Source organism: Ipomoea nil, unplaced genomic scaffold (genome assembly GCF_001879475.1).
Source record: "Ipomoea nil cultivar Tokyo-kokei standard unplaced genomic scaffold, Asagao_1.1 scaffold0179, whole genome shotgun sequence".
In the NCBI taxonomy this organism is placed as follows: Eukaryota; Viridiplantae; Streptophyta; class Magnoliopsida; order Solanales; family Convolvulaceae; genus Ipomoea; species Ipomoea nil.
Window position 1 is genome coordinate 1238238 of NW_017616607.1, and position 72089 is coordinate 1310326.

At 40.9% G+C, this 72089-nt stretch overlaps 1 protein-coding gene and 1 long non-coding RNA gene across 2 annotated transcripts; both read left to right on the forward strand.

Moving 5' to 3' along the window:
- Positions 1–28912: 28912 nt before the first annotated feature.
- On the forward strand, positions 28913–52547 carry LOC109179599. Its single transcript, XR_002053939.1, has 3 exons — positions 28913–28924; positions 37114–37120; positions 52468–52547. It is a non-coding gene; the product is annotated as an uncharacterized LOC109179599 (long non-coding RNA).
- Positions 52548–63420: 10873 nt separating this feature from the next.
- LOC109179581 (protein LAZY 1-like) lies at positions 63421–65563 on the forward strand. Its single transcript, XM_019329085.1, has 4 exons — positions 63421–63528; positions 63654–64370; positions 64473–64728; positions 65209–65563. The coding sequence occupies exons 1-4, from the start codon at positions 63517–63519 to the stop codon at positions 65226–65228; spliced, it is 1005 nt and encodes a 334-aa protein (XP_019184630.1). The 5' UTR covers positions 63421–63516; the 3' UTR covers positions 65229–65563.
- The last annotated feature ends 6526 nt before the right edge of the window (positions 65564–72089 follow it).

Below are 72089 nucleotides of genomic sequence, written 5' to 3' on the forward strand. Positions count from 1 at the left end.
TCTAATATTAGGGTTCATAAGAAGAACTGACAGGTGAATTATGAACCTAGAGCTCGTAAGATAAACATAATTGACCTAAACTAGACATAGCTTTAGGTATTTGTGGTGAAATTTGATTGTTGCTTAATGGGTTTAATTAATGTTGGTGAGATATCGACGGATGATCACAGTTAATTGGATACAACCTAGTAGCTCGACGGAGTATTAGGATATATTTGAAGCAATCATCACTATAGTCATAAGAATCAATACTTAGGAGTTAGTTAATTATCTAATAGGTGAACCCCAAATCCCTAGTCTTCTCTCAATTGGAATTTTCTTTGCTTTAATTTCATAAATATTCTTTTTAATTATATTAATTCTAAATATTTGCGTTTTCCCTAATCAACAAATTGATTATTTAAGATATCAGTTAATAGTGTTCTTCGTGGGATCGACCCTGGAATACTCCAGGAATTTATACTGTGATTGACTCTATGCGCTTGCAGATTATAGCAATCAAATTCATCGACGGTCTATACAATTTGCTGCGGTCAATTCCTTCATGCTGCGGTATGAGGTAGGGTGCTGCGGGGCCGTGTTAGCGCTATATGCCCTAACCCTCATGTTTGGGCATGCGATTGGTCCCGTGGCGCCACCAAAGTGTGCTTATGTGTTGAGATAATGATTGAATGAGGATATGAATGATGTGAAATAATCTTGTGACCTTAGGAAAAATGCTAGTATCTTTATATGCATGATCATAACTGTGAATGTGCTGGTCCCTACTTGTTGAGTCTATTCTCGGTTCTAAAACTAGAGTCTCCTAAGTATATATCTTCCGGCTTCAAAATAGTTTTTCCTATATATATATATATATATATATATATATATATATATATATATATATATATATATATATATATATATATATATATATATATATATATATATATATATATATATATATATATATATATATATATATATATATATATATATACACCTATATTGTATTTTAACGCGTTGGAGTGGGTTACCAACATTATTTGCTGAACAAATATATTTGGCTTTTAGGCACAGATGAGTAGCTCTGGAGCGCCCTAGAGGACCCGAGGCTTAGATATTTAGTTTCCTTATTGGCCTGCGTGCCATGATGATGTAATGACACTGTTTTGAGGATTTTTAGATAGCATAGCATGTGTATCTGGTTCCCCAGCTCAAATTTGGCATAACACCCCAAACACTTATGTTTAGTAATGCTCTATTTTGGGATTTAATAGGAGATTACCTTTATTATATAAGTTTTAAAAGTTTCAAAAAATCTGGGGTGTTACAGGATGTGTCCCTGCGGGGTACAAAGATGGTTGTTGTGGGGATTTGTTCCCCGTGATTTTTTTGACTCGGTAATTGATGTTTGACTTCCCGATGTTCTTTTGTTGGGCTATTTCAGTGTCTTCTTGATGTTTCGTATGTCTAGAACGTGATGGTAGGAATCCATGTAGGATTTGGTGTCTTGAATCGTGCTAGGTGTTCAACCTTGTGATTCGTTGAACCATGATGAGTCTTGTATGTTCTTTGTAACTATGTTTTGTTTACCCGTTTGATAAGCATGCTAGTTTGATGTTGAAATGCTAGCGTGTGTGGTTTCTTCTTTCCTATCGTGGATGATAACTTGTGTTGGTCATCGTTGATGTCGGATTGTAATCCTTCATTGATTGAGTATTGTTTCATATCATCGTTGTGATCCGTTGATTGATTCCTATGATGAATGTGTGTGTTGGTTGTACCTGGATTGCACGATTAATGGTATAGGACATTAATCACCAAGGTACATATGTGGTCCTCCTGGTGGCCATGATGTGATTATGGAGTTGATTTGGGCTTCAGGCTCATGTGATTGGTGGCTGTGTGATTGAAATGAACGGTACCCTCGTGTACTATGAAATCGGTGGTTGATGATTTGTTGGTTGTAGGTGGGGAACGACGGTTCCTGGAGGCATATGGTTGGACTCAGAAGTACCAGGGTTCTCGGAGGTAATGGTTGGAACTGTAATAAGGCCGGGGGTAGGCATAAGGTTGGAACAGGGCATAAGGTTGGAACTTTTTAATGTGTGGATGTTTATCCTTATCTATTGAGCATGTTGAGTGGTATTCTACTTTGTGATCAGTAGAATACACCTCGAGTTGTACTTTTTGTTGTTGTTGTCTTTGCCTTGATATTTTCTGTTTTTTGATCAGTAGATTACATATTGAGCGTTGTTGAGTTGTTCTATTGTTGTTCTTGTCTTGATGTTGTCTTGGGATGTGATTCCCTTGTTCTTTTGAGAGTAAAATAGAGTCTTTGCAGTTGACTTCTCTCTTTACGGTTTAAAACTGATATATACTGTATTCTGTTTCGAAAATGATTTTGTATTAAACTATCTATATACGCTATTGAACGCGTATTGATGGGTTACCAGCAATAGTCGCTGACCAGGCGTCGTCCCCTTTCTTTATGTGCTTTACAGGTCCTGAGTAGATGGTGAGAGCGTTAGACGTGGATAGTTTAGATCCCTTGAATAGTTTAGTTTGTGTTTTGGCCTGTGTGCCACTGATGTTAGACATATTAGATTGATGGTTTTAGTTTTTGCCTGTGCGTTCACGTTGGAGTGAACGTGGAATGACACTCCTTGATTTTTCCGGTTTTATGATTAGACTTCCGCTGTGTTTATGTTTTATGCTATCTTTTGGTTAGTTTGCCTTGCATATTTAAGCTTTAAATTGGCATGAAAATCGGGGGTGTTACAGTTGGTATCAGAGCCTAGGCTTGAGCCTAGGATGTTAGAGTATGGACTTTTAAGAAGTTAAGTGTGGTTTGATACCCTAAGATGACCTTAAGTATCTAAGTGCTTAGGACTTTGGACTTATAGGATGCGCGGTGAGGTTGTGAGTTCTTTTATCATTTTCTGTTGTGTTGTCTGTGCTTTGTTTTCCTTTTTAGCTTTGGTTCTCTTTAGTTAAGGCACCAGGTAAGGGTGCGGGCCCTAAGTCTTTCCCGTTATCGTGCTGTTTCTGTAAAAGTCAAGGATGGCACTATCGAGACGTCGTGCAAGGTGTTCAGTAGCAGCTATCAACGAACAGTTAGCTCAAAGCCTTAATAAACTGATACAGATCACCCAGACGCTAAGCAACGCCCTCCTCAACAACAGCCACCCTCCTCAGAATGGAAATCGCGACGTAGTACGCCAAGTTTCAAGTCTCCGTCCCCCGATCTTCGCCGGTGAAGAAGATCCCGCAACGCTGGATGAGTGGATCCGGATGTTTGACAAGATCTTTGAAGTTGTGGATTGCCCGGAGGATCGCAAGGTGGAGATGGCTACGTTTTACCTTCAGCAAGAAGCGGACTTGTGGTGGATGCATGAAAGACCAATCTGTAAGCAAGATCCGGAGTTCCGTTGGGAAAACCTGAAGGTTAAGTTATGTGAGCGGTTCTATCCTGCTCAAGTCAAGGAGGCCTACCTTTGTGCAGTTGACCTCTACCGGGTACAGCAAGTTCAGAAAGGAATCCAAGGGAACCGTAAGAGGAAGCTTGAAGGAAGTGTTACACCTGTGGTTAGGAGTGTGATGGCTACCGGTGCCGAACCATCAAGAAGTCTACAAAGAAATGGCTCTAGGAGAGGTATGGCTCCCCAGTCAACCCGGAACAACAAGGCTAACGGAAGGCGCTCCGTTTGCAAGAAGTGTGGAAGTGACCACCCCGGCGTGGACTGTTTTGGGAAATCGGTAGAGTGTTTTTCTTGCAGCAAGACTTCAGCGGACTCGAACTCAGTTGGCAGTTTGGGACCCCGGTCGGAAAGTAAGTCTCGAAGTGGAAGCAACAATGGACTAAGTGGAAGTAACATCCAAGACCTGTGTACGAAGTCGGAACCTCGGCAAGGCAAGATCTACAGTCGTGAACCAGATGCAAGTGGGAACCATTGAAGTAAGTTCTTGTACCCTTTTGTTGCACCTCCCTGTGTCTTTGATCCCTTCGTTGAGTGTTAGCTTCGGGCGTTAGTTTGTTCAAGAGTCACCCTTGGTCCTCGGTAATCTTTTCTTGTCCTTAGACAAACCCTATCACCGTTTTTGCCAAGTGATCCTTTTCTTCCGAACCTTGTTCTTGTTTTTCTTTCCAAACCATCTTGTGCAAGGCAGCGGTGACTTCAGCTTGTGAAGGAATATAGCAAGGTCCAAGAGTTAAGTCGCGTCTGAGTCGAGGTAGAGAGCCTTCAGTTCGTCAAAAGTGTAGTGATCGAAGCGTCAACCGAAGAAGTCGCCTGAAGTCGAGAATCCTTAACCCTCTTTAAGCCGTTCTTCTCTCTTTCCTTTGTCAAACCAAATGTCTTTATCTCTTCGAATCCCGTTCTCGTTTCCTTCTTGATTTGACTCTGCTCAAGGTTACAACCTCATCTTTCCTAAGTTGTGACTTTCAAAATATTGATTCCCTTCATAATCAACGTTATCCTTGAGTTTAAATCGGATACCCTCCGTAAGAAATTCTTTTCAAATCCCTAAAACCTCGTTTTGATTCTTTACATCTTAAGTTGTAGCCTTGTTTACCTTTCTTCTCTTCTTAACCAATGTGATCTTCGAGTTTTCCAAACCTTAAAACCCTTAACTCTAATCTTTTCTGTTGAGCCGAATCTGTGAGACCACAAAAATCCACATTCAATCCATGGATTAATTGAGTAATTATGTAACACCCCGTGTTACGATCCCTAAAATCAATTAAATCATTTAATCAATTACCCAAAAGAAAAAATTAAATCACAATAATTAATTAGGAAAAGCCAACCATAGTCCACGGGCCCTTATCCCTAAACCCAATCCTTAGTTCCAAAAGAAATAGAATTAGCAAGCCTATAATATTAGTTCCTAACTAGGACTCCTAAATATATAAATAGGGGGCTTAAGAGGCACCTAGAACCCCCCCCCCCCCCCACCACAATAAACGTTCCACCACCCCAAAGAGCTCCAAGAATCCCATTAGAAGAAATCAAGAAAGTAAGAAAGCTTAAAGAAAGACCCTTCATAGCCAAGGAATTAATTAAGGCTAAGAGGTAACCCATGTCTCAACAAAACCTATTTTCATAGCTATGATTTCCCCGTAGGATTTCCCCATATTATTGTGTATTGATGATTTGTATTATTATTGATGATTAATGGGATAATTCCATGGGTGATCTTGATGATGAGAGGTTCTTGATAATTAAGGTGTTCTTGATGGTTATATGACATTCTTGATGATTGTATGATGTTCTTGATGATTGTAGGATGTTCTTGGTGTTTATGTGATATTCTTACCGAATCTTGACATTAGAAGATGAATTGTGTCCTTGTTGATTTAAAAATGATTAGAACCCTAGGTTGTATCGTATGGAATTATTCTTGGTATTTTGGGTGGGAATTCGCATGATTAGGTGTTGATTATGTTTAGAAAAGCATGATAGGTTATGTGTCATACGTTTCTTGAATTTGATCCGTTAATTGTCTACGCGTGTTATCAATTGCGTTTGAAAGTGTCTAAGCATGGTTTCGGGTTCCACAAAGGTTCCCTGGGTGTTTTTGTGATGAAAGAGTCAGTGGGGGGTAGGTGGGGGTAGGGGACCCGCGGCCTTCTTGGGCAACGCCGGCAGCGGGCAGCCGGCGGGCGGGCAGCTGCCCGCCGGGCACCCGCTGCCCGAAGTTGCTACCGCCGGCGGGTGACCCCTCACCCACCGGCTACCCTCTGGTTTGGACCCCAATTTGGGATTTCGGCTTCCCCGTTTGATGTTTCCCCGACCCCCGTGGTGTCCCAACGGACTGCGTCTATCGTGCCTATGTCTAGTTTGATTTTCGGGTACCGTTCGTAGGTCGTATGAGTCTTATATATTGCATGCTAGTTCAATTGGTATCCCGTTGACCTAGGCGAAAGAAGTATGAACCCTTAGGACTATTCTTAGTATGTGAAGGATCACGCATAGGTTTTGTTATACGTTTTCTCCCCCTTCCCAATGTGTTAATGTGGGTTTCATGTGCTTGCTATATGTTATGTGTGCATGTTACCCCGGCTTGGTTGAGATCAATCGGGCTATACGGGCAGTCGGGTGGGCTGAGAACCATACCGGCTGTTAACCAGGCTGGTAGAGACCGGTCAGGTATATAAATATTATATAGGACTAAGATCCACTATACGGGCAGTTGAATGGGTTGAGAACCATCCCAACTGTTAACCAGGCTGGTAGAGACCGGTCAGGTATATAAATATTATATAGGACAAAGGTCCACTATACGGGCAGTTGAATGGGTTGTGAACCATCCCAACTGTTAACCAGGCTGGTAAAGACCGGTCAGGTATATAAATATTATATAGAGTTGCGGCTCATCGGTCGGTTGCGATCGACCCCTCCGTGCTGTGAGACGGGGCAGGGTGCTGCGGGGCCGTGTCAGAGCTATATGCGCTGACCCTCATGTATGGGCATGTGATTGGTCCTGTGGCGCCAACAAAGTGTGCTATGTGATGAAGTATGGATGAGTTATTGTTATGAGTATCTTGGGGATGAGACTATGGGATTTATACCGGGGATCGTATATGTTGGGTTATGATTATTAACTGTGCTTATCTTATCTGTCTTGCCTGTTGTAAACTGTATATGCTTGGTATAACTGCTATCTGTGCTTAACCCTATCTGTTGAGTCTATCCCTGTTTCAAAAGCTAGAGTTCGTAGGAGATATCTTCATGTTCAAAATTGTTTTCGTATATATATATATATATATATATATATATATATATATATATATATATATATATATATATATATTGATACTGCTAATTATACGTAAGCAATATGAAGTAACTCGAGACCAATTAACGCAAGTAAATGTCTTTATTGATCACGGTAAAGGCCCTAAGTACAATCTACTTGGTTGCTCTGAGTACCGACTGACTGCGGTCGGGATTCTCTAACAACAACCTATCGATCGTCCAAAAGTCCCCTACACTGTAGCTACTGTGGGTATTTATAGCCGCTATGCCTGGGACAGGATTCCAGCCGTTCGGCATGTCCTCCACGTAGCCACCACGTGTCATCCTCCCGGGTGCCCTGCCTGTCGATGTAGAGAGCCGCCACGTGTCCTCCATCAGCTCTCTCGCCAAAGGGCTACCGCTCGGTGGTCGACATCATCGTTCGGGCAACACTCGGTCGGACCCCGACCGGGTTCTTCACAAGGAGCCCGACCTGCTACCTGCAAAGACAAAGAGAAAAGGACAAAGGCATCTCGGCCGTGGTGAAGCTATGTCGGTCGGGATATTCCCTACCAAGAGCCCCCCCAGCCCGGGCCTTTTTGATCGTCCGGGAAAAAACGGGACGGGATGAAGAAGCCCAACCGTCGGCCACTAAACCGACCGGCCAGCTGTCATTCCCCTCCTCGCCACGTGTCGGCCACTGCCGGCCTCGGAATCAGTGTGGGTCGTGTCACGCAAGTGGATTGGTTTCCCGCCTAAATGCTCTCCTATAAATAGGCCCTTGAGGCCTTCATTTGAACTTTCCTCACTCTTTTGCTTCAGTCGGTACCCTCAGAGAGTCCCGAGCAGAGCACCTTAACAGGGCAGTCGAGCAAGGAAACCTTCAAGCTTTCAACCGCAAAGTTCCTTCATTCGGTAAATTCTCAACCCCTCCCTTTACTTTGCGCTTTCATTTATAAGTAGAACTGATAGGCCAACTAACTGTCCCGGACGTCTCAAGTCCCTTACCAACCCCGACCGACCTTTAGGTAGATCGAAATGACGGATTCTGACAGCCAGAACGCCTCGATCGCAGATTATGACGAGGAGGTCGAGTACCTCAGCGACGAGGAGGTGGACATCATGTCCTACTCTCCCGAGGTCACCCACCGACCGGCGCCAGCCCCCGAGCGGGCTTCCGAACAAGACAACGCGTCAAGCTCCTCTGGGTCATCGAGCTCCAGCTCAAGCGGATCGGGGAGTTCCGGCGAAGAGGAAGAAGGAGCCTCATCAGGCAGACAGGGCTCCCCGCTCGGAGGCGTTAGGGAAACGCCTATCCGGGTGGTTGGGGACCACCCGGAAACTGCTCCTCGAGGAGGTGACCGGGTAAATACTCCCGAGCCGGCCGAGGAAGACACAGCTGGGCCAAGCGCACCAGCCGCAACGGAGTTCGAATTCTTGAACAGTGAGAATGTCGAACAACAAATGAGCCGATTGACCAAAGGCGAAGCGGCTAGGATTGCTGAAAGGCTCAGAGGTCGGGTGGAATTCGACACGAGCCGGAAGCTAGGGAACGTTATCGATCGGCATCGGGGCAAATGGATCGGGATGCATTACGACTCCCTGATGGCTCCGATTGCCATTCCCTTTACCCCCCTCCTGAACGCCTTCTTGGCCTACTACCGGGTCGTCCCGGCCCAGATTTGCCCCAACTCGCACCGGATCATCGCCTGCTTTCCGCAGATATGCGCTCGGCATGAGGCCGCCTGTACGATGGAGCTGTTCAACTACATCTACCAGGTCAAAGTTCTCCCGGGCAGCTACGGGGGCGGGTTCTTGATGTTACAGTCCCGAGCCGACATGTGCGCAATCAGAGGCCTGCCCGGGAACAACAAGGGGTGGAAGAATAGGATTTTCTCCATCAAATACGACCCCTGGATTCTCCCGGTTGACCGCGCTTGGAGCACCCACTTTCAGAAACAAGTGGTGCCGGACGAGACGCAAGCGCTCAAGGAGACGGTCAGTCGGATCTCGAGCGAGATGCACGAGTATACAATCTTCCGAACAGCCGAGAGTCTTGAGGCGGCTAAGCTCCCGCCCCCTACATACGAACTACGGGAGAAATATCTACCCGTGCCGATGGGCGTGACGGTCGCCAAACCGTCGAGGCGAAGGAAGAAAGGTTTTAACTCGAGCTAATCCTCCCGACTTAACTTTATGCCTCGATCACACTAACTTGATTTCTTTGTTTGCAGCTATGGCGGAGTTCGGTGACGAAGATGCCCCCCTTCCCCCGCCCGCCAAGATCTCCCTTGGCGGCAAGAAGAAGGCGAAGGCGAAGACCGCCGGGGAAAAGGAGATTCCCTCGGCCCGACCACTAAGTACCTCGACCGTGACGACGGGCGAGGGCTTTATCGTCGAGCCCTCCGACGTCCTGATCACCCGGGTGGAAGTCGCCCAGGGCAAGGAGAAGGTCCCCGACCGAGGCGTGTCCGAGGTGGGCGGCATAAAACGCCGCCGCGAACAACGCAGCCCGAGCCCTTCGGTCGGGCGAGAAAGGGACACTACGTCCATACTGGCCCGAATCGAGAATGCGGGGCGAGCCACAGAAGATCTGGGGAGGATGACCCCCACACAAGTGGCTGAGCGGATCAGCCACGACCTGGCCGAGGTAAGCACTTTTCCTTTCTAAAACATTTTCCAAGTACTTTTAAACGAACTGCCTGACATCCTTCCATTGCAGATCTCCCGAGCCGCTCAACTTCTCCAAGGCCGGGCAATGCTGGCCGAGGAAGCCGACCGACATAAGAAGATGGCTGCTCGGCGTCTTCAGGAGGTGAAGGACCTCCAGGCCGAGCTGGAGAAGGCCCAGAAGGGCCTGAAAAAGAGCGAGGAAGACCGGGCCCTCGCAGAGAAAGTCGCCCAACGGGCGATCGGGGAAGCGAGAGAGCTGAAGGCCCGGCTCGATAATCCGAGCGAGTTGGTGCAGACTGTCTTCAAGGACAGCGAGTCGGGCTCGGCGTTTCTCACGGCGGCCCGGGGAACTAAGGTCGGAGAGGACCTGATCGTTTCCTTCGGCCGATGGGCGTTCAAGTCCGGGCAACGCAAAATGCTGGAGCGGGCCCGTACCCGGTTGGAGCAAGCTCTCGACGGAGAGGATCTCCAGCTGGTCCTGTCGGCTTTGCCCCCGGACCTAGCCGACCCCGGCCCCTCCCCCTTCGCTCCCAAGGAAAAGGCGGCCGAGCCTGGGGCATCATCGGCGGCCACTTCGAGCGGGAAGGAGGCAGCTACCGGAGCTCGGGAATTGAAGAAGTAGAATAGGCTTCTTCTTTTTTGTAGAAACGCTGATCGGGAGCCCGGTCCCGAATTTGTACCGGGCACTCTCTTCGTGATTAATAAATTTCCCTTTTTGCTAAGTTGCATCGTTCGTTTCGTGCTTTTACACCTTTGCTTCTAATTTGCACACACTGATCGTAGCCGCATACTGATCATAGTTGCTTGACCTCATGGCCTTTTGGCCCGGTCCTGCAGCGGGATTTCGACGTCAAAATGCTCGACCTCATGGCCTTTTGGCCCGGTCCTGCACTACTCGATCCGTTCGACGCCCGACCTTATGGCTTTATGGCCCGGTCGTGCATCCGAGATTTCGACATCAAACTGGCCATCCTGATCGGGTTTACCCGGTCTCCAGGCCTTGCCAAAATTTTTGAAAATAAGCAAGCCTCTACGGTCGGGATACTTCCGAACGACGGGCCTACGAATACTAGCCTCTACGGTCGGGATACTTCCGAACGACGGGCCTACGAATACTTCCTTCATCCCAGCCCCCACACTATTGTGCTCTCAAGGCACGAGTGAGTGCAATAGTGGACAAGAAGTGATCAGATCGGGGAATTATGCTGTGTGCTCCTGGCTTCCCCGACCGGTGGCGTGACTCGAATGTCCGCCGATGTGGAGCGCATCTGACCGGTCGATAAATTCGCCCGGTCGGTGTAGCTTGATAAATTGATCTGCGTGCACTGAAGGTAAAGAAAATAACCGACCGGGCCACCGCATGCAAGCGGTCGAACAATCACCGATCGTATATACATTAAAACCTTCCCACTCGCAGGCGGTTAAACAAGTATTTACAATGATAAAGTTTAATTACGACCGACGACCGGGACCTACTCGCAGGTCAAGCCCCACTTCATCAAAAGTTACAAAAAATAGGCTTAATGCCTAAACATAACGAGGTGCTCAGAATTCCAAGTTCCCTCGATTACCCGACCAGTTGTTGTCTCCAGTCGGTACGTTCCCGGCCGTATGACGGCGCTGATGATATACGGCCCTTCCCAATTTTGAGCCAGCTTTCCGCCCTCTAACGGTTGACTGGCTTCCCTCCGACGTAGAACGTAATCCCCTACTTGAAAATAACGAGGGTTGACCCGAACGTCCTTCGAACTCTTCACACGCTTCTGGTACTCGGCTATACGCCGAGCGGCTAGCTCTCTTTTTTCTTCGACCCCATCGAGATCCACTGCCATAGCATGTTCATTCTCCTCGGCATTGTAGGTTCTTTCTCGATCGGTCGGGATCCAAGCCTCGATCGGGAGTCGGGCTTCCGCTCCGTAAACCAGGGCGAAAGGGGTCTCCAAAGTAGCTTCCCTCGGGGTCGTCCGATAAGTCCATAAGACATATGGCAACTCATCGGCCCAACTACGACCGGCCGAGTGTAACTTCTTTTTCAGACCTTCCAAAATCGTCCGGTTCGCGTTCTCTACTTGACCGTTGCCCTGCGGGTAAGCCACCGACGACCGGACGTAAGTTGTCCCGATCGTGGCCAAAAAGTTCTGGAAATACTGGCTTACGAATTGGCGGCCGTTGTCGCTGATGAGATGCACGGGCACACCAAAGCAGGAAATCACATTTCGCCAGACAAAACGAGCACATTGCTGGGAGGTGATCGTGGCTAAGGGCTCGGCTTCTATCCACTTGGAGAAGTAATCGATGGCGACGATCACAAATTTTCTCCGACCGGAAAGCTGAGGGAAGGGACCCAAGATGTCTACGCCCCACCTTGCGAAAGGAATTGCGGTCGTGACTGGCTGATAGAAGGTTGCCGGTCGTCCAGGCATCCGGGCATACAGTTGGCATGTCTCACATCCCCGAGCTAACTTTTCACAGTCCAGCTGGAGGGACGGCCAATAGTACCCGATCAGCATGATACGACGGGCCAGGGATCGGCCTCCTTGATGTGAAGAGCAAATTCCCGATTGCAATTCCTTCATGACTATATCGGCCTCAAATGCGGTCAAGCAACGCATCAGAGGGCCTCCATACGATCGCCTGTAGAGACGACCATCCAAAACTTGGAACCTCGGGGCTCTAAGCTTGGCCTTCCGAGCCCGCTGTGGGTCGTCTGGGAGGCAACCATGCTCGAGGTACTCCTTCAGATCGGTGATCCAATTGTCTTCTACCGGTTGGATTGGATTGACCGGTAGACGATGAATGCTATGTCTCGGGATCACCAAGATCCGAGCTATCTTCGACATGTGTTCCGGGGCATCTTGAGCCAATTTAGATAAAATATCTGCGTCGGCATTATCCAATCGGGGTATGTGTCGGACGGTATACCCCCGGAACTGAGCAAGCTTCTCCATGGCAAGATCTCGGTAAAGCTGCAGACGCTCTCCATTGACTTCATAATCCCCGAGAACTTGCCCGACCACGAGCGCGGAATCTGTCTGAGCTCGGATGTACTCAGCCCCCAAGTCCCGAGCGCACTGTAAGCCATTAACAAATGCTTCGTACTCGGCTTCGTTGTTGATCGGGTGGAACTGGTACATTAGAGCAAAATAGACCTTGAATCCTTCCGGGCTCGTGACCACCACTCCTCCTCCTGCTCCCTTCTTGCTACTTGATCCATCAGTAGCCAACGACCACCACACGGCCTCGGGATCCGCAACCTCGGGAGGTCGGGTATCCCGGGCGGTGCACTCGACCAAGAAATCAGCAAGAGCTTGACCTTTAATAGCCGGTCTCGGTCGGTATTCGATCGCGTACTGGGTCAACATTAACGCCCACTTGACTAGGCGACCTGATGATGAAGCAGTTCAGAGGACTGGCCCGATCGGCTGATCGGTCAACACGCGAATTGCTCGACCTTGGAAGTAGGGAGCCAACTTCTTCGCGGCAATGTATAAGGCGTAGACGACCTTCTCTAGCCGGGAGTACCGGAGCTTGGGACCATGTAGCGCGTGGCTTACATAGTACACCGGTCGCTGGACCCCTTCCGGATCGGTTCGGCACAACACTGCGCTTACTGCGCGATCGGACACGGCGAGGTATATGTCTAGCTCTTCTCCGAGCTCAGGCTTTGAGAGCACGATCGGTGACATGAGATATTCCTTCAGCTCATCAAAAGCCGCTCGGCACTCTTCGTCCCAGACGAATCCATTGACCTTCCGCAGTACCTTGAAGAAAGGTAAAGCGCGCTCGGCTAGCTTGGAGAGGAACCGGCTGAGGGCTGCAACCGACCGGTCAATTGCTGGACTTCCCGAACGGTGGAAGGTGGTTGCATGTCCAGAATCGCTTTTACTTTGGCCGGGTTAGGCTCAATTCCTCTCTTGGTCATCATATAGCCGAGGAACTTGCCGGTCTGAACCGCGAATGTGCACTTAGTCGGGTTCAGCCGCAACTGGTACTTCCTCGTGATCTGGAAGCACTCCCGGAGGTCCCGAGTGTGGTCGGACCGGTCCCGACTCTTGACTAGCATGTCATCGATGTAAGCTTCCATCGTTCGGCCCAATAGATCGGCAAAGAGCATGTTGACCATCCTCTGGTAGGTCGCTCCTGCGTTCCGGAGACCGAATGGCATCACTCGGTAACAATACAGCCCGTCCGGGGTCACGAAGGCTGTCTTGCTCTCATCTTCATGGTGCATCATGATCCGATGGTACCCCTTGAAGGCATCCATGAAGCTCATTAGTTCGGCCCCGGCCGTCTCATCGACCATCTGGTGAATGCTCGGTAGAGGATACGGGTCGAGCGGACAGGCCTTGTTGAGGTCCGTAAAATCGATGCACATCCTCCATGCTGGGGGCTTTGGAACAAGAACGATATTTGCCACCCACTCGGGATAAACCACCGGACGGATGTGCTCGATCGCCGCCATCTTTTTGACTTCTTCTCTGACAAATTCGCGGCGATCGGAGGATAGGTGTCGTGTCTTCTGCACGACCGGCTTGGCTGAGGGATCGACGGCCAACTTGTGACAGATGACCGATCGATCGATCCCGGGCATGTCTTCAGGCCCCCAGGCAAAGATATCAGCATATTCCCGGAGTACGGCCAAAACTTCCGCTCGAAGCTCGGGGGTGAGGGCTCGGCCAATCTTGATCCTCCTATCCGGGCGGTCCTCGGATAGGGGAACTTCTTCTATTTCTTCGAAAGGCTCAGGCTGCTCCTTCCGTTCCTTAGCCTCTTCTTTGGCTATGGTGTTCACTCGGGAAGATGGACCGGAGTCACGCCTATTGACTGCTCGGGTGTAACACTTCCGGGCATATTGGACATCGCCACGGACCACGCCGACCCCATTGGGGGTGGGGAATTTCATGCACAGGTGGGGCATAGAAATTATCCCACCGATCTTCATAATGGCGGGTCGGCCCAAGATAATGTTGTGGACACAATGGAGGTTGACCACAACAAATTCCAGCTCCGTTTTGATCGACCTTGGAGGTGTGCCGATCTCGACCGGGAGCGTTATTTTTCCCTCGGGGTAAATAAGAGCCCCGGTAAATCCTGACAGTGGTACACCGACCGGAGTCAGCTCCTTCCTGTCGAGGCCAAGCTTCTCAAAGACGTCCAAGTAAAGGACGTTCAAGCTTCTCAAAGACGTCAATCGTGACCACGAGCGCCTCCATGCCGTGGTCGCTGCTGGTAGGTTGGTCCTCGAGGGTGAAGGTTATGGGTTCTATCTTCTGCCTCTTCCCGGTCTCCCGGGAATCCACTATAGCGACCGGGCAATTAGTCCGCGGTCGGGAGGCATCTTCCAGTCCACCAAAAATGACGTGGATGGTAGGCTTTCCGGACGGGCGGCTACCAGACGGAGGATCAGGGTCCCGTCGGTCATCATGACGATCGTCCCTTCGATCGTCTCTTCGTTCCTGACCTGACCGATCGGAACGGTGATGAGAACGCCTGTGATCCCTCCGATCGGTATTCTTCTTGTTGTCCTCTCTCTTCCCCACACACTTGTCCAATTTTCCCAGGTTGAGCAGATCTTCCAACAATTGGCGTAAGTGGGTACACTCCTCGGTGTCATGCCCAGCGCATCGATGGTAAGCACAATGCTTATTCTTGTCAGGGCCGTCTCGATCGGGATGGGGGAGTTTGATGAGATTGCAGGACTGGGCGTATTGCATGGCCTCCACTGCGGATCGGTTCAAGGCCGTAAACTCGCCAGGCCTGGTGCAGGATCGGGGATTGTCATCTCCCGACCGATGTTCCGCCCGGCCGGCCGGTTTACGGGACGAAGAGCCGACCTCCTGCAAGCGCTTTACGGCGTTCGCCTCGCCGGCGTTGGCATAGTCTGTGACCCTCCAAAGGGCCTCCTCGTAACTGGTCGGGGGGTGTAGGATGAAATCTTGATACAAATGTCCCGCCCGGAGAGATATGTGAAGCATATGGGTGGCGGTCGCATCGTCCATAGGCTCAACCTCCCCGACCGCTGCCTTCCACTTGATGAGGAAATCGGTCAAGCTTTCCCCTTCTAATTGCTTGGCCTTCTCGAGATACATGTAGGACTTCCTCACCACTTTGGAAGTGATGAACTTCCTCACAAATTTGATCGCCAGGGTCTCAAATTTATCGATCGACCCCGGTTGCAGGGTACGGAACCACTCTGCCGCCCGACCGGTGAGGGTCGAGTAGAAGGCCCTGCACATCACGGCGTCTGAAACGCCCTTCAGCATCATGTTGCTGAAAAAATCATTCACGTGGGCCTCAGGATCTGCCCGTCCGTCATAACTCTTCTCTCCAGAGACCTTTAAGTCAAGCGGGTAAGGCTGGGCCATTACCGCTGCTGTGAAAGGCGTCTGGTGCAGGGTCGATTGGTTGACCGGGGGTGTTGCAGGGTACGCATTCCTGAGCTGCGCAACTTCCGCCTGGAGGTGATAGAGCAATCCTCGGGTTTCGTTGAGCTCGGCGGCTTGAGCGGCTTGGGCTGTATCCCGAGCGCGTCGCCGTCGGTGAGATCTCGACCCGCTATACCCAGATGAAGCCTCCTGACTAGCCTCCTGCATCTGTACGTCTTCTTGCCCGCGGTTCGAGTCTTGGGGTCCCAAACGCTGGCGCATCTCCGGTCGAAGACGATCAAAAGCTACCGCTCGGGCAACTTCTTCAGGGTCCTCTGCTTGGACGGCCTGAGCTGGTGCCTCCATCGCATCAGCACCCCCCGACCCCAACCGCGAATGAGCCGAGCGTCGAGCCCGGGATGCGGATTGACGCTGCGGCTCTACCTGTGCGGTCGGTTGTACTGGAGGGGCGGCGGCTGGAGCTGTATAAGCAGGCGTATATGGTGGATAACCAACCGGGGATGTGTAGCACATTGGTTGGCCTGGCCAATACCCATACGGCGGAGGTGGGACCGGGTACGGATACTGGGCGGTATACATCATCGGCTGCTGCTGATATGGTAAACCGGGTGTTGGGTATCCCGGTTGTATGTAATTCACCGGCTGTTGGGCGGCCGGGTATGCATTTGATGGATGCGGTGGTGAGAGGTTGAGGTTGAGGTCCATCGTCTGACCCTGCTGTTGGGTAGCATAGTGGTCGGAGGAGCTCGCCGCATCCGCCTGGTCGTCGGCAAAGTTGTTGTGTGCCCACGGATACATCGTTGCAAAGAGGCCGAGTGCTCGTCAAGACGTAGCTTTGTTGCATCGGGTCCCCACAGACGGCGCCAAAATGATACTGCTAATTATACGTAAGCAATATGAAGTAACTCGAGACCAATTAACGCAAGTAAATGTCTTTATTGATCACGGTAAAGGCCCTAAGTACAATCTACTTGGTTGCTCTGAGTACCGACTGACTGCGGTCGGGATTCTCTAACAACAACCTATCGATCGTCCAAAAGTCCCCTACACTGTAGCTACTGTGGGTATTTATAGCCGCTATGCCGGGGACAGGATTCCAGCCGTTCGGCATGTCCTCCACGTAGCCACCACGTGTCATCCTCCCGGGTGCCCTGCCTGTCGATGTAGAGAGCCGCCACGTGTCCTCCATCAGCTCTCTCGCCAAAGGGCTACCGCTCGGTGGTCGACATCATCGTTCGGGCAACACCCGGTCGGACCCCGACCGGGTTCTTCACAAGGAGCCCGACCTGCTACCTGCAAAGACAAAGAGAAAAGGACAAAGGCATCTCGGCCGTGGTGAAGCTATGTCGGTCGGGATATTCGCTACCATATATATATATATATATATATATATATATATATATATATATATATATATGTGTGTGTGTGTGTGTGTGTGTGTGTGTGTGTGTGTGTGTGTGTGTGTGTGTGTGTGTGTGTGTATTGTATTTCAACGCGTTGGAGTGGGTTACTAGCATCTCTCGCTGAACAGATATATTTGGCTTTCAGGCACAGACATGTAGTTCACTGGAGCGCGCTAGAAGCTTGGGCGTAGCTTCGATAGTTTTCCCTTTCGGCCTGCGTGCCATGATTTAGTATTGATACTGATTGAGGATATTAGTTAGTTAGCATGTGCATCTGAGTTCTCTAGCTCAGGTGTGGCATAGCATCCCGTACTCTGGTATTATGTTTTGGGATTTAATGAGATTTCAGCTTTATTTTACAAGTTTTAAATATCTTGAAAATCTGGGGTGTTACAGTTGGTATCAGAGCCTAAGATTGACCCTTGGATAAGACTCTTAAGACCAGACATTAGGACATTAAGCTCAAACTCTAGGTACTTAGGAACATAAGATTTGGAAATCCTAGGACACGCGGTGAGATTGTGAAACCTACACATAACCCACCCACTTACTCCCTCTCTAAAAAGAAACTCCCCCCTTCACTTATTGCATCCAAGTAAGAATACAAAATAACATCGACTTATGAGCACCAGGATGGCACCGAAAAAGGGACAGACAGGAACACCGAAACTCCCCACTCAGGAATTCTTGACACAGAATCTGCAACGCCTGGCCCAAATTGCCCAGGCACTGAGGACTTCCATTCCCCAACCCTTACCAACAAACGAGAACTTGGAAATCCACCACCAAGTCTCGGCACATCAACCACCCACCTTCTCAGGGAACGAAGACCCCACAGCCCTCGAGGAATGGATCGGAACTTTCGACAAGATATTCAGGGCAACCAAATACCCCGAAGACCACCAACTAAGAATAGCCTCCTTCTACTTCAAACACGAGGCCGATACCTGGTGGAACCACGAGGGACCCACATGTAAACATAACCATGAATTCAACTGGGAATCCCTAAAGGCACGACTACGAGAACGATTCTATCCCAATCATCTAAGAGCCACCATATACGAAGAATTCTTCCACCTAAGACAAGGTACAACCTCGATCACGGAATACTACCAACAATTCCACCGACTGGCTCGCCTCATCCCCGAGCTAGTACCCACCGAGAGGATCAAGATTGAAAAGTTCATAACAGGCCTTGACCCCGAATATCAAAAAGCCCTGGCCACACAAGAGCTAGGAACCCTCGGGGAGGCCTATGCCAAGGCATCCCAACTACAACAAGTGCCAAACCAACCCCGGGAGACACGCCTGGGGTACAAAAGGAAATCCGAAGGAAATCATATGAACTCCAACCGCGGACCTAAAAACCCCAGGGCCACCTCACCTCAACAGGTCACAACACCAACCACTCAAGGGAGAATCCTTACTCTAAGCAAAGCCAGGATTGGAGATAGCAACATAGTCTTCGGAACCTTTCTGGTACACGCCACCCCCGCCACTATACTATTTGACTCGGGGGCTACCAACTCGTTTATAGCAACTGAGTTTGCCACTCAGCTCGACCTCAACGCCAGCACCAAGGTCCGACTTCAGGTCAAGGTGGCCTCTGACGAGATCCTGAAATACGACGCATGTACGAAAATGTAATGATTACCATACAAGGGGTGGATTTTCCCAGCGACCTTATCCGATTCAAACTAGATGGGGTACAGGTGATTTTGGGCATGGACTGGCTAGGGAAATACCAAGCACAGATCCTATGCGGAGAACAAAAAGTGGTCCTACGGGGACCGAACGGTAAGAGAGTGTCATACCATGGGACCCACCGGGAAGCCGGGATCAAATTGGTAAACATGGTGAAAATGAAGAAATACCTAAACAAGGGAAGCGAGGCCTTCCTATGTACGGTCGAGGACCTCAACATCAAAATCCCCGAACCACAGACCATCCCAGTAGTAAACGAGTTCACCGACGTCTTCCCGGACGAAATCCACGGAGCACCCCCAGCCAGAGAAGTCGAGTTTACCATAGATCTCGTACCAGGCGCTGTCCCGATTTCTAAACCACCCTACCGGTTGGCACCAAAAGAAATGAAGGAACTGAAAACGCAACTAAGGAATTGCTAGACAAGGGTTACATCCGCCCTAGCACCTCCCCATGGGGAGCGCCAGTGTTGTTTGTTAAAAAAAGGATGGAAGCATGCGCCTGTGCATCGACTACAGGGAACTTAACCAAGTCACAATAAAGAATAAGTACCCCCTTCCCCGAATTGATGACTTATTCGACCAACTTAAAGGGGCAGGGGTATTTTCGAAAATCGATTTGAGATCCGGGTATCACCAAATACAAGTGGCTCAACCAGACATTCAGAAAACAGCTTTCCGAACACGTTACGGCCACTACGAATTCACAGTAATGCCCTTCGGACTCACCAACGCACCTGCCATATTCATGGACCTTATGAACCAAGTATTCCGACGCCACTTAGATGACTTCATCATTGTATTCATCGACGACATCCTAGTCTACTCCCGCAACAAGGAAGAACATGAAAGACACTTCCGCATAACCCTGCAAACACTAAGGAAGCACCAACTCTACGCCAAGTTCTCTAAATGCGAATTCTGGAAGGACAGTGTGGCCTTCCTGGGCCACGTGATAACCAAGGAAGGAATTAAAGTAGACCCCGCCAAAATCCGTGCCGTTAAGGAATGGACCACACCAAGCTCACTCACAGAAGTCCGAAGCTTCCTAGGCTTGGCAGGCTACTACAGAAGGTTTGTACCCGACTTTACCAGGATAGCCCAACCCCTCAACAAACTCATGAAAAAGGAAACCCCCTTCCGATGGGACAACGACTGCATCTCGGCTTTTCAAGAATTTAAGGATAAGCTAACCACGGCACCCGTATTCGCCATCCCCTCCGGAAAGGAAGGATTCGAGGTCTTCAGTGACGCATCCAAAAAGGGACTGGGGTGCGTACTAATGCAAAAGGGCTGAGTAATAGCCTACGCATCCAGGCAGCTCAAAACCCACGAAGAGAACAACCCCACCCACGACCTCGAACTAGCCGCCATCATGTTCGCACTAAAAATTTGGAGGCATTACTTATATGGGGTGCAATGCAAGATTTACACGGACCATAAGAGCCTAAAATACATCTTCACCCAGAAGGACCTAAACATGAGACAACGAAGGTGGTTAGAACTCATAAAGGACTACGACCTGGACATCCAATACCATGAGGGAAAAGCTAACGTTGTGGCGGATGCCCTAAGTAGGAAGACTAGCCACGCCTTCAACACCACCTGGATCCTACCGGACCAGCTGTACAGGGACTTCCAAAGACTGAATTTGGAAATAATAAAGCAAGATCAAACCTACCCCGACGCCCACTTGCTCAACGCACAAGTCATACCTACACTCTTCGAAGAAATAAAAATAGGACAACAGCAGGACACGGAACTAGATAAAATCCGCCGCGACCTGACCCAGGGGAAGGAATGACCCTTCAAAATAGACGAAGACGATAGTCTCCGTTACCAAGGAAGGTGGTGCGTGCCCTCAACGCACCCCCACCTGAAACAACAAATCTTGGAAGAAGGACACAACACCCCATACTCAGTTCACCCAGGAGGTGACAAACTATACCAAGACATAAAAAGGTCGTTTTGGTGGCCCAACATGAAAAAGGAGATCGCGAATTTCGTGGCCAAGTGCCTGAATTGCCAAAGGGTGAAGGTCGAACGATGCAAACCCAAGGGACTCGTACAACCCCTTGGGATACCACAAGGGAAGTGGGATTCCATATCCATGGACTTCGTCGGAGGATTACCCCCAACAAAGACCGGCAAGGATAAGATTTGGGTCATAGTAGACCGACTAACCAAAACGGCGCGATTCATCGCTATGAAGGAAACGTGGACAATGACGCAACTAGCCCAAGCCTACTTGAGTCGAGTAGTGAAGTACACGGAGTTCCCCGAAACATCGTATCCGACAGAGACTCCAGGTTCCTATCACAATTCTGGAAATCCCTGCAACTAGCTTTGGGAACACAACTAAAGCTAAGCACCACCTTCCACCCCACCACGGACGGCCAAACCGAGAGAACCATTCAAACTCTCGAAGACATGCTAAGAGCCTGTGTGTTAGACTTTCAAGGGACATGGGAGGAACACCTAGACCTCATCGAATTTTCATACAACAACAGCTACCATGCAAGCATTCGTATGGCACCCTACGAAGCTCTATACGGACAAAAGTGTAGAACCCCCTTATGTTGGGAAGACATGGTCGACCCAATAGCACTAGGGCCCCAACACCTACAAGATACCATCACCAAGATCAAGCACATCCGAGAAAGGATGAAGACTGCCCAGGACCGCCAGAAGTCCTATGCTGACCTAAGGAGGAAACAAGCCGAGTTCAACACCGGGGACAAGGTTTGGTTGAGAATCTCGCCCACGCGAGGGGTGATGAGATTCGGAAGAAAAGGGAAGCTCAGCCCACGATTCATCGGCCCCTACGAGATCATAGAAAGAGTTGGGAACCTAGCCTATCGCCTCGCGCTACCCGTTGAACTAGAACGAGTACACAACGTATTCCACGTATCCCAGCTAAAGAAATACGTGCACGACCCGAGACACGTACTTCAACCCGAGGTTGTGGACCTCGACGAGTCACTAGTATACGAAGAAAAACCCGTGAGAATCCTTGACACCAAGACGAGGACCACACGACGTCGAACCATAGAAATGGTGAAAGTTCTCTGGACCCATCATGGGACCGAGGAAGCAACATGGGAACTCAAGGACACGATGAGGGAACGCTACCCCGAACTATTCGCACCAGGTAACTAGGAAGAAGTCACTCGACAAGGACCAAGCTTCAGGGACGAAGCTTCCTGTTAAGGGGGGGGAGAGTGTAAAACCCCGTGTTACGATCCCTAAAATCAATTAAATCATTTAATCAATTACAAAAGAAAGAATTAAATCACAATAATTAATTAGGAAAGGCCCACCATAGTCCACGGGCCCTTATCCCTAAACCCAATCCTTAGTTCCAAAAGAAATAGAATTAGCAAGCCTATAATATTAGTTCCTAACTAGGACTCCTAAATATATAAATAGGGGGCTTAAGAGGCACCTAGAACCCCCCCCCCCCCACCACAATAAACGTTCCACCACCCCAAAGAGCTCCAAGAATCCCATTAGAAGAAATCTAGAAAGCAAGAAAGCTTAAAGAAAGACCCTTCATAGCCAAGGAATTAATTAAGGCTAAGAGGTAACCCATGTCTCAACAAAACCTATTTTCATAGCTATGATTTCCTCGTAGGATTTCCCCATATTATTGTGTATTGATGATTTGTATTATTATTGATGATTAATGGGATAATTCCATGGGTGATCTTGATGATGAGAGGATCTTGATAATTAAGGTGTTCTTGATGGTTATATGACATTCTTGATGATTGTATAATGTTCTTGATGATTGTAGGATGTTCTTGGTGTTTATGTGATATTCTTACCGAATCTTAACATTAGAAGATGAATTGTGTCCTTGTTGATTTAAAAATGATTAGAACCCTAGGTTGTATAGTATGGAATTATTCTTGGTATATTGGGTGGGAATTCGCATGATTAGGTGTTGATTATGTTTAGAAAAGCATGATAGGTTATGTGTCATACGTTTCTTGAATTTGATCCGTTAATTGTCTACGCGTGTTATCAATTGCGTTTGAAAGTGTCTAAGCATGGTTTCGGGTTCCACAAAGGTTCCCGGGGCGTTTTTGTGATGAAAGAGTCAGTGGGGGGTAGGTGGGGGTAGGGGACCCGCCACCTACCCGCGGCCTTCTTGGGCAACGCCGGCAGCGGGCGGGCAGCTGCCCGCCGGGCACCCGCTGCCCGAAGTTGCTACCGCCGACGGGTGACCCCTCACCCACCGGCTACCCGCTGGTTTGGACCCCAATTTGGGATTTCGGCTTCCCCGTTTGATGTTTCCCCGACCCCCGTGGTGTCCCAACGAACTCCGTCTATCGTGCCTATGTCTAGTTTAATTTTTGGGTACCGTTCGTAGGTCGTATGAGTCTTATACATTGCATACTAGTTCAATTGGTATCCCGTTGACCTAGGCGAAAGAAGTATGAACCCTTAGGACTATTCTTAGTATGTGAAGGATCACGCATAGGTTTTGTTATACGTTTTCTCCCCCTTCCCAATGTGTTAATGTGGGTTTCATGTGCTTGCTATATGTTATGTGTGCATGTTACCCCGGCTTGGTTGAGATCAATCGGGCTATACGGGCAGTTGGGTGGGCTGAGAACCATACCGGCTGTTAACCAGGCTGGTAGAGACCGGTCAGGTATATAAATATTATATAGGACTAAGATCCACTATACGGGCAGTTGAATGGGTTGAGAACCATCCCAACTGTTAACCAGGCTGGTAGAGACCGGTCAGGTATATAAATATTATATAGGACAAAGGTCCACTATACGGGCAGTTGAATGGGTTGAGAACCATCCCAACTGTTAACCAGGCTGGTAAAGACCGGTCAGGTATATAAATATTATATAGAGTTGTGGCTCATCGGTCGGTTGCGATCGACCCCTCCTTGCTGTGAGACGGGGCCGTGTCAGAGCTATATGCGCTGACCCTCATGTATGGGCATGCGATTGGTCCTGTGGCGCCAACAAAGTGTGCTATGTGATGAAGTATGGATGAGTTATTGTTATGAGTATCTTGGGGATGAGACTATGGGATTTATACCGGGGATCGTATATGTTGGGTTATGATTATTAATTGTGCTTATCTTATCTGTTTTGCCTATTGTAAACTGTATATGCTTGGTATAACTGCTATCTGTGTTTAGCCCTATCTATTGAGTCTATCCCTGTTTCAAAAGCTAGAGTTCGTAGGAGATATCTTCATGTTCAAAATGGTTTTCGTATATCTACATATATATATATATATATATATATATATATATATATATATATATATATATATATATATATATATATATATATATATATGTGTGTGTGTGTGTGTGTGTGTGTGTGTGTGTGTGTGTGTGTGTGTGTATGTATTGTATTTCAACGCGTTGGAGTGGGTTACCAGCATCTCTCGCTGAACAGATATATTTGGCTTTCAGGCACAGACATGTAGATCACTGGAGCGCGCTAGAAGCTTGGGCGTAGCTTAGATAGTTTTCCCTTTCGGCCTGCGTGCCATGATTTAGTATTGATACTGATTGAGGATATTAGTTAGTTAGCCTGTGCATCTGAGTTCTCTAGCTCAGGTGTGGCATAGCACCCCGTACTCTGGTATTATTTTTTGGTATTTAATGAGATTTCACCTTTATTTTACAAGTTTTAAATATCTTGAAAATCTGGGGTGTTACAAATTAATCCTATTTTATTTGAAGAATTAATTCCTAAAATCCTGATTTTTAATACTCAAGGACTAGAATTTTACTAGTCAACCTTAAAGTTGTGTTGTACCTTGAGCTTTGAGGGGAGTTCCCTTGTTCCTTACACTTTCTAAGGGTTAGTAAGGGTATTCTTGTATTTTCACCAAGAGTTAGTATTGTAACCTAACCTAGAAGACTTCTTCATTTCATTCCCTACAATTCTTAGAAATTAGTTCTACCTTCTCTCTAGAAAAGAAGTGTAGCTTATTCTCAAAGCCAAGTTGAGACCCTTGTCAAGATTCCAAGATTTGCTTCCAAGATTCAACCTTTTACCTATTTGAGCATCTAGGAGGGTAAGATCTAAGTTCATCTTGTGTTTTTGGTTCCATCTTAGTTGTCTTTTTCTTAAAGGTAGGATCTTTATGATCTTTTGGTTTAATCTTGAAGTGGGTTTGGAAAGTAAGCCTTGTGGAGAGCTTGTTGTGGTGTAAAGTGAAGTCTTTTGGTCTACAAGAGGTAACCCATGCTCTACATAACCTATTTTGCTTACCTATATGTGATTTCATGGATTCTACATGTGTTTTGCTATGAAATGTGAGGGTTTATGCATTTGTCATGGATTCTAGAGCTTGTGTTTAGGGTTCCTTTGTGCCATTGCTTGGCTTTTTCCATGATTCAAGTCATTTTGTTATATTGGGTGAGATTTGGCATGTTTTGGACTAGAATTTGTGTTTGGAGATGAAAATCCCCGAAGGTATCTTTTTGCACAGGAGTATGGACCCGCGGGCGGAACGGCGGGGAGAGCCCTACCCGCCGCCCACCCGCAGGTACAGAGGCTTGTGGGTAGTGTACCCGCGGGCGGAACCACGGGTAGGGTCTACCCGTGGGTCCACCCGTGGGGAACACAATGTTGTTGAGATGGGATTTGTTCCCCGTGATTTGTTTGACTCGGTATTTGGTCTTTTGACTTCCCGATGTTCTTTTGTGGAACTATTTGAGTGTCTTCTTGATGTTTCGAATGTCTAGAACTATATGATAGGTATCCATGTAGGACTTTGGTGTCTTGAATCGTGCTAAGTGTTCAACATTGTGTTTCGTTGGACCAAGAGTTGTCTTGTGTGTTCCTCGGAACTAACTTGAGTTTCCCCGTTGATAAGCATGCTAGTTTGTTGTCTAAATGCTAGCGTGTGTGTGGTTTGTACCTTCCATTTGGTTGATGATAACTTGTGTTATCCATCGTTGTTGTTGTTGGGTTGTGACCCGTTCCTTGATTGAATATGTTTCATACCTTCGTTGTGATCCGTTGTTTGACTCTTGTTGAGTTGTGGTGCGTGTGTGGCTTTACCTCGAATGCACGATTAGTGGTATGGGACAATAGTCACCAAGATATTGCAGCGGTCCTCATGGTGGTCGTGACGTGAACATGGAGTTGTGGCATGAGTGATGGGTCCACGTTTTTGGGGGATAACATGTGTTATCCGGGCATGTGTTGCCGTGAATTGGTGGTCTCGTTGGTGGTGGTTGGTGGGGGACGACGGTTTCGGGGAATAAGGTTGGACTAAGAAGTACAGGGGTCCTGGAGGTAATGGTTGGAAAGAAGATACAAGGTTGGGGGTAGCCATATGGTTGGAACCGGTCATAAGGAAGGCATACCAACTCGTGATGAGTGATGTTGCGAGGGCTTGTAAAGTCGGCGTTGTGTGTTCTTCTCTCGTGACGTGTGTAGTCACGGAGGTATGTGTTGCTTTGGCATGTGTTCTCGTTGGGTGAGTCTTTATCCTTTGCGTGTGGTTAACCTTTGTGGTTTGGGATGTGTTCCCGTGTTATCTTTGAGAGTGATGAGTCCTGTGTTGACTGTTGATCTTGGTTTTGACTTATATATATATATATATATATATATATATATATATATATATATATATATATATATATATATATATATATATATATATATATATATATTCCGTTTCGAAAATGGTTTTTATGACTTATATCTATCTACATATGATACTTAACGGTATTGGTGGGTTACCAGCATTATTCGCTGACCGGGCGTCGTCCCAATGTTTATCTTTGTATCTTTCAGGTGATGTTTAGACGAGCGCGATGTCTAGTGCCTGGTAGCTTAGTGCCTTCATCCCTGTTTTGTGGCCTGTGTGCCCATGTAGTTGTAGACTGATGTTTTGGGTTAGATGTATACACTTGCAGATTGTTTGCCGTAGCGTTTATCGTGTTTGGTAGACGTGGCGTGACACCCCGTTCGGATTCCTTTTATCCAGTTTCCATTTTATCTTCCGCTGTGCTAGTTTTGTTGTTTAATCTGCATGTGTTAAGGCTTTTATATAGGTCTTGTTTGGGGGGTGTTACAGTTGGTATCAGAGCCTAGGTTTGAGCCTAGGAAGGGTTAAGTCTAGACTTTCTAAGTGGTTAAGTGTGTTTTGAGACCTCTAAGCGACCTTAAGAAGCTAAGTGTTAGGCTTTGGACTCTAGGTTGCACGGTGAGCTGTGTGTTGCTTTCTGTCTTGCTTGTTTGCTCTTTTTGTTAACCTCGTTGTTGTAGCAGAAGTCTGTGATGCCTCCTCGCCAGCGTATCACAACGTTTGAAGACGTGAGTGAAGTGGTTAAGAAATCTCGGTTGGCCGAATCTAGCAATGCTTCTGGGGTGATTGAATGATGGATCCGGAGTGGTACGTCCACAAGAGTAAGTCCTAGTGCAGCTACCTTGCCAGCATTCCGAGATATAAGAGGGCATGGGAGGATAGAGGTTCACCATCCAGCGGAAGGGCCATCCCAAGAGAGGGTGCTTACCTTAAGTGAAGTTCGAACAAGTGACAGTGACGTAGTAGTGGGAACCTTCCTTGTGCAATCCGTGCCAGCAACAGTCTTGTTTGATTCAGGAGCGTCTAACTCGTTCGTATCACCCGGACTCGTGAAGAAGTTGGGCTTATCTGGGGGCACGGGAGTGAGGTTTAACGTGAAGGTAGCATCGGGAGAAGTTAGGATGTGTGACCGTCTTTTTGAGGGCATCAGGATCAACATCAAGGGAGAAGAGTTCCCTAGCGAGCTAATCCAGTACGACTTGGATGGGATGGATGTGGTCTTAGGTATGGACTGGTTGGGGCGGTTTAGAGCCCAAATCTTGTGCAAAGATCAGAAGGTGGTGTTACGGGGACCCAGTGGGAAAAGGGTATCATATCGGGGAAAGATGGAAGAACCCGGGATTAAGCTAGTGTCTATGACAAAGATGAAGAGGTATATGGATAAAGGCAATGAGTTATACTTGTGTTCGGTCAAGAACTTGAAGACAAAAGGAGAGGTAGCTCAATCTGTACCCGTAGTCCGTGAATTTCTTGATGTATTTCCCGAGGAAATACCGGGTATGCCTCCTACTAGGGAAGTGGAGTTCTCAGTGGACCTTATGCCAGGCACGGCACCCATTTCTAAGGCCCCATATTGTTTGGCTACGCCAGAAATGCAAGAGTTGAAGACCCAATTGCAAGAACTCCTTGATAAGGGTTATATCCGGCCAAGTACATCGCCATGGGGAGCTCCGATTTTGTTTGTAAAGAAGAAGGACGGAAGCATGAGGTTCTGTATCGACTACCGGGAGATGAACCAAGTTACCATCAAGAACAAATACCCCCTCCCAAGGATCGACGACTTGTTTGACAAACTCCGCGGTGCAGGAGTGTTTTCCAAAGTTGACTTGAGGTCAGGGTACCATCAGATAAAGGTAGCAGACAAGGACATTCCTAAGACTGCGTTTCGGACTCGGTACGGTCACTACGAGTTTACAGTTATGCCGTTGTTGACTAACGCCCCTGCAGTTTTTATGGACTTGATGAACAGGGTGTTCAAACCCCACCTCGATGATTTTGTGATCGTGTTCATCGACGATATTTTGGTCTATTCGAAGGATAAGAGGGAGCATGTTGGACATCTTCGGACGGTACTTCAGATCTTGAGGGAGAAGCAGTTATACGCCAAGCTCTCTAAGTGTGAGTTTTGGAAAGACAGTGTGACGTTTCTAGGCCACGTGACTGATAATAGGGGGATTTCGGTGGATCCAGACAAGATACGGGCAGTGAAAGATTGGACTGTACCTTCATCGGTGGCGGAAGTAAGAAGTTTTCTTGGTTTAGCGGGTTATTATCGAAGGTTTGTTTTGGATTTCGCCAAGGTGGCTCAACCTTTGACTAAGTTATTAAGGAAAGAAGTGCCTTTCGTTTGGGATCAAGCTTGTGAGTTAGCATTTCGAGATGTGAAGGAGAGGCTCACATCTGCACCAGTCTTAATATTGCCATCAGGAACGGAAGGGTTTGAGGTATACAGTGATGCGTCCATGAAAGGACTAGGTTGTGTGTTGATGCAAAATGGGAGAGTGATTGCATACGCCTCGTGTCAGCTGAAAGTTCACGAAGAGAATTACCCTACACACGATTTGGAATTGGCTGCCGTAGTGTTTGCTTTGAAAATTTGGAGACATTATCTATATGGGGTGCGTTGCAAGATCTTCACAGATCACAAGAGTCTCAAATATATCTTCACACAAAAGGATCTCAACATGCCACAACGAAGGTGGTTAGAGCTCACCAAGGACTACGAGTTAGATATTCAGTATCACGAAGGAAAAGCTAACGTGGTGGCGGACGCCTTAAGTCGGAAATCGAAGCATACCGCTAGTTCTATTTGGGTAGTGGCGGATGAGCTTTGTAAGGAGCTCCAACGGATGAACTTGGAAGTGGTGGAACAGGGAGATGTGGAGGCAGAAGTTCGTTGCTATAACTTAAGGATTGTACCTACATTTCTGGGAGAAATTAAGGAAGAGCAGCAAAAGGATGCATATTGGACAAAGGTAAGGGATGACCTAGCTAAAGGGAAAGGGGGACCGTTTGAGTTATCTACGGATGGGGTGTTGAGGTACAAAGGTCGTGTAAGCATACCCGCGTCATGTGATCAGTGGAAGCGACAGATTTTGGAAGAGGGTCATAACACACCCTATTCGGTCCACCCCGGAGGAGACAAGTTATACAAAGACGTGAAGGGCTTCTTCTGGTGGCCTAATATGAAGAAGGAAGTTGCAGTTTGTTGGGAAATGCCTTAACTGTCAGATGATAAAAGCGGAACGTTGTAAAGTAAAGGGGTTGGTACAACCATTAGAAGTTCCACAAGGAAAATGGGATTCTATATCCATGGATTTTGTGGGAGGTCTGCCGACAACCCGTTCGGGTAAGGACAAAATCTGGGTGATAGTTGATCGTTTGACTAAGACTGCCCGCTTTATCGCAATGAAGGAGACCTGGACAATGACACAGTTGGCTCAAGCTTATGTCAACCAAGTGGTAAAGTATCATGGAGTTCCGAGGGATATTGTCTCCGATAGGGATCCAAGGTTCTTGTCTCAATTTTGGAAATCCTTGCAAGCAGCTCTTGGAACTAAGTTAAGCCTCAGTACTGCTTTCCACCCAGCCACCGATGGGCAAACAGAAAGGACTATCCAGACTATCGAAGATATGTTGAGAGCTTGTATGTTAGATTTTCAAGGGTCTTGGGAGGACCATTTGGATTTGATCGAGTTTTCTTACAACAATAGCTATCATTCGAGCATTCGCATGGCACCCTATGAAGCTCTCTATGGACAGAAGTGTCGCAGCCCACTATGTTGGGAGGATCTTGTCAATCCGATAGTGCTGGGACCTCAGTATTTGCTTGACACATCCGAGAAAGTTAAACAGATTCAAGAAGGGATGAAAGCGGCTCAAAATCGCCAAAAGTCCTATGCTGATTTGGTTAGAAGACAAGTGGAGTTCTTGGTTGGGGATAAAGTTTGGTTGAAAGAGTCTCCTACCCGGGGAGTAATGCGGTTTGGAAAGAAAGGGAAGTTGAACCCTAGGTTTATAGGCCCGTATGAAATCCTGGAGAGGGTTGGGAGTTTGGCTTACCGTTTGGCATTACCTATGGAGTTGGAAAGGGTGCATAACGTGTTCCACGTATCACAGCTCAAAAGATATGTTCACGACCCGGCTCATGTTTTACCACCAGAAGTAATACGAATAGATGAAGATTTGTCTTACGAAGAAAGGCCGCTCGGAATTTTGGACTTTAAGACTCGGGACACTCGTAGGAAATCTGTTAAGATGGTAAAGGTTTGGTGGACACATCATGGGGTTGAGGAAGCTACTTGGGAGTTGGAGTCATCGATGCGGGAGCGATACCTTGAGTTGTTTGTAGAAGGTACCTCGTTTTCCTCGTTTGTTGCTTGCCTTGTGTGCTTGCTTGTTTTTGCTTGTTGCCTTGTTGTTTAGCTAGCTTGAAAGTTGGTGTTTGGAGTTTGTAGTCTAGTTCATGGTTGTTTTCAAGAAGTTGGTGGTTGTGTTGAGGCTAGAGTTCTTGATGCTCAATCTATCCGTTTGTTAACCTCTTGCCAATCTTTGAATTTGAAATGCCTTCTTTCTTGCTTTGGAGAAACTTCTTTGCTTTGGAATCCTTGTGAGTTCTTTTGGAGTCTTTGACCAAAAGAGTTGTTCTTGAACTTCTTGTCACAATGTCGTTTTCTTTCACCGTTTGCTTTAATTCGGCGTACCTAAGCTTCAGGGACGAAGCTTCTTTGAAGGGGGAGAGGATGTGACACCCCAAAAATCCACATTCAATCCATGGATTAATTGAGTAATTAATCCTATTTGATTTGAAGAATTAATTCCTAAAATCCTGATTTTTAATACTCAAGGACTAGAATTTGACTAGTCAACCTTAAAGTTGTGTTGTACTTTGAGCTTTGAGGGGAGTTCCCTTGTTCCTTACACTTTCTAAGGGTTAGTAAGGGTATTCTTGTCTTTTCACTAAGATTTAGTATTGTAAGCTAACCTAGAAGACTACTTCATTTCATTCCCTACAATTCTTAGAAATTAGTTCTACATTCTCTCTAGAAAAGAAGTGTAGCTTATTCTCAAAGCCAAATTGAGACCCTTGTCAAGATTCCAAGATTTGCTTCCAAGATTCAACCTTTCACCTATTTGGGCATCTAGGAGGGTAAGATCTAAGTTCATCTTGTGTTTTTGGTTCCATCTTAGTTGTCTTTTTCTTAAAGGTAGGATCTTTATGATCTTTTGGTTTAATCTTGAAGTGGGTTTGGAAAGTAAGCCTTGTGGAGAGCTTGTTGTGGTGTAAAGTGAAGTCTTTTGTTCTACAAGAGGTAACCCATGCTCTACAAAACCTATTTTGCTTACCTATATGTGATTTCTTGGATTCTACATGTGTTTTGCTATGAAATGTGAGGGTTTATGCATTTGTCTTGTGATATTGCATATCTAGAGCTTGTGTTTAGGGTTCCTTTGTGCCATTTCTTGGTATTTTCCATGATTCAAGTCATTTTGTTGTATTGGGTGAGATTTGGCATGTTTTGGACTTGAATTTGTGTTTGGAGAAGAAAATCCCCGAAGGGATCTTTTTGCACAGGAGTATGTACCCGCGGGCGGAACAGCGGGGAGAGCCCTATCCGCCGCCCAACCGCAGGAAAAAAGGCTTGTGGGTAGTATACCCGCGGGCGGAACCACGGGTAGGGGCCTACCCGTGGGTCCACTCATGGGGAACACAATGGTGTTGAGATGGGATTTGTTCCCCGTGATTTGTTTGACTCGGTATTTGGTCTTTTGACTTCCCGATGTTCTTTTGTGGAACTATTTAAGTGTCTTCTTGATGTTTCGTATGTCTAGAACTATATGGTAGGTATCCATGAAGGACTTTGGTGTCTTGAATCGTGCTAAGTGTTCAACATTGTGTTTCGTTGGACCAAGAGGTGTCTTGTGTGTTCCTCGGAACTAACTTGAGTTTCCTCATTGAGAAGCATGCTAGTTTGTTGTCTAAATGCTAGCGTGTGTGTGGTTTGTACCTTCCGTTTGGTTGATGATAACTTGTGTTATCCATCGTTGTTGTTGTTGGGCTGTGACCCGTTCCTTGATTGAGTATGTTTCATACCTTCGTTGTGATCCGTTGTTTGACTCTTGTTGAGTTGTGGTGCGTGTGTGGCTTTACCTGGATTGCACGATTAGTGGTATGGGACACTAGTCACCAAGGTATTGCAGCGGTCCTCGTGGTGGCCGTGACGTGAACATGGAGTTGTGGCCTGAGTGATGGGTCCACGTTTTTGGGGGATAACATCTGTTATCCGGGCATGTGTTGCCGTGAATTGGTGGTCTCGTTGGTGGTCGTTGGTGGGGGACGACGGCCCCGGGGGAATAAGGTTAGACTAAGAAGTACAGGGGTCCTGGAGGTAATGGTTGGAAAGAAGATACAAGGTTGGGGTTAGCCATAAGGTTGGAACCGGGCATAAGGAAGGCATACCAACTCGTGATGGGTGATGTTGCGAGGGCTTGTAAAGCCGGCGTTGTGTGTTCTTCTCTCGTGACGTGTGTACTCACAGAGGTATGTGTTGCTTTGGCATGTGTTGCCGTTGGGTGAGTCTTTATCCTTTGCGTGTGGTTAACCTTTGTGGTTTGGGATGTGTTCCCGTGTTATCTTTGAGAGTGATGAGTCCTGTGTTGACTGTTGATCTTGGTTTTGACTTATATAAACATATATATATATATATATATATATATATGTATATATATTTCATTTCGAAAATGGTTTTTATGACTTATATCTATCTACATATGATACTTAATGGTATTGGTGGGTTACCAGCATTATTCGCTAACCTGGCGTCGTCCCAATGTTTATCTTTGTATCTTTCAGGTGATGTTTAGACGAGCGCGATGTCTAGTGCCTGGTAACTTAGTGCCCTCATCCCTGTTTTGTGGCCGTTGTGCCCATGTAGTTGTACACTAATGTTTTGGGATAGATGTATACACTTGCAGATTGTTTGACGTAGCGTTTACCGTGTTTGGTAGACGTGGCGTGACACCCCGTTCGGATTCCTTTTATCCAGTTTCCGTTTTATCTTCCGCTGTGCTAGTTATGTTGTTTAATCTGCATGTGTTAAGGCTTTTATATAGGTCTTGTTTGGGGGGTGTTACAGAATCTCTTATTGTAAGCCTTCTTTCCCCTAAGTTACCTTTCTCCTTTGCTACTGTTCCTGCTTTGGACCTCTCATCCGAACTGAAGCTTTGAAGTTTTCAAACGTTTCCTTGCTGTGAGTCGTGGTTGTGTGTTAATGCAAGTGTTAAATTGGCAGCCTGCATCAAGTTAGCTCAAGAGTCAAGGAGAAGATCACCCTGCTCGTGTTTCGAATCTGACAGATGTAGCCTTGTCTGGAAGTGACGGATCAAGTTTAAGTGATGTCGATCTCAAGTGGTGTAGTGCGAGTACCTTGCTTCCTTGGTTGAAGAAGTCAGCGGAGAACAGTTGAAGACGCCATCCTGGTTCTTTGATCTCGAGTGATCTAGCTTAGGGTTCTTGTGGTGCCAGTTTTTAGTTGTAGCTTGTTCCTTAGTTGGGACGTTAGATTTGGGTAGGTCATTGGATAGTTTTAAGCAGGGAGCTAAGTTTAAGGTAGAGTTAGTTTCCTTTTCCGGTAAATCTTCTATCTATCACCTTATCTTCTGTCTTGCCTTACCTTTGTGAAATCTCAGCTTATTCCTAAGCCTTGTCATTCGTTTTGATAACCGTTTTTGTGTTGAAATTCGTTGTGTCGAAGCCTATCAATCTTACCACCTTATTTTGAACCCTTGGTTCCTCTAACTTTGATTAGTGGCGAACACCTTTATTGCTAAAACCTCATTTGCAACCTATCTCTTAAGCTTTGTCACTTGTTTCGCAAGCCGACCGTTTTGTTGTTGAACCCCGTTGCCTCCCTTGCTCGCCTTGGTTGTCGGCTCATTGGTAGTTGATTGCTTAGTTGTTGTTTGTTGGCTGTGCTTAGTTGTTTTCTCTTGTTTGGCTTGGTGATTAGTTTGTTGTTTGGGTAGTTGGTTTCGTTGTTTTGCTTTGTTAGAATCTAGTTGTTTTGAGTTTAGGTGGGTCGTTATCTTGGCCTTAGCGTTGTATTGATCAAGGAATTCCTCTTGTGATCTTTGAAATCTTGCAAAGTTTTGACTTCTTGACAATTTTGTACCTTGGTGGTTGTGTGGTTGAAATGAATGGTACCCTCGTGTACTATGAAATCGGTGGTTGATGATTTGGTGGTTGTAGGTGGGGAACGACTGTAACACCCCGTGTTACGGCCCCTAAAACCATTTAATTAATCAATCAATAGCCCAAGAGAAGGAATAAATCATAATGATTAATTAGGGAAAAAGGCCCACCATAGTCCATGGGCCCTCGTATATAAACCCAACCCCTAAACCCAATCCTTAGTTCCAAAAGGAATAGAATTAGCGAGCCTATAATATTAGTTCCTAATTAGGACTCCTAAATATATAAATAGGGGACTTAGGAGGCACCTAGAACTTCCCACAAAAATAACGCCCCACCACCCCAAAAGAGCTCCTAGAATCCCCTTAGGAGAAATCAAGAAAGCAAGGAACCTTAAAGAAAGATCCTTCATAGCCAAGGAATTAATTAAGGCTAAGAGGTAACCCATGTCTCAACAAAACCTATTTTCATAGCTATGATTCCCCCTTAGGGTTTCCCCCATATTATTGTGATTGGCGAGATATGATGATAATTATTGATGTTTGATGTGATGATCCCATGAGGGATCTTGATAATCTTGATATTGGGAGATTCTTGATGATTATGGAATTCTTGATGATTATATAGAGTTCTTGATGATTATGTGTTGTTCTTGATAATTGTGTGATGCTCTTGATGTTTATGTGTTATTATTACCGAATCTTGTAATTAGAAGACGAACCGTATACTTGTTGATATAAAAGTGATTAGAACCCTAGGTTGTATCGTATGATCTTATTCTTGGATTATCGGGAGGGGAAATCGCATGTTTGGGTGTTGATTATGTTTAGAAAAGCATGATAGGTTATGTGCCGTTCGTTTCTCGTATTTGATCCGTTAAATTGTCTACGAGTTGTCGTTAATTGCGTTGAAAAGTGTCTAAGCATGGTTTCGGGTTCCACAACGGTTCCCGGGGCAAAAAGTGATGAAAAGAGTCAGTGGGGGGTAGGTGGGGGGTAGGTGGGGGGGTAGGGGACCCGCCACCTACCCATGGCCGTAAAACACCGCCCGGCAGCGGGTGGCCGGCGGGCGGGCAGCTGCCCGCCGGCGACCCGCTGCCCGGAACAGTAGAATCCGGCGGGCAGCCGGCGGGTGGCCCCCACCCACCGGCTACCCGCTGGAAAATTGTCCCACCCGGGACCCCGGCTTCCCCGTTTGATGTTCCCCGTTCCCCGTGGAGTCCCAACGGACTCCGTTTATCGTGCCTATGTCTAGTTTGATGTTTCGGGTACCGTTCGTAGGTTTATGAGTCTATTATATTGCATGCTAGTTGAATTGGTATCCCGTTGACCTAGGTGGAAGAAGTATGAACCCCTTAGGACTATTCTTAGTAAGTGATGGATCACGCATAGGTTTTGTTATACGTTTTCTCCCCCTTCCTAATGTGTAATGTGGGTTGCATGTGCTTGCTATGTGTTATGTGTGTGCTACCCCAATTCGGTTGCGATCGGATTGGTTATCCTGAGCTGCGGTTCAGATGCTGGCTGCGGTCAGATTGATACTCTTGGGCTGCGGTCCACCGTTTGGTTGCGATCAAACGTTTCTATACGAGCTGCGGTTCGTCCTTTTTCCTGGCTGCGGTCAGATGACACTCTCTTGGGCTGCGGTCCACTGTTTGGTTGCGATCAAACACTATGATGAGCTGCGGTTCATCGGTCGGTTGCGATCGACCCCTCCGTGTTGCGATACGGGGCAGGGTGCTGCGGGCCGTGTCAGAGCTATATGCGCTGACCCTCATGTATGGGCATGCGATTGGTCCTGTGGCGCCAACAAAGTGTGCTATGTGTTGTGACAGGGACGAGTTGTGATTACGAGTATCTTGGGGGATGTGACTATGGGATTTATATTGGGGATTGTTCATGTTGGGTTGTGATCACTGTTTATGCTTTGCCTTATCTGCCTTATCTGTTGTGAACTGCATATGCTCGTTATAACTGTGCTTGTGTCTGGCCTTATCTGTCGAGTCATTCCCGGTTTTAAAGCTAGTGTTCGTAGGGTATATCTTCATGCTCAAAATGGTTTTCGTATATCTATATATATCTCTATATGTATTGTATTTCAACGCGTTGGAGTGGGTTACCAGCATCTCTCGCTGAACAGATATATTTGGCTTTCAGGCACAGAGGACTAGAGCACTGGAGCGCGCTAGAACTGGAGCGTAGAAGTAGAGTAGTTTCCCTTTCGGCCTGCGTGCCATATTATGCATTGTGTTTCAATGGATATTAGTTAGACAGCCTGTGCACCTGGGTTCTCTAGCCCAGGTGTGGCATAGCACCCCGTACACTTATGATATACTTTGGGATGTAATGAGATATTACCTTTATTATTATAAGTTTTAAAATGTCTTGAAAATCTGGGGTGTTACAACGACGGTTCCCAGAGGCATAAGGTTGGACTCAGAAGTACAAGGGTTCTCGGAGGTAATGGTTGGAACTGTAATAAGGCCGAGGGTAGGCATAAGGTTGGAACAGAGCATAAGGTTGGAACTTTTCAATGTGTGGATGTTTATCCTTATCTATTGAGCATGTCGAGTGGTATTCTACTTTGTGATCAGTAGAATACACCTCGAGTTGTACTTGTTGTTGTTGTTGTTGTCTTTGCCTTGATGTTTTCTGCTTTGTGATCAGTAGATTACATCTTGAGCAGTGTTGAGTTGTTCTATTGTTGTTCTTGTCTTGATGTTGTCTTGGGATGTGATTCCCTTGTTCTTTTGAGAGTAAAATAGAGTCTTTGCAGTTGACTTCTCTCTTTACGGTTTAAAACTGATATATACTGTATTCCGTTTCGAAAATGATTTTGTATTAAACTATCTATATATGCTATTGAACGCGTAATGATGGGTTACTAGCAATATTCGCTGACCAGGCGTCGTCCCCTTTCTTTATGTGCTTTACAGGTCCTGAGTAGATGGCGAGAGCGTTAGACGTGGATAGTTTAGATCCCTTGAACAGTTTAGTTTGTGTTTTGGCCTGTGTGCCACTGATGTTAGACATTAGATTGATGGTTTTAGTTTTTGCCTGTGCGTTCACGTTGGAGTGAACTGTGAACATGGACTGACACTCCTTGATTTTCCGGTTTTATGATTAGACTTCCGCTGTATTTATGTTTTATGTTATCTTTTGGTTAGTTTGCCTTTGCATATTTAAGCTTTAAATTACCATGTTCTACCGTACAAATTACCATAAATACTAACAACCATGACATTCACGTAGGCTGCGCTATTTGAATAGTAAACACCGTACCATGTTTTATCAATACAATTTATGGTCGTAAAATTTGAAGAATAGTGGTAAAACAAATAAGCTAAGGTCTAGAAGAAGTGAAGGTTTGGCGTGTGCGGATGCATAGGGAGAAGCGTGGAAGAAGTATATATGCATATATGGGTGATGGAGGCCGGACGTTAGAATGAAGGCAAATTATATTCTCATCATCGTGAATATTATGAGTAAAAATAATATTTTTATAATAATGTACATTACGTTTTAGAATAATTTGTTTTATGTTTTAAAATGATATGCATTATAAGTTATAAAAATGTAAATTATAGTTAGACGCTCAAAAAAATAAAATTAAACAAAACGATATCGTTTTTGGAGCACACAATAATTAATATTGAATGAATGATCGGATTGAAGATGGAATTGATCTGACGTGGTACGTACTACAACATTCTGGAGCAGGAGAGATGGATCATGGATGTTCGATCAGGCCAACACGACGACACCTCAGCTCGGGCAAGTGATGACTTGTCATGTGCACAGTGGTCGAGGAGTTTAGTCTCCGGTGAGGCATGTTAGCACGTGGAACCACCCCGCCATGATGTGTCGTGGAGTGAAGAGTCCGACCAATCCCATTGCTTTAGCATACTTAGATCATATGACTTTGTTTTCTCAGGAAATGATGTTTTGTATTTGTCGGATCCCCGGTTAGTTGATGCGTGATACCTCTTTCCTCATTTCACACTAAACCAAAACAGGCAACTTAATTTCCATTCCTGTCTTTTACTCTTCGTACCTTTGCTGCATATGGGGATCTGTACGACTTCCATGGCCCCAATCCCATCTCATCTACCACCACCTTTCATTACTTTGTCTCGCCATTTTCATATGCTCGCACTTCATGCTTTTCAATTATTCGATCATTACCGCCCTTTTTTTTTCTTTTTTTCCTTTGATATGATCTTATTTTTGGTATACTGTACTAACATGACAAAAGAGAAAAAGTTGTTCCAAATCCACTTTATATGGTGCCAATGAATCAATGATATCACTCATTCAAGGACTACATACCAACAACAATATAATTGATTAAAAAAATATATCAGTTAGTTCACATGTCCAGATCGATTAGAAATACAGGAGATCAATTTGAATGGGTAAGATAAAAGTTAAATTACTATTATCTTAACTATTTGAAACTTTGTTTCTTCTAAATTAAACTTAAGTTCGCCAAACACCTTGTATTTATATGGCATTTCTTCTCATTAAAAAAACGTTATAGGATCGAACTTCGTTGGTGGGGCATTAAGATAGAGAAAGTGCCTTGAAATGGATGAGAATATATTTTCTGTGTTAGATCTAGTCTTTTTTTTTTTTGAACGTCAAATAGAGATCTAGTCTAATACTACTAATATAATAAAGATCTAGTCTAATACTACTAGTAGAGTCCTAATACTCCCCCTCAAGCACAAGGTGGTCAGCGAAAACATTGAGCTTGCAACGGAGTAAATTAAAACGCACAGACGAAAGAGACTTAGTAAAAATATCTGCTATCTTATCTTTGGTAGAAATAAAATTGACTTGTAATTCCTTCTTTGCGACTTTATCACGAACAAAGTGGTAGTCGATCTCAATGTGCTTGGTGCGAGCATGAAACACCGGATTAGCACACAGATAAGTAGCTCCCAGATTGTCACACCAGAGTTTTGGCACAGAAGGTGGCGCAAACCCGATTTCTTTCATCAGAGAGACGAACCAAGTAACCTCTGCAGAGACATCAGCCAGTCCTTTGTATTCATCCTCAATTGATGAACGAGCCACAGTACGCTGTTTTCGACAAACTCACGAGACAAGATTGGTCCCCAAAAACACAGCAAAACCACTAGTAGATTTGCGATCATCGGGATTGCCAGCCCAATCCGAATCAGAATATGCATGAATATCCAGAGAAGGAGAAGAAGCAATCTTAAGACCAAGATGTAGTGTCGCATTTACATACCGTAACACCCTCTTGAGAGCCGCCCAATCCGCAGTAGAGGGAGAGTGCATGTGCTGACACAAACGATTGACTGCATAGGAAAGATCATGCCGAGTTACCGTAAGATATTGCAGAGCACCTGCAAAGCTGCGATACTGAGTGGGATCAGCGTACGGTACCATGGCATCAGTCTCGGCCTTCGTGGTTGAAATCGGAGTGGCCACGGGCTTGCAATCAACCATACCTGCTCGTTTTAGAATATCCTTCATGTACCGTTGTTGAGACAGTAACATGCCATCAGACAACGGAACGGTCTCAATACCCAGAAAAAACGAGGGCACACCCATGTCACGAACTTTAAACTCAAGAGCAAACTTGTCAATAAGAGCAGTCACATGAGGCGAATCAGAATCCATAACCAAAATATCATCCACATAAATCAGAAAATATAGACGAGTATTGCCATGTGAATATATAAATAAAGAGACATCCGTCTTGGAAGGTGAGAAACCAACAGAAACCAGAAAATCATGCAAATGAGTGAACCAAGCACCGGGAGCTTGCTTAAGCCCATATAAAGAACGTTGAAGGAGACAAACGTGCCCGGGCAGCGTTTTGTCTTCATAGCCAGGGGGCTGGCGCATATAAACTGTCTCAGCGAGATTGCCATTTAAGAAAGCATTGTGTATGTCCAATTGTCGAATAGCCCATCCACGAGAAATAGCTAAGGATAAAAGAAGACGTACCGTAGTCGGTTTAACCACGAGACTAAAGGTCTCAAAGAAATCCTCACCAGCAACCTGATTGAATCCCTTGGCAACCAAACGAGTCTTGTAACGCTCAATCGAACAATCAGTTTTCCACTTGGTTCTAAACACCCATTTACAGCCAACCACATTCATACCTGATTTAAAAGGAACAAGCAGACATGTATTGTTGTGCACCAAGGCATTAAATTCCAAATCCATTGCATCCCGCCATTCGGGAAATTTGACCGCTTGAGTAAAACATGTAGGCTCAGTAGTGACGTCAGTAGATAGAGCAACATGGTCATGCAGCCCCGAGCTCCGCGTATTCATCGTATGAGACCGAACGGGGTCGGGCGCGGGACGGGATCAACCACGGGGTCGGCCCCTTGGCCGAGCAGGCAGCTGGTCCGTGACTGTCCGCTCGGACTCGGTCACGGACGGCTCGGTAGAGACGGGCTGCTGGTGGTGTGGCTCGGGTCTAGTTACGGGCACGGCAGGAGGATCAAAGGCCGAGGCAGCACTCGGCTCACCAGGAGACACAACCTGCACAACACCCCATGGCTCCGGGCATGGTGCGGGTACCTGTGAATCAACAGAAGCAACAAAAGGAAAGACAGTCTCATCGAATCGCACATGGCGATAGATAAAAACCTTGTTAGTGTTAGTGTCTAAACAACGATAGCCACGAAAAGACGGAGGATATCCTAGAAAGACACAAGGAGACGAGCGAAACTGCAGTTTGTTACGATTATAGGGCCGCAGATTAGGAAAACACAGACACCCAAAAACCCATAAGTATGAGTAAGAGGGCGAAAACCGATGCAAGAGGTAGTGAGGAGACTTATCAGCCAAGACACGAGTGGAAATTTTATTGATAAGATACACAGCAGTTTCGAAGGCATAATCCCAGAAATGAGACGGAACTGAGGATTGGGCCATTAGCGTCAGTCCTGTTTCGACAACATGGCGATGCTTGCGTTCTACTCTGCCGTTTTGTTCATGAGTATACGCACAGGACTGCATGTGACGAATACCCAATGACGCGAGAGTCGAACCAAGCTTTTTGTATTCTCCCCCTAAATCAGACTGAAAAGGCAGAATTTTACGAGACAAGGAACGTTCAACAAGTGACCGAAACTTATCAAATATCGCATATAAATCAGACTTAGCTTGCATAGGATAATACCACACATAACGAGTGTAATCATCCACAAATAATACAAAATATTTAAAGTCATTTGCAGAAAGTATCCACGCATGCCCCAAATATCTGAATATATTAATTCTAAAGGATGCGAACTAGTACATTCAACACGCGATAAAGGAAAACGAGACGACTTGCCTAATTACCAAGAGGAACAAATATTGGGCAGATCACTGGAATTAAACGAACTAAGACTAGAAGATGCTAAAACTTGACGCAAGACCCGAGAGTGTGGATGCCCAAGCCGCATATGCCAAACGAAAGAGGACCGTGCAGCGACGAAAGCAGCGGGAGTCAGACGCGAGGCAGGCCAGGCATATAAAACCCCGGACGCATGCCCCTTAAAAAGAGTGTTCCTAGTTTGAATGTCCTTCACAAAGAAACACGAAGGGTGAAACTCAAAAAAGACATTATTTTCTTTAGCAAAACGCTGAACAGATAATAATGAAGAAGATAAACCAGGAACATGCAAAACATCAGACATACGAAACGACCTAGAATTAGTGGCTAACGAAGTAGAACCAATAGTAACAATAGACAAACTTGTACCATTGCCGACCCGAAGTGTCTCCGGACCATCATATGTGGTAGAAGACGTCAATAAGGTGGGATCAGGGGTAGCATGATTTGTGGCACCAGTGTCTGGGAACCACTGATGAGAGTCGTCCGTAGGACCATCAACACCAGAAACGACAACATTCGCCTGAGGATTTGGATCAGGAGTGAAACGACGCCAACACGCCATAGCTATATGCCCTTGCTTGTTGCAAATCTGACACTGAGGGCTTGAGTTGGACCGCCCCCGGCCACGACCACCGCACCCCCTGCCGCGGCCGCCACTACCTCGGTTTTGCGGACTACCACCGCGGTCGCCGTGACCCCCACGGCTTACGGCCAAGGCCGTCGGTGCGCCGAGAGCCGCGCCGTCATCCGAGCAGATCCACTCCGGCGAAACAAGAAAATCCGCAACCTTCGGGAAGGGAACGGGAGCACCATGGGTTAGGGTTGCCACCAACAGTCGGAACTCCGGGCGCAAACCACGAAACACGTACAGATTCTGATAATCCAACTCAACGTGACGACCGGCGAGAGCCAGTTCATTAATCAACATCTGAGCGCGACCAAGGTAATCAGATATGGAGGAGTCACCTTGGCGGAGCCCTTGTAATTCGCCGAGCAGCCGGAGAGCGCGAGAGCGAGTAGACGATCCTAGGGTTTGTTCGATTACCTGCCAAAGCTGCCGAGAAGTAACCTTCATTTGTTTTATATTACTGAGAAAATGTACTTCAGTTGGACTTGAAATAAACATAGGGTTTGTTTCATTAAGTTTTGTTTCCTAATTAAGTGCTCAAGGACAGTTTGCATTTGATCATAATGGATACTACTCGTGCTAATGAGAACATATCCTTATGGTTGATGTTTTTTTGTTATTGAGTTATGGTGTTTGTACCAAGTGGGAGGATGTAACGCTTTCCCTATTATTATTATTATAACATTATGATAAGTTATGATAATATTAAGTATTTGATATGTGGTGCAACACTAATAACCTAATAGCACTACTGGAAATTATGGAATTTCCGACTACCTAAAAGTGATCTTAAATCAAATCGAAAGCAAAAAGTGGTTGGAAATAGCTATAAAGGTTTTTCCGGACACCAAAAGTGGTCGGAACAAGGCTTTCGACTTGATTTAAGATCATTTTCAGGTGGTCGAAAATTGCATAATTTTCAGCAGTGTAGCTAGACTACCATTATGATTAGGAGTTTGGTTAGGGTTTAGGAGACCTAAACACATACAACCATAATGATGGCAGTGGTTATATAAGGTCACTAGTCCTCTCACGGTTCACATTACATACCTCATACACCATTTGGAGAGAGTAGATGTGAGAGACAAAATTCTGCAGCAGTCTGAATCATTCAACCACCATCAATACAAGAACTAATGGCTGGAGGTTAGTACGATTATGTATCACAATATTATAGGTTGCATGTGATTCATATTAATTCTTACATTTTCTATCTTAAATAAACTCTTAACCTTCGTTGGTGAAATTGTTGGAAAGAAAAGTAGCTGAAGGGGACTCGAATTGGTGATTGATCCTAAGAGTGAATAATCGGAGTAGTGAAGGACAAAGCACTAGGTGGAAATCTTTGTTGCTGCTAAGGACGGTTGGAGACGTATAGTAGAGCTAAGTAGCGGAGTTGCTTAAAGAATTATTCACTTGTATTTTTATAACAAAATAGTTAATGAAATTCCTCCTTCGTGTAATTGTATTAAGGAGAATAATAGATTTGGGGATTATACCATTCGCAAAATCATTATACAAACATTCTCTCTCTTATCTTTACTTCACGTTATTATATATCACGGTTCATATCACACACTCAAGCACATCTTACAAAAAACATTTTATCTAAACCTAGTTATTAACTTGTTTCAAATGACTAGTGAAAGATTTCCACTGTGCACATGCATCTCTTGTGCAAAATTTTATTGATAAAAAATGATAGTCTATTCAACCATTTCGTCTCCCTTCTAGACTTTAACTATCTTGGAACTAACATAAGGTTTGGTAAAAATTTTATAAATTGAGAGCATTATAGGTATTTTGGACTAAAAGTTGAGAACCAAAGGTAAATCAAATCAAAGTCGATGGCCAAAAATGAAACTAGTACTATACGTACAATAAAAGTCAAACTTTTTAATAAAAATTCATAAATATTTAATTTAACTACAAATTTTAAAGGTAAATCAATGAAATTCGTAGGCATTTAAATTATAAACATTTTAATTTTTTTCTAGTAGTGATGTGATATATAGTCAATAGAGCAAAAATGAAATGAGTTCTAAATAATGAAGAGTTACCAAGAAATGAGTTATTTGAGAATGTATGATATTAAAATGAATGATAATTGGAACCCCTAATAGTGTCAAGTGTACTGATAATTTTGTCTATTTTGTCATTTTATGATTCTCTCGATTAGGAACTAAGTACTTAATCGGGTGGTTTTAATTTAGACTTAAATAGTGTCATTTTATTAGCTTGCAATACTTAGATGTGAAATCCCAGTTGATATATTGATTTTGATAAATCTTAATAAGTTATGAATAATAACTTAGGGGTGTTTGGAAACCCGATTTTTGAAAATCATTTTCCGTTCAGTGTATGGCTAGAGGGAAAAAATGGGAGTCAATGGAAAATAAGGGTGTGGTCAATAGAAAATAGTAGAAATTTTTCAGAAAATGATTTCTCTACTTTTTTGGGGAAAATCATTTTCCGTTAGCAGCAGTAGAGCAGCCATCACCTGCTGCCGCTGCCACCACCACCCACCACCCACCACTACCCAATCATTGTATATTTTAAATATTTAAAGTTAAAAATAATTATGCTCATTTTTTAAAAATGAACCAAACACACCAGAACAGTTTTCTGCAATACAACCAAACACTAAAATGATTCATTTTCCATAAAACATTTTCAAGAAGTCATTTTCCTGTTTTCCAAACCTACCCTTAATCATATTTATTTTCAAAAGTTTGTGATGCGAAATTATGTTTCATACACATTATCGTAATATCGTGGTACAGGCCAAAGCATTTGTAGGGTAGTATTCAATTCATTACACATTATTAAAGTCATGTTTGGTTAAGCATAATACTCCAAATGCTTTTACATTTTAATTTGGTGATGGGATATTTAGTTGTCGCGTAATCAAAATACCCATCTTTTAATACTATACGAATCGATCTCCTATCCTACATCTAGAAACCATATCATCATCATCATTAATTAATAGATGGAGTACACATGCATTTATAATTGTTATCAGGAAATTGGAATATGCACTGTGGTCTCTGATTTGGGCATGCAGCCTTTTGCATACTTTAATGGTTAAACCAACAATGATTATGTTGGAGTTATGGTAGAAGGATAAGTTTAATATTATTGTGACAAAAATGTAGAATTGCTTTGTTAAAAGGTAAAACTTCTCTCATTTGAGAAGTTACTCCTCTACACTATTACATGCAATAAGTTTAATATTCTAATATTTCTAACCTATTATAATAATTAGACAAATTAGTAAGGTTGTCCTCAACCTAGCTAATATCTCCTTTCCTAAATGAGGTGGAAGGTGATATGGAATGCTAATATTATTTTATTATTATTATTATTTTTGGTTGTCATGTGGTTAGCAAATTTGCTAGTCAACTTACTTATATATTGATAGCTTTTGTTGTCATTTGGCAGCAAAAGCTGCCGGCAACCTACTCTTTTTTTTCTTCTTTTTTTTTAAAAAAAAAAAATTCTTTAATTATTATTTTATTATTATACTTATAATATAATATAAAGGTGTGATATCTATTTTTAAAAGTGAAAAAAATTTGTAAAGATGTAGAATAAATAGTGGAGATAATTTATAAATTTAATGATGTAGAAGTGAGACTCATTTTAAAAAGTTAAGTGAAAGAGATTTGCAAAGATAAAAATAGTCTAAATTGAACTGACACCTGTTGGGGAAAAGTACAACGTCAACGCGCGATCTGGAAGCCTTTTAAGAAGCACGGACTCTATTGGTGTATGGTTGAAAGAAAATATGTGCCGTGTTACAATAACACTACTTTAAAAGCGTTATTTGCCTGGTAACGGTGCAGTTAGAACCCTGACACGCTTTCGACAGGCTACACAGACCTACTACGGATAGCTTGCACTAGCAATCACGTAGGCGAACCTCACTATTGCTCAGACTCAAGGGTAGGGATGGCAACGGGGCGGGGCGGGGGCGGGGAATGGGGTCCCCGTCCCCGTCCCCGAAATGTCCCCCCATTCCCCGTCCCCGCCCCGTTCCCCGGCGGGGATGGGGAATTATTCCCCATCCCCGTCCCCGCGGGGATTTTTCGGGGACGGGGAATCCCCGCCCCGTTTTGATTCATGCTTACTTTTTTTTTTTTTTTTTAAAAAAAAAAAACACACATAATATAATATGCATTCTTAACAAAACTAGAGAAACACAGTTTTGTTAAGGAAAAATCTTAAATCGCAAAGATGAAAAAAAAAAAAATCATCTACTAATACCATGAGAATATGCAGAGATAGAGAATGAAGAATATAATACATTGATGTTCAATAATAATTTAAACAAATAAACATAGCCTATTTATACAAGATATATGTACGGTATTACGGTAACAATGAACATAAAATGTATGTACCTAAACTAGAATACTAATTACATGGAAATTCAAGAATATGATTAAATATATACAAGAGAGATATTAATTTATATATAATATTAATATTATTAGTCAGGGATTCGGGGACGGGGCGGGGATCGGGGATCGGGGTCGGGGCCGGGGCGGGGAATGCCCTCCCCGTCCCCGTCCCCGTCCCCGGCGGGGATTGGAAAATTCCCCCCATCCCCGCCCCCGTTCCCCGAAATAAATCCCCGAACCCATCCCCGTCGGGGCGGGGAACGGTTTTCCCCATCGGGGGCGGGTTCAATTGCCATCCCTACTCAAGGGAAGATAAAATGAAAAGGGAGTGAAAAGACTTTGTAAAGACTTCTGCCCCTATTCAACATGCTGGGAGTTGCTTTTATAGTGAAGAAAGCAACATGAAGCTCTATTCTCAACCACATATTGGCGCATGATTAGGAGTGATGTGATGAGAGTGCTTCATGTGTTAGAAGCCTTCATTATTTGCTGAACCAAGCCTAAAAAATAGGCGTAAGAAGTTCATGGGAAACAAAACCAATTTCTCTGGCTTGAATGTATTTAATTTCCAACAATCCCCCACACATTCAAACTAGAAGGCCAGAAAGAAACAACGTCTGAGCAATACAAATGAGTTGATCTTAATGTCAGTGTTTGTGAACTTGAACTGACACGTAGTGACACTGAGTAATTTTCTTCCCGAGAGTGATATGAATCTTGAACTCACCGGTTAGATAAATTTTGAACTCGAATGCACACACCAACTCAAAAAACAGGTTCTACAAAAGTCAAACTCTTTGACTTCTTATGAATACCCTTAGTACTCAAGTCTGTTATGTCTATCTTAATATAGACATCCACCCTGTTAAAGTCTATCTCAACATAGACTTTTAACTCTGACAAGTCTTATCGCATTGTATATTTGTATGTCTTGTCAAGTCCATCTCAATATAGACTTTTAACTCTACCAAGTCTATCTCAGTATAGACCACCTTTAAAGGCTTATAGAGTAGTTAAAGACATAAATCAATTCTAAGCCTTTCCTTTATATCATAGGCACTGTTCTTTGCAATGCAAATGATAGTTTGTGAATCACAATGTGGTGAAAGTGTTGGACACCCCCACAACTGCACGGTTATCACCATGTTTCTTAGCCACTCAGCTTCTTGGGATAGCCCTATTATCTTTCATAAGAGGCGGTTAGCCCTTTTTCTACTCAAGTTAGGGATCTCTTTAGGTCTACCTCAACATAGACCACCCCACTTGAGTATAAGTCACCAAGAGCACTTTGTACTCATGTCATTATGCGGTGAATTCATTTGATTTGTCTCAACAAAACCGCCCTTTCTCAAAGAGTTATGAATTCATTAAGAGCTGTAGCTCAACCTCACAAGTACACACACTGTCGGAATGACCAACTAGTGTACTATTTTGTAACTCTTTTCATGGCTTCGTTTGACCACAGAAGTGGGATCCACCACGAATTCATTACCACTTGGACTTTAAGTCCTTCCAATAAGTCAGCGACTAATCCTCATAATTAGCCCTCAAGTAAGTTGATTCTCTTGATCAAACTTACATGCACTTTGACGAGTACTTCGTTTACTCGTAAATAATCCCATGAGATTTTCATGTTTAACATGAAGCATTCTCTTTCATCATTATTCTCAATACCACAGAGATACTTTTGATGAAAATATAAGGAGTTAATTACACCCACAATGCAACACTTACAAATATTTTTGTCAAATGTATTTGATCTCTTACCCAGACTGATCTTTGGTGCCCAACATTAGCTCCTTTGTAGACTGAGTTTTGCCGATTTGCTTTGTGGAGCATTATAGAAGCTTTGCACTTTGCCTGATACATACTCAACAGTTGAATATATTTCAACAAAACTTGGTTATCTCAATTGATCACAATTACCCTTTAACTAGGAATTATAGGTATTTCAATATGACTCAACCAAGAGTTTAAATAATATATATATATATATATATATATATATATATATATATATATATATACAAATGCTCATTGTTAGTAAGCATAAAAATAATGTTGTCCACATGCTACATCAAGTTGAACAACAGAATCACAAATTTCACATCATATTCTTATAAGAAATTAATCTCATACACAAGGAATATGTTCGAGCTCATATTTATTCAGAAATATCTCTCAAAAATGAGACTTCAGAGTTGCCACTTGCACAATTTTCCCTTCCCTTAAGGAATTTAAAACTCATATAAAGCATTCATAGGATGCAGATCAATATTACTATTGCAGTACTTCAACAACTTCTATTGCAAGGCTTTGATTGTATTAGCAACATATGAAAGTCATCCTCATTTCAGGTGAAGATCAAGTGGCGCTCTAACTAGCCTGCATGATCAACACCCTACTTCTTAAGTACTCCCAGGTCGAGTGGTGAAACTGAAGTTTACTTAAAAACCACCTTCCTAGACAGAGTATTCAAGAGTGATGACTTTTCCATGTTCTCATTAATTACAATTGAAGCCTATGATATATGCTCTTATTCTTTATAGAAATAATTTTAGTAAAAAGTTTGAGCAATATCTATGCACATATTATTTCGATCAATGTCATTAGTATTCAACATACTAAAGAAGTAAGTACTACCAAGTAATCAAAATCTAGACAACTCAACTAGAATTCAGTACTAAGATAATTATACTTCATGCGAACCCTTAGAACTAGAGCAAATATAGTTACTCAAAAATAACTACTTATTTAAAGAGACTCAATACTCATCTTGCTCTGTCATATTGACTTTTGCTAGTTTTTCCATTGTGATGGTAGCACTGGTGTGCTCGGTGTCCTTGCTTTTTGCATGTAAAACACCTTCCTTTGAACTTCTTGATTTTTCTACTCCTTTTGTTGTAGACAGTTCTGACACTTTGATTTTCAATTTCATTGGAACCGTACTTTTCCGACAGTGATTCCCAAATGACTTTTGCCGAGTCTTGTTTGACATAGATGTCGAACAAATTGTCATTCATTTGAGACAGAAGGTATCCTCTGGCTGCCGCATTGTTATTTCTAAACTGCATCAGAGTTACACCCGGTTTTTGACTCGGAATATAATCTATTTCAGGACTGCTTTCTCTCGATTCTTCCCCTGGAGTGTAATCAGATTCATGGTTAGCTTTTGTAGCACCAGAGGGAGAGAACACTGTTGGAGTAGGTTCAGGTGCAACTGAATATAGCACGTAAACCAACTTTAATTGTTCAAAGAGAATAAGCATTCTTTGAGCCCACCTACTGTAATTTTTCCCATCAAGCGCGGTGATCTTTGATAGATCCAGTATGACAAAAGGTGCCATAATGCTAAAGGTTGACTATTGCACATATAATGCTTTTAACTATTGGGGAAAAGTACAACGTCAACGCGCGATCTGGAAGCCTTTTTAAGAAGTATGAACTCTATTGGTGTATGGTTGAAAGAAAATCTGTGCCGTGTTACAATAACACTACCTTAAAAGCGTTATTTGCCTGGTAACGGTGCAGTTAGAACCCTGACACGCTTTCGACAGGCTACACAGACCTACTACGGATAGCTTGCACTAGCAATCACGTAGGCGAACATCACTATTGCTCAGACTCAAGGGAAGATAAAATGAAAAGGGAGTGAAAAGACTTTGTAAAGACTTCTGCCCCTATTCAACATGCTGGGAGTTGCTTTTATAGTGAAGAAAGCAACATGAAGCTCTATTCTCAACCACATATTGGCACAGGATTAGGAGTGATGTAATGAGAGTGCTTCACGTGTTAGAAGCCTCCATTATTTGCTGAACCAAGCCTAAAAAATAGGCGTAAGAAGTTCATGGGAAACAAAACCAATTTCTCTGGTTTGAATGTATTTAATTTGCAAAGATAAAAATAGTCTAAATTGAACTGACTCCTTATTAGCAAATAGTTGCAATCCACCACAAATGAAGACAGTCCAATGCTAAGGGCACACATCACCTAGACAGATGAACAGTGCGCCCAAAGGTAGTGTGCGTAGGAGCTAGGCATATAGAGGCTATACCTGGTCATGCTACCCCACTTCCCATTTTTTTTAATTGGTTCGAATTAGAATACAAAAGACTCACTTATTTATAAATAGTGATTTTTCCAACAAAACATCGCCATAATATTGGGTGGAGGCTTGAGGGTCGAGTCGAACATCTTGCATTGAAACGTAGTGCTGACGGCTAAGCAAGTATAATGAAATAAAATTTTACGTTCGCTACTTGCTATAACTTTTAGTGTAGTGGTAAACATTTGATTTTGACAATTGGCATTCGAGCATATATTGTGTAGTTGAGGTTGGTGAAAGTTGGTTTTAGTGGTGATGTTTAGTGAGTATTATTCTCAAGGAATGACTTTAAGAGAATTAAGTAATGAGGAGTTAAGCATGAGTTCATATAGTGTTTGAAAGCTAACCAATAGATGTTGAAGTATTGCATGTTCAAATAGTCTAGAAAGTTAACAAGTGAATTACAAGATAATAGATGAAAGAAAGATTTGAACAAAACAACTTTGCATAGAATACCTTGTGTGGTCTAAAGTTTAAGTTATCCAATTCCAAATGTCAAACTTGGGGAAATGGTGTAAATGCCAACGTCACTCTCGTGATCAATTGGACTATCAACTAATCCCAAGTCCCATTCTCATGGCAACTTGGCTAGATGAGGCAAATCAACAAACACCTTATGTGTTCATTTCCTTCAAACTCCCTTTTCTCAAAGGTGAGTAAGAAATATGAAGGGTATGGCTATGATTTAGCCCTATTCTCATAGGTGAATTACCAATTCCAAATATCCCTTGCATAATTTGGCCATAACTATGAAAGAGTCCATTCAATTTCATCCAATTCATAACCAAGGTCACATGAAGGCAATTCAAAACCCAAATTATGCAATTCAATTCACATTGACATCTATACAATGGGAGTTCAATTCAAATCCCTAGATATGTTTAACTACTCATAATTGAAATGTAAAACTAGAAGCAATTGAAGTAATAAACATAGAATTCAAAACTTCAAGAAGTATAAATGCAAAAATATAAAATGGAGAACTTAACTTGATGATTTAATGGAAAGAAATAATCTGGAAATTGATGTGGAATGAGCGGTTACAATGAACAATCTTCCTCTAAATCTTCTAGTAAATGATGGATTACAATGTAGAAGGGTTCTAAGATGGATTTGTACATGGAGAGGAAACTAGAGGGAGAAGTCAAAAATTGAAAAATTATCTACAAAATAACTACTAAAAGCTATTTATAGTTTGAAGTTCGCGCCAACTCGGAACCCACTAGACGAGGAGTCACGGTGGGACTCACACCGTGAGTCTCAATAATCAGATTCTAATCATTGAGACTCACGCTGGCACTCACGGTGTGAGTGTCAGCGTGAGTTCAGTGATTAGAATCTGATCAGCACACTCAGCGTGAGTCTCCTAATCAGAGAATCAGCCGCGGACTCACGCTGGCACTCACGGTGTGAGTGTTAGTGTGAGTTCCTTCAAATGGCCTTCACGCTACCATTTAGTCCTTCGTTTCCCGGTGTGCCTTCGGGTGCTTTTCTTGAACTTTTAAGCCTCGTTTTCTTCCAAGATTAGCATCATTTCATACTTGCTTGCAACATTATTCAATCTTTTCTTCCTTCAATCAAGATACATAAAATTATGCATTGTTGCACCATCCTTTACCTAACTTTTGAGCCAAAAGCAAGCATAAATGAGCACAAATATAAGGTTATTTCATGGCATATCAGTTGGCAGAATATTGGCTTGAAAAGCTAACTATTATTCAAGTATAAAAAAAATAAAGTTGTTATTGCCCCCTTTTGATGTAGTTGTAAATTCGTAACCTGACAACAATTCGAAGGTAAAATGCACTACACAAATAATTTAAGGACTAAATCAATTACTGAGTCATAATTCAAGGACAAAAACACAGTTTTCCCTATTAGTTCTAATCTCTGATTCTTAGAACCAAATGTACTCTACTTAATAGTGTTTGAACCAAATGAACTCTTAATAGTATTTGAAATGTTGAATTTCTTATGAATCATTGTTTGATGATGTTATGATTGTATTAGGACTTTAGATAGTACCCTTTGCTTCACAATGAACTTTTAGGTTCACAGTACGTCTACAGTTTGAGCAATCAAACATCAGATGTTGAAGAATGGAGGGGAAATCCAGTTGAAGGAATACCATTAGTAACCAACAGTGCTTTGTGGATACATTGTGTGGCTTATTCACTTGTATTTGTGCTTAGAATGCTAGTGAATGCCCCATTGGACGTAAGGAGAAGAGTGGATCGGACAGTTATCGAACCACTATAAAATATATATATATATATATATATATATATATATATATATATACTCTTTAGTTTTTTGCCATTTACATTTCTAGCATTTTCTTTCCCGCTGATCAAACAATTAACACACGCAAAGTACATTTTCATCCAAGTTGTTTTCACACAAAACCGCGCTACAAACTTTAGACTTCCGAGGCCAATCACCTTACATTCGAGCGGGTGGTACGACAGATACGCTCTATTTTTAATTTTTTTTTTAAATTAATTTTTAAAAAAAAAAAATTCTATTCAATTACCACTTCTAGACTCTTTGCCAAACTGGGGATCAACCGGATTTTAATCATTTTTCTTTTATGACAACTTTAATGAGTGGTGTAGCTGGAATATGATGGCTTAAAGGCTAGCTTATAGGCTTATTATAGCCATTGATTTATGGATAAAGAAGAGAAGAAGAAGATATTAAGGGTGTGTTTGGTTGATGCACTACTGAAAATTATGAAATTTTTGACCAACAGAAAGTGATTTTAAATTAAGTTGATATTAAAAAGTGGTCGGAAATAGCAACAAAAGTTTTTCCGGATACTAAAAGTGGTCGGAAATAGCAACAAAAGTTTTTCCGGATACTAAAAGTGGTCGGAACAAGGCTTTCGACTTGATTTAAGATCACTTTCAGGTCGTCGAAAATTTCATAATTTTCGGTAGTGATGGATTTTGTCTATAGGAACAGACATGAAAGTGATTATTATTGTTTGGTTGATAGAATTTTAGAACTTTATTATGAGTTTCGAATACACCATCAATTGAAAAATTCATACCCAAATAAAATATGAGTTTCATTCTCAACCGCTACTATTATTAATCATTCTCATTCCACCCTACTACCAAACATGTTAAATACTTTTATCAAAACTCATTACTATTACCAAATATTTAATACCCATTCTGATTCTGATTTCCATGTGCGAATCAAGCACACCCTTAAGTTTATTAAATTAGGTAAGATTTGTTGTATTGGGGACCAAGATAAACTAATCAAATTTAAGGTGGTGGGATCTGGGATGTGATATACAATAATTATGGTGCAGTCAAAGATCATGCAGATCACGTTCAACGACTCCTAACTCATCACTGTAAAATCATGGCCGTCCAGTCCTGATCGAAAATATATAATCTAAGTTGTAGCTACCTAGATTCACTAACAAGATCGAATTTAATTGCAGACCGTCCGTTAACATCAACTGTACTCCATATGTCATTGGAAAAAGTAATATATATATATATATATATATATATATATATATATATATATATATATAAAAGTGCCCATATGTGGTCATGTTATTAGGTGTGGCGGTGTGCTCATATTTGTGTCGTTGAATCAGTTTAATCTAACGGCAGTGGCTAATTCTAAGGATTTGAAGATTTTTGCGCGTAGAGGTGTTATGGTAATTACAGTGGCCATTTATAGCGACCGGGTTCCAGAATACATCAACAGTGTTGACAACATACACTAATAGTGTAATAAAACACACCACATTGAAACACACCAATAGTGAATTTAGGGCTGTTAAAGTGGGCCGACCCGCCCCATTAGGCCCGCCCCACCGCGAGCTTAATTTTTCACGAACCTTTGCGGGCCGGCCCACCAAGCCTGCGGGCTAAGGTTCGTGCAACCCTAGCCCGCCCCGCGCGGGTTGGCGGGCTCCGCGGGCCGGCCCGCGGACTTTGTTTTAGTGTTTAAAAATTTTTGAACTTAATATTTTAAAAATATTAATCTCATATATATATATATATATATATATATATATATATATATAGATTTAGGTTCTCGTGCGGGTGAGGGCTTCAGGTGCGGTTGTGCGGTTTAATCTGAGCCATCCATCTCGCTTTAATCAATGTCCAGGATTATCAAAGTTTTAAAAAAAAACGCGGTGGCAATTTTGAAATTTTTGCATCTAGGTCAAAATTAAGGTGAGCGGATCTGTGATTAATGTGCGTGAGTTTTGTGCTTAATGTGCGTGTGTTTTGTGCTTAATGTGCATGAGGTTTGTGCTTAATGTGCCTGGGGATGTGCTTAACGTGAATAGTTGTTAAAAGTTAAAGTCTGTGAGTGAATACTTAAAGTGCGTGAGTTTTGTGCTTAATGTGCGTGATGTTTGTGCTTAATGTGCGTGGGTTTTGTACTTAATGTGCGTGAGTTTTGTACTTGGTTGTTGAAACTTAAAGTCTATGAGTTAATATTTAAAGTGCGTGGGTTTTGTACTTAATGTGCGTGAGGTTGTGCTTAATGTGTGTAGGTTTTGTACTTAAAGTGCGTGAGTTTGTGATTAAGATGTAACACTTAAGGTGCACCAAGCCTCCGACTTGCCCTGGGCTTTGGCAAAACCCTCCAGCAAAGCTGCGCTACTCCTAAGCAAGATAAAAGGAGAAATCCAAATTCAAAGTATAGAGTTGATGAGTTGAATGAGTCTCCTCCTCGCCTTCCTGGTATTTGCACACTGGACTTTGGCAAGCGTTTTTTTTTTTTTTTTTTTTTTTTTTTTTTTTTTTTTTTTCTTTTATTCATTGATTTGAGTCGTTGATCTAAATTTGATCAACTGCTCAGATTTAACCGCACAACCGCACAGAAAGCTATACCCACACCTGAACCCTTCCCTATATATATATATATATATATATATATATATATATATATATATATATATATATATATATATATATATGCGTTACACAGCAAGACAGAATTCTGCCGGGCTGTTTAACGTTATATATATAAATAAATATATTATATATTTATATATATAATGTTACACAATTCTGTCTTGCTGTGTAACGTATATTTATTTTATATTTTTATTTTTTAAGTAATAGGTCTAGCCCGCGGGTTGGCCCGTTCGCGCATAGACTGCGGGTTAATTTGTGCCCGTCCCGTTCGGCCCGCATTTTTACGAGCGTGTTTGTTCATGACCTTAACCCGCCCCACTGCGGGGCGGGTGCGGGCCAGCCCGCGGGCTTCGACCCACTTTGACAGTACTAAGTGTATCCACGAACACTGTATGGTGTATTTATTCATATCTAATGGCGTGTTTTTAGTGATGCATACCTAATTTGTGTATATTTTTTATTGTGCATTTCATAACATGGATTGTGTATATTTGTATAATAATTTGTGCAGCCGCAATGACCACACGGGAAGGCGTTGCCGCACGTCAACTTGGCACCAATGGGAATCTACAAATACATCAGAGTAAGGATAATAATGCACCAATTACACAAATAAAACACACAACAATGTGATTTTCCCTATTTCGATGTCTTATGACGAGTTTATCCTTGCAGTTCGCTGGGTAGGAGATTGAGCGCGAAAATACTGAAAGAATCTTGATTAATGTGATTCATTGGATCTATTTAATGTAATGGTCTGTAATTGACCATATGACCACACCTAACAACATTACCACATGTGATCACCCTTATATATATATATATATATATATATATATATATATATATATATATGAATCTGCAATTCAATTCGATCTGTTGACATGGTATGATTGAGCTTCGATATATGTAGCTGAGAAACACATTAACATTAACTACACCTCTGAACTCTTACTAATTTACTTAACATACATGCATGAGCTGAGGAATCTTGCATGCAAAATGTTATTACATGAGATGATATACAAGGTGGATGGCCTGGGCATAATTAAAGAAAGATGTCTGTACAAACACGTGTACAGTGCTCTCCAACTAATTGGTGGGTCTAAAAGCCCACTATTCCTCTTCTTTTCAATTCTCCTGCCTGACGTAGGATTGCCAACCCATGTCTTGTACCATTCTCACTGTCCTCCTCTTCTTGAGCATATCTAATACCCACACCCCACACCCTTCCCAATTCAGTACGACACAAACCTTTTTCAATATATATATATATATATATATATATATATATATATATATATATATATATATATATATATATATAGGGTTGCGTTTAGGTGCCAACTGCAGGCTAAGGAAAGAAATGAGAACGCATGTCATCTGTTCACGTAATACTGATTTTTTTTAAAAACGCGGTGGTATTTTTGTAAATAATTAAACATCGAAATGCAACTAAAATGTATTACAAGTGCAACTAAAATTTACAAGTGCAAGTAGCAGTTTCATATAGTGCAACTCAGTGCAGGTAAAATGTATTATAAGTGCAGGTAAAATGTATTACAGGTGCAAGTAAAATTTACACTGAGCATCAATACTAAGTACACTTAACGTTATAAGTAGGTGCATATAACGTTATAAGTAGTTGCACCTAGGTGCATGAATGTTAATAAGATAAAAATTACTTGCACTTGTAAGTGAAAGTAGGTGCACTTGTAAGTAATTTTACTTGCACTTTTTACTTGCAAAGGTGCACCTGCTACTTGTACTAATAACACATTTACATGCACAAAAGTTTGAATTATTTACAAAAATGTCACCGCGTCATTTTTTAAAAATTACATCTGATTTGTTAATTTGGACAAGTGGACAGCTGTCATCCGTTCTCATTCCTCTCTTGGCGTTGGTTCGCATGAGAGCGTGCCCCTATATATATATATATATATATATATATATATATATATATATATATATATATATATATATATATATATATATATATATATAAATAAATAAATATATATATATATATATATATATATATATAGAGAGAGAGAGAGAGGCGGGTTCAGGTGCGGCAGTGTCTTACGGTGCGGTTATTTCTTACGGTGCGGCAACACCAATAGTTCACCAAATATGCACCATCAACGTTAGGAAATACACCACACAAAACAGAGTAAACAGAGCCCTGCATCACCAAACACACACCATTAGGTGTGAGTAAAAACACCATACACTGTTCGGAAATACACCATTGGGGGTGGTGAGTTATATGGTGTGTTTTTTTGAGTCTGTGGTGTATTTTGTGATGTTTTATTACATTTCATTGGGGTGTGTTTTTATTACACTGTTGGTGCATATTGTTAACACTGTTTGTGTATTCTGGAATTTGACTGCACCGCCGCACCGTAAGACCCCGCCGCATATGAGCGCTCTTCTATATATATATATATATATATATATAGAATTAGGTTCTGGTGCGGTTAAGGTGCCCAGGTGCGGTTGTGCGGTTTAGTCTGGGTCATTCATCTCGCTTAAATCAACGTCCAGGATTACCAAAATTTAAAAAAAAAAAAAAAACGCGGTGGAAATTTTGTAATTTTTGCATCTAGGTCAAAATTAAGGTGAGCGGATCTGTGATTAATATGCGTGAGGTTTGTGCGTAAGGTGCGTGAGGTTTGTGCTTAATGTGCGTGTGGTTGTGCTTGATTGAGTAGTTGTTAAAACTTAAAGTCTGTGAGTTAATAATTAAATTGCGTGAGTTTTGTGCTTAATGTGCGTGAGGTTGTGCTTAATGTGCGTGAGTTTTGTACTTAATGTGCGTGAGTTTGTGCTTAATGTCAATAGTTGTTGAAACTTAAAGTCTGTGAGTTAATATTTAAAGTGCGTGTGTTTTGTGCTTAATGTGCGTGAGGTTGTGCTTAATGTGTGTGAGTTTTGTACTTAATATGCGTGAGTTTGTGCTTAAGATCTAACACTTAAGGTGCATGTTTCTATCACTTAAGGTACGTCATTTTTAGCTTATGCTTCTTTATTCCAGACACGCGTTTTTTTTTTTATAATTTTCATTGATTTGAGCCGTTGATCTAAATTTGATCAACAGCTCAGATCTAACCGCACAACCGCACGGGAAGCTATACCCACACCTGAACCCTTCCCTATATATATATATATATATATATATATATATATATATATATATATATATATACAATTGCATTCAAATGAGAACACCTTTCCATATAAAAAACTAAGGACAAATCGTAACCATATAAAATAAGTGATTAATAGCTATGACTAAGAGTAACACTCTAAATGCTAAATTCATGCGCATAATCAACCATCCAATCTCCATCAATATCAATTAAGGAGCAAATCAAGCTAAGTGGAATTCTAAACTTCCATCCAAATAGGTAAGTAAATGATAAAATAGGAGTTTTTATATTATTAAATTATTTCATTTAAATAATATAAATAATTGTTATTATTATTAAATATAAGAAAATCTTATTGTACATCTTGTTAATGTCCGGTGATTTAATTTAGCGAGACAAACACGTGGTGTTGTGCTGTGTTCTAGGCAATTGTGTGCACTCATGGACAACATCGTATGCATCGTATAATGTCATCAAAGTTGTGTGCACAAACGTTAGACTCATACATTACACTGTGCGCACTCTAAAATTGCACTGTGCACATACTCATCCTGCACCACTACAAGTAAATGTGCACACCTATGTATATTATAGTGCGCACACACCAAGTTTACAATGCACATACACATCACATGAACACAAAGTGCGCACTAGGCAACGACGAGGTGCGCACATACGATGAAAACCCAATAACAAGGAACGACAGTGCAAATGCGTACTTACGGATGTCACAGTGTGTACACTAGTACATTATTGGCGAGGTCAATCACAAATATAGACTATATTATATTCAAACGATAAACAATAAAAAAAACGCAAAATGAACTTGAGTACATGGTTGAGTAAAAGAAACGTGGATAAAGAAAAATTCAAAGTAAGATAGAGAAAGAACTCCACACGAAGGAGGAGAATACATCAACAACGAAATCCAAATTTACCATAAATTAAAATCATAAAATTAAAGTCACACGCATCATCTAAATGGAGAGTCCAGTTTTGTCTAAGTTTTTATGTGAAAGGATGTTCTCATATGATATATATATATATATATATATATATATGTGTGTGTGTGTGTGTGTGTGTGTGTGTGTGTGTGTGTGTGTGTGTGTGTGTGTGTGTGTGTGCGTGTGCGTGCGCGCGCCCGCGTGTGCGTGCGTATGTGTGTGTGTGTACTAGTTTTTACGCACATTGCACGATTGAGATAATGTTCAATGTCTTTTTTTTTTTAAATAAGTACTTTAAAGTATATCAAGGCAAGATTATATTGGAATTGTTCATGCATAGATAATTGAATGTTGAATTTGCGTATTTAAATAGGTAATTCTAAGTTTACAAATGCAAGATAATATAGTCAAGATTGATTATAATTGTCAATAAAATAATTGTATAGGTATGGTTGAAACCGAATACGGGACATAAAGGATAGCAAATAAAAATTAGGGCATAAAATATTAAATATATATTAATATTGAAGAGCTAACTGCTGATTGCCAAACAAGGACATTGCGATATAGTTTCCCACTTCAATTTGTTGTGTGATTTGAATATTTCTTTTGTCAATAAATCCCCAAGTAGTTAATATGATTGGCTTAGTATTTTTTTTTTATTTTTTTAAAACAACAACAACAATAATAATAATAATAATAATAATAATAATAATAATAATAATAATAATAATAATAATAATAATAATAATTATTATTATTATTATTATTATTATTATTATTATTATTATTATTATTATTATTATTATTATTATTATTATTATTATTATTATTATTATTATTATACCTTAGGTCATTTTAAATATTAATCTAAACAATTAATTTTATCAAATATCTTTTTACCAACCGTTGATATAATTCGCTGGTCAAATCCACTAATATAGTCCGCTAACGCTAACCGTTAACTGCTGATTGTCAAACAAGGATATTGCGAAATAGTTCTCACTTCAATTTGTTGTGTGATTTGAATACTCTCTTTGTCAACAAATTCATCAAGTAGTTAATATGATTGGCTTTATTAATTATATTTTTTAATTATTTCATGGTATTAATAAAAATACTTGGTAAATATATAACATTATTTTGTATTATAACTTTGATATTTAATTAAAAAGTAGTGCACAGAAAAGATAATAGGCAATGTTGTGAATGCAATCAATTAATGGATTTGAATGTAAAGAATTTTTACATTGAAGAAAAATAAAGACAATATAACTAATAAAATTATTTCTTTTAATTACTTTATTGATAATGAATAACTTTTTTTTTTTTAATAAAGACATTGTAGGGACAATGTAGCGAATATAATCAATTGATGAATTTGAATGTAAAGAATTTTTATATTGGAGAAAAATAACGACAATATAACTAATGAAATTATTTCTTTTATTTAATTTATTGATAATTAATAATTTTTTTGAATAAAGATATTGTAGACACATAATTCTAAATTAATGAAATGCATATGTATTATTTTTTGTTGCAGTTACTAAATTATTATTTAATTTAATAAGAGTAAAATATAGTACTAATTATGCCAACTTTGATTGGGATGTGATTTGAACCTAAGACATTTTTTATTGAAATCAATGAGTAAGTTAATGGTGGACTAACATAAATTAACGGAAAAGATAATATTTAACGGAAAAGTTAACGGATAATCATATTTATTAAGGATAAATTAGGAAATCTTATGGAAAAATAAAATCTGATCAATCTGAGTCATTCATTTGATTAAAAATTTTGACCGCCATTTTTTCTACCCAGGCCTAACTCTCTTGGGCTCTTATTAGTATATAATAGAAAAATAAAATCTGATCAATCTGAGCCAACCGCCATTTTTTCTACCCATTATAGGCCTAACTCTCTTGGGCTCTTATTAGTATAATAATAGAAATAAGAGTAAAATAGAGTACTAATTATGCCTACTTTGATTGGGATGAGGTTCGAACCTAAGACCTTTCTTATTGAAATCAATGAGTAAGTTAACGGTGAACTAACAGAAATTACCGGAAAAGATAATATTTAACGGAAAAGTTAACGGATAATCATATTCATTAAGGATAAATTAGGAAATCTTAAGGAAAAAAATAAAATCTGACCAATCTGAGCTATTCATTTGATTAAAAAATTTGACCGCTATTTCTTCTACCCATTATGTGCCTAACTCTTTGGGATCTAGCTTATTAGTATAGTATATATATATATGTGTGTGTGTGTGTGTGTGTAGGATGCGTCATATACTCAGTAATAGTCGACTTAGTTGTTTTTTTTTTTTTTTTTTAACCATCAATTTATTATTAATCTAAAATCAATATGTACAAAGTCGAAGCGAGTATGCCTCATGCCCAAGAAAAGCTCACACAAAATCAAGAGAAGTCTAAACTTATTGTTTGTTGATATATAGCTTCTATACCCTTGATATTAAATTAAAAGCCAATGTATCATGTATGCTGTCCCGAAGGATCAAGTAGTAGTGTCAAGGTGAGCCGAAACCCGCGGGTCAATCCTAAATCGTCACGATGGGGCGTGTTAGGACTTAAAATTTTTGCTCCGCGAAAATGCGAGTCTCACGGGCTTGGTCCGCGAGGCCCGCAAACTCACATGAGGCGTGTTAGAGTTGCATAATCCTAGTTTGCGGGCTTCGCGGACCGACCTGCAAAGTTCCAAGGAAAAAAGCCTATGGTGAGGTGGATCGACCCACATTTTTTTTTTTATAAGGAAGGGGATACCCTACATATATATATTATTTGCCTCAATTAAGGTTCGAACCTTACACCTCCCACTTAGGGGAGCAACCCAATACTAGTGGACTACAAACCACTTGGTTGGATTGACCCACATTGGCACCCTAAAAATCAAGTTTATCATTTATTGAATGCTACATACACAAGTATAAAAGAAATAAAAGTTAATATTTCTTTACTAAGTAAACTTTTAACGTACTCGAATATAATATATGGAAACCAGCTTAGTTGGCGTGAGTAACCGCACACGCTCATCCCTTCAAATTAGGTCGTGACAAAAAAAGAAGAATGTAATATCTGAAAAATTATATTCTTAATTCTTCTATTTCCTATAGCTTAAATTTGCTTGTATAATAGGCCCTACATACCTACCCTCTCCTTTCCACATAGTGTGTTCAAAACTCCAACACATACAACCTCTCTCAGCTCCATATATAAATTACGCTTTGCAAGTGCCATCTATACATTTGGACAACGTAACCGACAACGCACCTTGAATAATCATACAAGCTAAGCGCAGATAGCTTGATGAAGATGAAGGTAAGCCCAAACGATCAACAATTAATTTCACCTAGCTGCATACTATATATACCAAAGAAATAACCTTAATAATAATAATAACTAACTCACGTTGTTAGTTATAATAATTATTATTATTGTTGCAGTTACTAGGTTGGATGCACCGGAAACTAAAACACAACTGCAACGAGGCAGTGAAGAATAGAACATCATTCGACCCAAGTCACCCAACGTACGGCTTCTCGGGAAATCCCAACACCACCTGCACGTATCAGAAAGTGATTAAGGAAACAGAAGAAAAGCCATTGAACGAGGTGTTCCATGGGTTTCTGTCAATCGGAACACTTGGCGGTGGTTCTGAAGAAGCTGCAGCATTATTCAATAGTACAGACGAGCCACCAACTCCGACATTCCCCACGTCGTTTGAGGAAACAACAACCCAGATAACAGACCAAGATTTGAAGCTTATTACTATAGAGCTGGAGAAATTCCTTGAAGCCGAGGAGGATGCACAGTCATCAAAGAGGAGCAGTTACGCAAGCATTATTACCCTCACCGACAAAACCCAACAAGATTCTTCTTCTTCTCCCACTCTTCTTCTCGACTGCCCTCTCCAGAAATATTTTTTTGGACTTTCAGAGTCAGATATGGCAGTAAAGAACGAAGAAGAAGCATCATTATCTGAAGATCTGCAGGAGGTAGTAGTTGTCAAAGGAAACGACAAGAAACGAGCTGGTAAGGCACAATTTGCCAAAAACTTCATGAAGAAGATGCTCAAAAGCCTCAACTCCAATTCCAAATCAAAGACCCATATGCATGCACCAAATGAATCTGCACCTCCAACCAAAAACAAATTCCCAAAGGTTGGTATGTATTATGTATATGTAGACACAACACATCTATAAAATTTTCAAAACTTTACTGTACTGTTAATATATATGATAAACAAACGCATCGCATGGCAGGTTCTAAAGATGTTGAAGAAAAAAGTTCACCCTGAAAGGTATATTGGCGAGAAGGGAGCAGAAAAGGATGAGAACAGAGTTAAGGGCAGTCGTCTCCGCAGCTCATCAGACACTACAGGAAACATTTGGTTTCGTCAAATGATCTCCCCAGAGGAGGAGGAGTTAATAATGACAACCTCTCAGAGTTGCAGTGGCAGTGGCAGGGGTGGTGCATTCATGGAGAATAACGGCCACTGGATTAAAACAGACGCCGACTGTAAGTAAAACTGCATGCTTATTATTATTATTTTTGGTTAAGATCAGGAGGTGTCTGAGCATGCCCTAACAGTAGGAGACACCTTTAAACTCGTACCATACTCAGATTAATTCTGTTTGCACTGGATCAGCCCAATTAAAGGGCAAAGTACTAGCCAGGTTGATTTTTCCAAACGAGAAGGGGTTTGAATAACCCACTGTAAGGGACACTGTATGCTTATTTAACCCACTGTAATCTTGTTGGAATTGAATGACCAGAAAAATCCATAATCACTATTCCAGAGTGTAAACTCACCTAGTGATCCTAGTTAACAAAGCAGCGGCTCAAACTAATAAAGCCAATAGGCTCTCGAACTTATAGCCATGTGGTTACAAGGTTAACAGCCTAACCAGTTTGGCTGAGATTGTTGCCTCCCACTATAATCTAGTTCACCAGCCTATGATATTCATCTTCTTTAATTTTCTTGTTGCTGCCAAGCAGATCTGGTTTTGGAGCTCTAGACAGAGGAAAGCTGCAAGAAGGGAGAAATCAAACATATCATGCACGACTCCTTAGTTCTTTCCACGCCTTATGCATCCAGAATTATATTAATCTCTATTAATTATTTCAGTAACTATATACATATATATTTAGCTAGTAGTGTGTAGTGGGTATGTAGTCGATGAAGTCTGAAGAAATAAGAAAGCAGTTTCAGTTTCTTTAATTTGTGGTACACAAGTATGGAGTAGTAATTGGTTGTGATGTTAAGTATTTGGAGGAGTGGAGTGTGGTTGAAGTTTGAGTGTATTGTAATGGCTCAAAATATGAAATGACAAATAAATGTGCGTTTATGGTCTGTGAGAAGTGATGAATGTGAAGATCGATGGTGATGAGTTATTTCATAGTCAAACCTCAGTTATGTCGTGAACGTTAAGTGGGAGCAGAATCGACTAAGGATCCTGTCATTTCAGTCCTTCTAGATTCGTCTGCTACAGATGATCACAATCAACGGATAAAATTTCCTAGACAGAGTAACCTTATATTGCATGGTATAGTATGTGAAAACATATTCCAAGAAGAGAGTTTTTTTCCAAAATGGTCCATCGACTATTGTTTATTCTCAATTTTGCATTTCGATTTTCAATTGCACTAAATTTGGTGCCTCAACTTTCAAAAACTCACTCAATTTGGTCATCCGTTAAGTTTTCCGTCAACTCAATGTTAAAATGGAGGGCGTTTTCGTCCTTTTACCTATTGTACACTTAATATACACTGAAAAATAGTCGAGGGACTATTTTGGAAATAGTCAAAGGACCATTTTGAGAAAAACTCCTTTTTATTTTATTTTATTTCATTGTGTATATTTTCATTTTTTAGACTCTATCAAATTAAAATTGTTTTGGATTTTTTTCACAAATATAAATAGTTAATATTCCACAATCCAACCTCAAAATTTTTAAACTTTCTCTAGACTTTTTTCCTCTGTCTAAACATACAAATTTTTCCTCTATTCTTACCAAGTTTTACAATAAGTTTCCCAAATTTCATAAATACGCATATACGTTTTATTTGTATCTTCACTCACACACACACACACATATGTGTGTGTGTGTAATCATACTAAAAGTTCAATAGATAATCAATCATTATGTATCACATTAAATATTATTTTTATTGTTAAAAATAACATTTTTATTTTTTGTACATACCTTGGTAATAAAGTTTCGCTTTCAAATTTACGTTTATTAATGGAATGGAACTAATATAATGGCCTTGCACGCTAAATTAAGCCAACTTTCCAAAAAAAATTCTAACATTTTGTCATTATTGACTGAGAAGTGAAGTGTATTTTTTAGTTCCGAGAAGTGCCAGAAGCACCTCTCTGACTGAGAAGTGCGTCATCGGCCTTGTGACCAAAAAGTAAACATACCTTTCGGTCACAGACGAGAAAAACTTACCTTCCGGTCTCATTGCCAATAATTCTTTTTCTCCCTACCAAACAATGTAATTTGAATTCCAAGGTAAGTTTTTTTCGTCTGTGATCGGAATGTAAGTTTACTTTTTGATCACAAGGACGATGGCGCACTTCTCAGTCAGAGAGGTGCTTCTGGCACTTTTCGGAACTAAAAAGTACACTTCACTTCTCGGTCAATGACAAAATGTTGGAATATATATATATATATATATATATATATATATATATATATATATATATATATATATATATATATATATATATATAAAGATAAAAATAAAACGAATATGAGTATATATGAAATTTACAGAACTTATTGTAAAACTTGATAAGAATAGAGGAAAAATTTGTACGTTTAGACAGAGGGAAAAAGTCTATAGAGAAAGTTAAAAAAAATTGAGGTTGGATTGTGAGATTTTAACTATTTATATTTGTGAAAAAATCTACAACAATTCTAATTTGATAGAGTCTAAAAATAAAAATATACACAATGAAATTTAAAAAAAAAAAGAGTTTTTCCCAGAATGGTCCCTTGACTATTTCCAAAATGGTCCCTTGACTATTTCTCAGTGTATATTAGGTGTACAATAGGTAAAAGGACGAAAATACCCTCCACTTTAACACTGAGTTGACGAAAAACTTAACGGAGGATCAAATTGGGTAAGTTTTTAAAAGTCGAGGGACCAAATTTGGTGCAATTGAAAGTCGGAATGCAAAATCGAGAATGAGCAATAGTTGAGGGACCATTTTGAAAAAAAAACTCCCAAGAAGATTAAGGTTTCACTTTTAATTAAAAAAAATGTTTTTTTTTTTTTTTTTTTTTTTTGAGGAGTACAGTGACAATCTAAATAATTCATGATTTTTCTTTTGAAAATTCATGCCAAAGCTCTGCACCTGCTTCATTTAGGTGCAAACAACTTGCTGATTCCATGTTTCAGCCAACAAAATGCATGTGTGGCAATCTATATGCATGCATCCTAGAATTGTGTTGGCTTTGGCATCGAGTCAGGCACTAATTGCTATAAGGAAATAAAATGTTTTTTCAGTTTAGTGATAAGCGCATGATCTAACAATTAATGTTATCAGAGCATGTCACATGTTGTTATTTTTGAGGTCTGAGTCTAGCATATTGTGCTAACTGTTACACAAATATATTACCATAATTTTTGAAGTAGTGAAAAATGCTTGATCTGAAAAATTGTTTTTGTGAAAATCTAAATTATGCAACTGGGAGCACATATATATTTTCTGCAACAAAGTATCCAGTTCACAATACCTATGAATTTCAGAACATATGTAGTACATACATTCAACGGGAGGGAAATAGGGTAGGGGATAGGATTGGATGAAAAAATTTGAAGATGTATGGTCTAGAAGAGAAAGCAGATTGATCACAATTATATTATATTAGCTCATAAGCATGATGAAAATATTAAGGAATCAAAATTCTGCTTTTATATATATATATAGTTCATACATTTAACGGGAGGGAAATAGGGTAGGGGATAGGATTGGATGAAAAAATTTGAAGATGTATGGTCTATAAGAGAAAGCAGATTGATCACAATTATATTATATTAGCTCATAAGCATGATGAAAATATTAAGGAATCAAAATTCTACAAAGCTCTAAGGTAATAAGAGCATGGCACTAGGGGAGATTATATATATATATATATATATATATATATATATATATATATATATAGGGAAAATGACGCTTTTTCCCATGTGTTGTTTACTAATAGCACATTTTCTCCCTGTGTTGTTTATGTAACCACTTTATCCCTCTAAATTGTTTTTGAAGTGGCTATTTTCCCATCTTCGTTAAATAAATGTTAAGGATGTTAAATATGAGGGTAAAAATGGCATTTCACTTATTATTATTATTATTATTATTATTATTATTATTATTATTATTATTATTATTATTATTATTATTTTGTAATGAATTTGATTTGCAATATAACTTTGCATTTTAGGCGTGGAGTACTGCAGTATATTAGGGCGTTGGGTGAGACTTATTATTATTATTATTATTATTATTATTATTATTATTATTATTATTATTATTATTATTATTATTATTATTATTATTATTATTATTATTATTATTATTATTATTATTATTATTATTATTATTATTATTATTATTATTATTATTATTATTATTATTATTATTATTATTATTATTATTATTATTATTATTATTTATTATTATTATTATTATTATTATTATTATTATTATTATTATTATTATTATTATTATTATTATTATTATTATTATTATTATTATTATTATTATTATTATTATTATTATTATTATTATTATTATTATTATTATTATTATTATTATTATTATTATTATTATTATTATTATTATTATTATTATTATTATTATTATTATTATTATTATTATTATTATTATTATTATTATTATTATTATTATTATTATTATTATTATTATTATTATTATTATTATTATTATTATTATTATTATTATTATTATTATTATTATTTATTATTATTATTATTATTATTATTATTATTATTATTATTATTATTATTATTATTATTATTATTATTATTATTATTATTATTATTATTATTATTATTATTATTATTATTATTATTATTATTATTATTATTATTATTATTATTATTATTATTATTATTATTATTATTATTATTATTATTATTATTATTATTATTATTATTATTATTATTATTATTATTATTATTATTATTATTATTATTATTATTTATTATTATTATTATTATTATTATTATTATTATTATTATTATTATTATTATTATTATTAATTATTATTATTATTATTATTATATTATTATTATTATTTATTATTATTAATTATTATTATTATATTATTATTATTATTATTATTATTATTATTATTATTATTATTATTATTATTATTATTATTATTATTATTATTATTATTATTATTATTATTATTATTTATTATTATTATTATTATTATTATTATTATTATTATTATTATTATTATTATTATTATTATTATTATTATTATTATTATTATTATTATTATTATTATTATTATTATTATTATTTATTATTATTATTATTATTATTATTATTATTATTATTATTATTATTATTATTATTATTATTATTATTATTATTATTATTATTATTATTATTATTATTATTATTATTATTATTATTATTATTATTATTATTATTATTATTATTATTATTATTATTTATTATTATTATTATTATTATTATTATTATTATTATTATTATTATTATTATTATTATTATTATTATTATTATTATTATTATTATTATTATTATTATTATTATTATTATTATTATTATTATTATTATTATTATTATTATTATTATTATTATTATTATTATTATTATTATTATTATTATTATTATTATTATATTATTATTATTATTTTATTATTATTATTATTATTTTATTATTATTATTATTATTTATTATTATTATTATTATTATTATTATTATTATTATTATTATTATTATTATTATTATTATTACTATTATATACACTACACAGTACTGTATAGTCTATATATACTATATAGTAATATACAGGGCCGTTCCAATAAAAATTGGGGTCCTGTGCAATATTTTGATTTGGGCCCCCTTTTTCAACTAATTTTTACATATAAATAATAATTGTTCAAAAAGTTGTGTTAAAAATTTAAAATATAAATATTGTATAAAAAAATACATCTAAAATTTTATTTAAAAGGTTACATGCGTCGTGCACACTTAGATGCAAAATCATCCACCAAACTTTTGATATCAACTTCTTTCAAAATGTCATTTTCAATAGAGATTAAAGCTAATCCATTGTTACGGTGGGAGCGTTATGCCCTGGACCCATGTCCACCATGTGCATGGTGGACACGCTATATATTCATAATTTTTGTACTGTAGATTCATAATTTTTATATTGTAGATTCATAATTTTTATAATGTAAGTTCATAAAATTTATAATGTAGATTCATAATTTCTATAATGCACATTCATAATTTCTGTAGTGTAGATTCATAATTTCTATACTGCACATTCATAATTTCTGTAGTGTAGATTCATAATTTCTATACTGCACATTCATAATTTCTGTAATGTAGATTCATAATTTCTATACTGTAGATTCATAATTTTTATACTGCACATTCATAATTTCTGTACTGTAGATTCATAATTTGATAACTATGTGTTCATAATTTGATAACTATACAGTTTAGAAATTATGAATCTACATTACAGAAATTATGAATCTACAGTACAGAAATTATGAATGTGAAGTATAGAAATTATGAATCTACATTATAAATTTTATGAATCTATAATTTAAAAATTATAAATTTACAGTATAGAAATTATGAATGTACACTATATAAATTATGAATGTTTGCATGGTGGACATGGGTCCATAGCATAATTTGCTGATACGGTGTATGTCTTTGTTTTTTTTTTTTTTTTTTTAAGAAAGGTTTATGAGCTTTGGGCTTTTTTTGAAGAAAGGTTTATGAGCATTGGGCTTTGTTTGTAGTCTTTCGCATTGAAGCCTAAACTGCCTATATATACTATGTTTGTTTTTTTTTTTTTTAATTAAGGGGCCCCCAAAATTTGGGGGCCCTGTGCGCCGGCCCTGGGCAGACTTGCCCAGGGACAGCCCTGGTAATATATATAGTATATAGCCCTGCTAGGGAGGCTGAGACACCTAGAAAAGGACACCCCAATTACCGAGCCTAGTCGTTCATTTGAGCTCTTTAGGAGCTCAGTCGGGGACGCACCGACTACTGATGTAACACCTCTGAATTTTAAGATATTTAAAGCCTATAAAATAAAGGTGAATCTAATATTTAAATCCCAAACGGAGCATAAACTAAACATAGTAGTCGGGGTGCTATGCCACATCTGAGCTAGAGAACCCAGATGCATAGGCTAAACTATCTTACAAAGCATACACCATCATGAATATCCAAATGTAAATCAAGGCACGCATGCCATCTCTTCAAGACTAGAACTACCTAAACTAAGTCCACGGATTCGACTAGCGCACTCCGAAGCTACTCAACTGGTCCTGAAAAACATTCGGTGTAACAACCGTCAGTGAATAATGCTGGTAACCCACTCCAACGTGTAACACCCCGTGTTACGGCTTCTAACCCAAACTAATTATTTAATTACTCACCCTAAAAAGAGAATTAAATTCCATTAATTAACTAGGAAGGGTCCACCATAGACCGTGAACCCTTATCCCTAAAACCAATCCCTTAATCCTATAAGAAGTAGAATTAGCAAACCCATACCATTCAGACCCTAATTAGGACTCTTAGATATATAAATAGGGCATAGAAGGCACCTAGAATTCA

Coding starts and splice junctions, on each gene's coding strand:
- LOC109179581 (XM_019329085.1), top strand. Junction 64,371..64,472: donor CCAAAAACAAATTCCCAAAG/GTTGGTATGTAT, acceptor ATCGCATGGCAG/GTTCTAAAGATGTTGAAGAA. Junction 64,729..65,208: donor GATTAAAACAGACGCCGACT/GTAAGTAAAACT, acceptor GCTGCCAAGCAG/ATCTGGTTTTGGAGCTCTAG.